Source organism: Tenrec ecaudatus, chromosome 16, assembly GCF_050624435.1.
Source record: "Tenrec ecaudatus isolate mTenEca1 chromosome 16, mTenEca1.hap1, whole genome shotgun sequence".
NCBI classification, from domain to species: domain Eukaryota; kingdom Metazoa; phylum Chordata; class Mammalia; order Afrosoricida; family Tenrecidae; genus Tenrec; species Tenrec ecaudatus.
The window spans coordinates 69,847,412-69,906,874 of NC_134545.1; the positions used below are offsets into that span (position 1 = coordinate 69,847,412).

General features: G+C 43.2%; 1 protein-coding gene across 1 annotated transcript; it reads right to left on the reverse strand.

The window, feature by feature from the left end:
- Window positions 1-41,705: 41,705 nt before the first annotated feature.
- Window positions 41,706-44,743, reverse strand: DKK1 (dickkopf Wnt signaling pathway inhibitor 1). The gene is made up of 4 exons (XM_075534452.1): window positions 44,317-44,743; window positions 43,911-44,073; window positions 42,467-42,610; window positions 41,706-42,336 (listed from the first exon to the last, which is right to left on the reverse strand). The coding sequence occupies exons 1-4, from the start codon at window positions 44,557-44,559 to the stop codon at window positions 42,083-42,085; spliced, it is 804 nt and encodes a 267-aa protein (XP_075390567.1). The 5' UTR covers window positions 44,560-44,743; the 3' UTR covers window positions 41,706-42,082.
- Window positions 44,744-59,463: the final 14,720 nt, after the last annotated feature.

Sequence of the window (59,463 nt, forward strand, 5' to 3'; positions counted from 1 at the left end):
CCTAATCCTCCTGGTATCTCCTTGTTGACCCTGAGGGATTTATCTATCATGGATTCCCAGTGTTTCAGGTTCTTATCTGTAGCAATGTGCATGCTCTGGTCTAATCTGATTTGTAGGGTAAAATTGAGGTCATATTTGTTTTACAATTTAGAAATTCCATTTTAGAATAGCCAGGGTACTTGTATTTATGATAACTTTTCCCACATTTGGCTGGTTATAAAAATCATCAGTAGATAATTTTTAAGATTCTTCTGTGATTTTATATTTTTAGAAATATTTCAGATAAAGTTTATGGCCAACCAAGTTTGGAAAATGAGAATCCAGTCTGGTAGGAAACAGGAAAAAAAATGTTTTCCAACTTTCAAAATGAAAATAAATCAGCAAAGAAGGGGTGGTGGTGGTGGTGGTGGTATTTAACACAGAATCAGAAGTATACTGAAATATTTGCAAATTCTTCTAAGTCTTCCATGTATTCTATGTTTCCCACAGAAATATAAACGTAACACTTCTCTAGTTGAATAGACTATATTCTTCCTATACTCTTATTTTCTGGAAATGGTGAAGTGATTTGAGGACAGTTAGAATAGAATATATGATGTTAAAAATAAAGTTATCAAAACCACATGAACTGTCTATTTGGTTAAAACCCCAGGTGAGTCTTAAATATTCCCAGAGTGATTCTTGTTGTAAATGCAGATTCTGATTCAGCATACTGTGGTGGAAATTCATGTTCTCAGCAGGAGGTGGACCAAAATTGAGGTATTTGAAGCAAAATAACTAGGCACCCCCTTTCCTGTTCCTCTCTTTCTTGTTGATTTCAGACTAAAGCCCACTTGAGAGAAAAAAATAATGGAGACTGATCTCAGATAATGCCTTTCAACATTAGGTTCATTGGCAGAAAAATAGTAGAGTGTCACTGGCTATTGTCCTTACAAAAAAAACATTTAGAAAATAAAAGATCACCGAAGAGAAATGAAAGACTTTTCAATTGTCTACAGTGCTTCACTGTCATTAGGCTAGACTCTAAACAGCTAGAGCTTCCAACAACAGTGAGGAAACACAGCAGAGGTAGTGTAACAAGCCTGCACAGCACACTGGAGATATGAAGATGGCTCTCTAGCCTTCAAAGCGCTCGTAGTTTGACAACAACTACAACAACAAACATTATTTTGCCATAATCAGTATGCATATATACATGTAGTTATGGCATTTCTGAAGATTTTAAAATATGGAGATAGATTTAAAATGACCATGCATTTATTGACACCTGCCACTGAAAGATGGATGTGTTTCCCCTGCCGCAAAGTGTGCAAGGGCATGGGGCTGCTTTGATCTGCAGAACACAGAGGGCATTCCATTCTTTGTTAGCACAAAGTGACTGGTGGAGCCATGTAAACAGGGCTGAGAAACCCTGGCATTGGGGGTGGTCCATTGTGCCATTCCCCTGGATTTAAAGGAGTCATCACCGATGCAGAAAAGAGGGCTCTCCCTATCGGAGTGTATATCGGAGGTGTGATGTCAATGGAGGTGGCCCTCTTGAAGCTGTGGCATATGCTTTTCTGTTTTTCGGTACATGAAACCCAGGATTGATGAACCTATAGGGACAGCAAGTAGAATAAGGTGTTTGGGGGATGGGGTGGGGATGGGGATGATGGGTGGGAGTTATAAAGGGGATGTCAAGCAGTCCAAGTAGAAAAAGAATCTGTGGAAACTGTGGTAGCAGTTGTACAATTCTACATAATGTGATTAAAATATGGAATGATATTATAGACGCATTAAATCGCAATTTCAAAAGTCACAAAACAAGAAAGAAAGAAGAGCCAGGAGGGGAGTGTGTCCTCTGGATCCTGAGATTCCTGAGCATTGAAACTCCTCTATCCAGGATGCAGAGTTAGGAGCCCAGAGAGGGTCGGAGAGGAAAGGGAAGTGGCAGAAGAACGCAGCAGCAGAGAGGCAGCGACAGGAGAGAGCAGAGCAGAGAGGCATGAAGACCAAGCAGCAGAGTGCTTCTGAGCAGGACGCTCCCTGCCTCTAAGCATTGTATCTGAAGATCTAGAGTCACTGACCCAAAGAGTGGAGCCAAGTACTGTCTGACTGAGGCTTTATTACACTGCCTGGGGCTTGTAGAGGTCAAGGACCTGGGGAGCTGAAGACCAGAATGATAGAGAGGTGGACCTATAGATAAAGCTGAGAAGAAGCATTCCTGACAAGAGAGCAGCTGTCTTCTGAGCATTTCTGATCCTACATTTTGTCCTGTCTACTTTCCTAATAAACTTTATAATCATGAGTATTACCTATGAGTTCTGTGTGGTCATTGCTATCCATTGTCAAATGCAGCAGAGAAGTACAGTATCAAGGGAGGGATGGTTGGGTTTAGAATTGGTAGATAAGGTGGAAGGCTAGAGACATGGCTCACCTTTACCTTGTAATGAATGACCTCAAGCAGACGCTGGTAGCTATTACCCCATCCCCCACCCCCACCCCCTCCTTAAGTTAGAGGTGGTCAGATACTGCCTCCAGTCATTGTTACATGGATCTAGTCATTAAAAGAACTGGAAGCTTTCAACATGATTTTTGGGGGTCCGATGTTGTGATATACACCACCCCCACCCCCATGACCATATGAATAGGCTCTCAAATGACCTGCAGAAAAAGAGGCTCTCAATTAAACCCATCCTTACATCCATTCTCACCAAGCCACCAAGCTTGTATATGAAATCACAGTGAAGCCCCCAAATCTCATCAGCCACAGCTGGCTATCATGCGATAACCATGTATGGAGGAAATATCAGCCTGATGAACCCGGCTGAAATTCGTGACATACAAAATTGTGACATTCCAGACTGAGACAGATTTGGAAGACCTCAAGATCTACTTCCAAAAATTAGTCAATAAAACCCTTATAGATTCCTGCGGCGCAATCCTCAACTGATCATGGGAATGATGCAGGGCCAGGTAGGGTTGACTCTATTGGCTACGGGGTCACTATGAATCAGTCCAAACTGCACAACAGCCAACAGCAATGGAAGGAATCCATTTCAGGTCTATGAGAAGATATAGAATCATTTGAAGGCATTGCGCATATTGGATCATTATAGTATTTTTAAGGATAAATTACAATAGGGAGTGTTTATGAGAGGTTAGACTAGAATAAGGTGAGACAAAAATATAAGATCTTATATGCAATGCAAATCTCCTTGCATTTGACCTAGTTCTGCATTTCAGGGAATGGGGGTCCAGGCAAGGATTTCAGAAAACTGAAATGTTGCTTTAGCTAAAAATTATTCTGAATCCAACAGCAAAACTGGACTTAGAGACTCCAGGTCAGAGGTGATTTCCATAATCCAGGGGAAAATAACAAAGGCTCAAAATATAGCAACAAAATAAATAAAGAGTTTATAATCCTGGGCACAGAGGGAAGGAGTAAGATAGAATATACATCAAAGTCATATTTGTGTATCCAATGAGTGAATGGCTACCACCTAGTGAAAACTGGAATGATAGAAAGACCGTTTGGAAAATTATATTTCAAGATCTGTTTGGGATGCACTGAGTTTGAAATATCTGTGGATTACCCAGAGGGAAATGTCCAGTCATCCAAAAGATAGTGTAGTGCTTCGGGATCTTTTCTAACTCCTTCTCTGTCTCACTGACACTTTGTATGTAGACAGGGGGGGGGGGCTTTAAAAAGTTAACAAAAGAATTCTATTATCTTTCCATTCCTTTTCCCATGAACATTTTGAAGCTCTTGTGGGTATGCAGTGTGATATAATATGAACATTGTCACCGAGTGAACTTAAACTCATGGCAAATGCATCCAGTACACAGTACAAATGTTCCAGAAGCTCTAGCTGCCTGAACTAGAGAGGAAGACAGCACAGTGTCAACCCTTTCCTCCACAGTCCGTTTGAAGTTAATTCATAGCCTTTAGATTAACCGATGGTTGTGACCAGCTTGCAAATGGGCAAGTGCTAGATGACGAAATGGTTCAGACCTAACCAGAGGTGCCTTGGAATGCAAGTCTTCCAACCTGTTTCCAAAAGGTAAGCCAAAAATACTAAACTCAACGCTACAGAGTCCATTCCAATTCAGCCAAAAAGCAGCAGCCATGAGAATCCTACAAAGAAGTTCTGTGTGACGCACAGGGTCACTATTAATTGAAATCAACTTCATAACAATTCAATGTGAGGGTATGCGAATACGCACACAAGCTCATATCAATATGAGATTTATAACCGTGTAAGTGGCCGATTTAAAAACCAAAAAAAAGAACAGACATGAGATTGCCTGGAGTGTGTAGGGTGAGAATCAAGCTTATAGAGCAGAATGTAGAGCAAGACTAACATGAAAAAACCCAGGTTGTATGGGGAGGGGAGAATCCATATAAAGAAACGAGAAGGCACAGGCAGTAACGTCTGGGATGTAGACCATGTAGGACTTAGCATGTTCAGTCCAGTTGCCTAAAATTCATCTCACAATACCCACCCAATAATCTAGACTTTATTTCAGTACACTTGGGATTGGGCTTCTAATAATATCTAAATGGTATATAAATATAAATCACTATGGATTTAGGTCTGGGGGTGGCAAAACTAAAAATAGACATAATTATATTTTTCATACATATGTATATTTATTCAATACTCTTCCCATGTATGGTTTCAAAATGGCCTTTTTACCACCATAATATGAAAAATGATCTGCGCACCTTTATATTATCAAATGGTTCATTGCTTCTTTTCAGTTCAGTATCACAGACCCAAAGAAACTCAAATAATCAAAATTTATTTTATTTTTACAAAGTATCTGCAAGTTTCTAGAACTATGAAAAAAAACTTAGAAAAACTACCCAGAAAGTGTTCATGGCATTAAGAATACTTCACAAATGAAGTGGAAGCTAAGAAGGGAACTTAATTTATTTTTAATTATTAAGAGCGATTAGCTTCTGGCTCAATAGGAAGTGACTCTTTGAGTTGAAACATCATTTCTTTTTTTTAAAATATCATTTCTTATAAGCAGCTTGTTTGTTTAAATCTCCTTGAGTGAGACTCTACCAGCATGCTTAGAAATGAGAAAATTGTAAGGCATAACTTCAGTTCTGTCTTTTTATTTTATAGTACAAATGCAAATATCTTTCCTCGTTTGTCTAGAGATCAGCATTTGAGAACAAAAATTCCACTTCATTTCATATTTTTAAAAGACCTTCCATCTCCTTTAAACGGAATACGGTCAATTCCCAGTTGTGGAATAACCACAAGACAATTAGAAGTTAAATTGTTGAGCAGCCCGCATCTAATTGAAGTCTCTCCATTTTAACTATTTTATTTTTAGCATCCGAAGTAGTCTGCAGCTCTTCTAAGCTATAATCATGTTTATTTAAGAGTAGTGCAGCCCTCAGTGAGAAAATAAAAACCTACCAGAATGGTTCTACCGAATAGAGAAAAATAGGAAGATGGGCGGTATGTTGAGTATAGTTTTCAGCTTGAGGATTTTTGCAATCTCCTGTATAAAAATGTTGGTCGGTGTTGGAGGATTGTATATCAGCACGCAGTATGCAGGATACGGTGTAACTATATACATATATTTGAATCTCAGACATTTTCCAAGGTTGTATTCCCCAGAAAGTTAAAGCCCATAAGCTTTGAAAATAATAAGTGAGTTTTATTTTGCAGGCTGTTCTAGGTCTAGATGTCTACAACTATCAGTTTTCTCACACAGGCAGGCAAAGGTAATGCGTGATCGTTTCTTGCCATGTTATTCCAATGAAAATTTAAACTGCAGTCACTGACATGACCTCAGGGAGTAAGAGTGTGGTGAGCATTTGCCTCGACTGGAGGCATCATCCAGCACCATTGGCATCACGGTCACGGTCCTGCTCAGACTATCGTGGAAGCAAACATCTTCTACCTGCCTGCTGGATGTTAGCGTCACACTGTGTTCTTCAGCTGAATTCTCTTATTTAACTGTCAAATTAAATTATCTTTCTTTTTTAACTAATCAAGCACACTAGATTTTAAGTGGCTAAAATGCGCCTGTGATGAAGTGGCCGGTGGTGTTTTGAATCCGGGAGTCAGGCTTTATCATTTTACACTCTTAACACGCCTCACATTTCTTTCAACCCTTTTGTTGACATATAACTCACTTTTCATACAGTTCAATGGTTGTGGCACATCAAGAGTAGTTTCACAGTCAGTTTTAGGACATATTCTTCATTCTGGTACTTTTAATTTTAAGACTCCTCATATTTTTAATGTAAGGAAAATGAAATTCTGTTGCAGGAAGGTTTGTGTCAAAGGAAAGCTCTTCGCTGCCAGCTTTGCTCCAGAGAGGCAGGGTGGAAGGATAGTGGACTGCTGGCGCTCTGGAGCCAAGCTTTAATCCGTAAGCTCTGTTGCTTTAGTAGACCAGTGGTTCTCAACCTTCCTAATGCCACGGCCCTTTAATACAGTTCCTCATGTTGTGATGACCGCCCCCCCCACCATGAAATTGTTTTCATTGCTACTTCATCACTGTAATTTTGCTACTGTTATGAATTGTGTGACCACTGTGAAAGGGTTGTTCGACCTCCAAAGGGTCGCGACCCAGTGGTTGAGAACCGTTGCTTTAGACAACTCCCATCCTTCCATTTTATCACCTGTCAATAAATAGGGGTTCTGAGTTATTGTGAAGATTAAATAACATATGCAGTACATATTACAGAGCATAAAATGTTCTCAATAATTCCCCAGTGCTCTTAGTGTGGGGGATAATTTTTATCATCATCATTATCTATTTTAAAATGCAACTCATGCCACAAGGCAAGTACCTCATGGTCAGCAGGACCCTAGCGGTAGCAAGGGACATAAACCAGATACAAGTGTGCTTTTTTTAACCTGAGAAATGGTGGAAAAGACCAACAAGTGGATATTTAAAGAAATAATTGAAGAGCATTTGAAAGACGGCATTTGGCAAACTGCAACACTGAACAGATGCTAAATTTAGTAAAGGTGGTGAGTGGGCAGCAACGAGACCGCTATGAAAGGTGCTATTGAAGCGATTGAGCTTCACATGAAGGCAAACGTCTGCGAGCTTCTGGAATAGCAGCCATGCAGGACTTAGCCATGCAGGTATTTCGTCAAGAGGAAAATAACCTTTAAAAAGATTGCAGATAGTGTTGGCAGTTGGGTGAATAATAACTCTAGGTACTGAAGTGAGATAGCTCAGAGGAAGATTCCTTAATCTAAAGGCGTTTTTGCATTCTGTTTTGATCAGAGCCTGGAAACATGATAGTGGGAGACGTCCTGAGGTTGTTTGATGATAGGCAAACCCCAATTGTCTGAATTTCAAGTGAAAAGGAGGAGGTCCAGCCAGGTGAGTTCGGGACCTACTGTGGCATGCCTCAGATTGTTCCACCACACACCCTGGTTAGTGGCCCATCTGCTCAATGTCAGAGATTTCCCCTAGAGGCTTTGTTTTTCTCCCATGAATCCTCTCATCTCTGTGAACTCTTACAGGCAAGAATTGTCCTCTCTACTAACAAGCTGCTTTCCAGGGAAGGCGTTCTGAGCCTGCGCGAGCCTCCTTCAGGGGGCTTGTGGCACATGCGTCCTCTGCTCTCTCAACAAATCTCAGAGAAGCCAACATTTAAATTTTGTACATGCTAAAGTTTCAGAACTGCGAACTTTAGGAACTACATTCAGAAAAAGCGAATCAATGCCTGCTGATCAGCCTATATCAGAATGCGTACCTCCCATAGATAACGGGTCAGTTTGCTCGACCCATGAAAACGTTGTGTTGCTTTAGCAATCGAACATTCGTTTCCCTCCTCCCAGGTCTAGGGCTCTATTGAGATGTTCTACTAGAGTAGCCTAGCAGGAGGCGTAGCTGGGTTGGTTATCCCGGCCAGCAGACTGCATGCTAGCTCTTTCATTAAGACAGGGGCCCGGGTGTTGCACATCAGCCAAGTGCATTGCGTGATTCCGACAGATCTGAAGCAGTTGGCCAACACAGGGTATCTGGAAAGTACTGGCGCAGTCCCTGGAAACACCAAGTAGCTGGATCCATTTGAAACAACACAGTTATAAATTTAATTTGTGTGTGTGAGCAAACAATGGTATATCAAAAAGCAAAGCAGAGAAGAGAGAGAATTAGGCCGAGGAAGGCAGAGGCTGTGAAACCCTGCAGTTTGGTATTCCATCCCCTGATGTGTGTGCCCCCTTTTGGTTTGAGGGGATGAGGCAAGGGCTTCTGCCCTGTCTCTACTGCCGTCATTCCCCGACGCTGCGTCCCCGCTTGGTCACATGTCTCCTGCACTCTTTTCTCTTGCCTTTTGACAAGGTCCAGCTCCGCAGGAACGTGCTTGGCACAAAGCCCCGTGATATTCAGTTGTTCGCCGATCATTTCCCATGTTCACTTCTCTCTGCTTTAAGCTTCTTCAAAATAGCCCTGTGAGGGACAGAAACTTCCCTGTCTACGCTCTGGCTTCCTTAGCATTCTGCTCCTTCCTTCTCCCCATCGAGGCGTCTTCTTTGCCCCATCCGATTTAGGATGCATTGATGGACACAAACACTAAAGAAAGTACCCCGTTGTGATAGTTAGATGATTTCATTTCAACCTGAAGACAGGTAAAAGGAGGGATGGTGTTCAACCTGTCAATCAGCTCACAGTCTGATGGTGCCTCCTTGTGAGGGTGGCCCCGCCCCTACGGAGGGCCCTGGGAAACCTCCCCTTCTCTCTCTGCCTTCACCTTCTGCTGGCTGACCCTGGTGGCTGTCAGAGCCCTGGGATGCGGCCACCACCATTGGATTGACATCACCGAGCACCCACAGGCCTGTGATCTTCCTGCATTCTGCAGCATTGCATGTGGCTGTGTGAGTCTGAAGAGGGACTTATGGACTACTATCAGACTATGGACTTGAATTGGTCTGGGCTGGGATGTTTTCTTGATATATAATTACTTCTTGATCTATAATATCTTCTTGATCATATATATAAGTTCTCTCTTACGCATATATGGGTGTCACTGGGTGTCACTGCCTTTGTTTCTCTAGTCAACCCAGCCTAACATACCCATGAACTTAGACACCTTTCCTCCCTGTGGTATAGTTTCCACCAACTCTGTAACAGGACTTCTCCATGATTACTGCCACCCCAGATCATCTTATGGAATTAATAATGCCCTCTCCCTGCCAATGACCATCCACCTGGGATAAATTTTACTTGAATCCATCTATATTGCACACTGTTGCCAAAGGGCTTCCTGAAGCTTATCAATCACCTGCTTGGCCGTGTTCTCCATTAGTGACTGAATGAACTACAATCTCAGGACTCTGCAGTAGCCTGTGTAGCTAACTGTGTTGAGGGCAAACTAGATTGCAAAGGCACACACCAGTGAATTCTGATCCCACCACTTACCTCTTGTGGGACTTGAGAAGGTTGCTTAATGTCTCGGACCTTCCATTTTCTCATCTGTAAAAGAGAGAGAGCAACGATATCTTATTTACAGCATAACTGTGAGGATTCAATATGGAAAATATCTGGGCAGCCACTTAAGACGGAGAGCTCTATAGAAGTTAACGAGCCTCGGGAGCCATGTGGGCGAGGTGGTGGGCACAAAGGGGCAGGTAAGCCCACCAGCTGCTCTGAAGGAGAAAGATGAGCCGATGGTCTCCTGCAAAGATCGTGCCTCTGAAATCTCACCAGGTTGCTGTCACTCACACTCAAGCAGATGCCAGTGGGTTTGGTTCTCTGCTATAGAGTATCTTTTTTATAGAAAACGTTTAATCACAAAGTGCCATCATCACTCACTATAAGTGACACCAAGGCTCTAATGCCACTCTACTGATATTCTGGCAGATTATACTCAGACTTTAAAACCTAGTTGAAAACCACCACTTTGATGTATTATGATGTATTTTGTGTATTTATGATGCCTTCAGATGATTGTTGGTGGCTGCTGTCTGGACGCCTTCCGCAAGTCCCCATCGTGGCTTGGTTAGACTACTGGCCACACCTCCCAGAAGGCCAGCCCTTCTTTCAGATCATTGCAGGGCTTTCCAAAAAGACGTGATTCCCTTCTTTTAGAGCACTTAAAAAAGTATCCTTTTAGAAAAGTCATTCATAATAGCTGATGATCATTAAAGCCATTTCCACCATAGTCTCTCCAATATTTTCTGAAAGATCTTTGCAAATCATCAGCAGGAACATTGAAGATCAGTTTCTTGTTGTTTTATCTGACTCCAAATTAGAAACACAGAAGAAATATTTTGTTCTACTTTTGCATTAACCAGAACCTTGAGTGCAGATTAAATTTAAATAAGGGAAAGATGTTTATCAGAACACTTTAGCGGGCATCCTCATATCTAGTTGCAAAGCAAACAAAAACATGGGCTCAAAGCCCAATTTGGGAAATTGCTGGGACCTTTTCTTTTCTTTCCTCTTCCTCCTTCTCTTCTCCTCCTTCCCTCCCTTAATTTCTCTTTCTCTTCCCCTTCTCTCCCTCTCTGAATGCACACATCAGCTTTCTGACACAGCTCACATCACGAAATTTATAGAGTTCTAGGTGACGCCCAGTTTAACAGTGAAATCTAGAGATTAATTTGCTCCCTTGGGACAGAGAATCAGATCGGCCAGGTTGAGACCTGATGCTCATTCCAAAACCTGCTCTCAGTGACTCATAGGGAGGGGCTCACCCAGTTAGGTCAGGAGACCATTCCCAGAAAAATACTCATAGGGCAGTCAACAACTGGGTCGATGTTAAAAAAATATCCAATAAGCATTTCAACTCTTTTTGAATCTAGTTGTTATTGTCTCCCATCATGTTGATTCCACCTCATGGCAATCCTGCAGCAACTCTGTAGCCTGTTGTAGAATGGCTCCAGAGGATTTCCAGGGAGCTAATCTTTGGGAGCACGTTGTCAGGTTGTTTTTCCCATTGAAGCCACCAGTAGGTTTGAACCATTACACTTTGGGTTCGCAATTGAGCTGGTAGCCACTAGGGCTCCTCTGAATCAAGTTGTTTTTATCAGATGCCATCAGGTTGCGTCTGACCCATAGTGACCATGCACAACAGAAGGAAGCACTGCCCGGTCCTGTGCCATCTTCACAATTGATCCTCTGCCCGAGCCCACTGATGCGGCCACCATGTCTATCGACTCGCGGAGGGCCTTCTCTCTTTGGCTGCACATCCACGTTACCAAGCACGCTGTCCTTCTCCAGGGACGGGTCTCATCACTAATTACACTTATCATCTTCCGGATTACTATCATAAACATTTTTTAATGTAGCATACATTTTGGAGTTGGGGGAAGCTGTGTCCAATTTATAGGTTTAAAAATTAAATTAGGGGCTCATTTGTCAATTTAGGATGAGAATTAGCTGAAAGGCCTTAGAGACACTTCATGAAATAAGGTGTTTAGGTGATACCAAATCAAGGACTTTACAGGTCCTAAGAGAAAATTTCCTCTAGTGACCCAGCTCCTCTAGACTTGCAAAGGAACTTTGTGCAGAAGGAGGCTCTCTGGTAAAAGCTAATTTACTAAAATCTCCGATTTTAAAAGGTCAGAACCAAGAATTCCTTTCTGTGTGTCCTCTCTTCTCCCAAATGGCATCCCAGAATACTCACAATTTTGGTAGCAGGGGAACTTGCTGACAGTGGCAAGATCTAGAGGGGAGCCACACAAATGGTAAGAGCAGCCAGGGGGGAAATGGTTGAGGACGCAGGAAGAGGCAGCGGGCCTCAAACAACAGACGGAGGACCCAAAGCGACTCCGAAGAAGGCTCCCCGTTCTCTAAAGGCTTGTGGGCACGAAGGAAACGGTGGTACCCCAAAATCACAGCAACACAACCCAAGTGGGTTTCACATGGGAATTCGTTTTTAAGCAGACAGAAAACTACAACTATTTAGTATTCCTTTCTTCTCTTTTTTGGTCCACATTTAATTTCTGTTTATTGATTCTTTCAAGGCTGCCTTTATTTTGATTGTTTTTTATTTTTGTTGTTGTTTTCGGCTTGTATTTCTGAAGGCCGCCCCGAAGCTCTCTAAATTTGGAACATGGACACGTGACAGGAAAAGTCGGGGCTTCCCAAACCCGCTGGTGAGAGAGGGGAGGGAAGGTTGCTTTGGTTAATCATGCCCAATGGCGAGTGATTAACTGCTTGTAGGATTACATGGCAATTTTAATTAATTCTGCTTAAGACTTTCGTTACATTTCTGGTTCCCCCTTTAGAGCGACTCCCCCAATGAAAGGGCAGGCTCTGGAGGACACCGCGCCCATCCCCTAATGCATACAAAAGCACCCGCAGGGAAAACCCCAAACCCGCCTCCCTGCCATCCAGACTGTGGCACCCAGATGCCCTGTGGGACAGAGCAGCACTGCCTTTGTGCGCTTCCGAGACGGTCACCGTGGGGTGGACGGCCGAGGGAAGCCACTCGTTTCATTGTTCGATTCTGAGTCAGGGTCCGACGGCACCGTGGCCAGAGAGTTTCACTCTTAACCGGGATGTCAGCAGTTCCACCAGAAGGAGACTTGAAACACTCCATGAGGACGGGCAGCCTTGGAAACCACCTGGAGCGGGGACAAAGGACGCGGTGACAGAAACCTCGGGGGCAGTTCCACAGAAACCTCCGGGGCAGTTCCACTCCTCAGGGCTGTAGTCTCTGAACTTCAGAATCTGCTGGAAGGCAGTGAGTGTGGGGCCAGAAGGTCAGCCTTGGACCGCTTGAGGGTGGGCACAGGAGGCGTTCAGCCTCCTGAAAGGTGGACAGCGTCAGCAACCATTGGGAGAACTTCTTGGTCCGAAGGAATTCCTGGTACTGTGATCAGACTCCAGGGCAGTGAGTGGTGGGTATTCGAAGAAAGGGAAATGCGTGCAGTAAATAGATGTTAACGGGGTCGTGGAAACCCCCCATGCCCACCGACGTGGTCTGTCAAGGACAGTATTATTGACAGCATCCAGGACCGTCCTCCCTTACCAAGACACGTGCTGGTTGTCTTTGATGGCCCTAACAGAGTAGCCACCCAGTCTGGAAACGCCGGTGGCTACATCAGAGCATCGTGTTTCATGACGTTGCATTCCAATCAGTGATAAAACAGTCTAGCCTTCTGCCGTCTGCGGCCGCCTTGCATTGTCTCACGCTCTCATTCTGCGAGCAGGACAAGACTCCTGCCAGCGCGGTTATCACATGGGATTGTCCCCGAGTATCAGCGCTCCACCTCCCCCTGGATAGGAAATTCCTTGCTAGCAAGCTTTTTCCTTGTTTAACCCTTGTTTTCTACCATCACACACCTCCTCAATATGAGGAGGGTCGACCGACGCCAAGACCACCCTAGGTGGTAATATTCTCAGACGCTGGCCCTCACATCTTGCTCCGTTTGGCCCACTGGTGCATTTGAACTGGCGACACTTCAGTTTGCTGCCTGTTACTAACCACTGCAGTCCCGGGGTTCCCCTGGCACACACAAACCTAAAATGAGAGTTTCTCTCTTTTTATGTATGTCGGGTATTTACTACCCTCCTTCCCCCTCTCCCTCCCTTCCTGCCTGCCTTTAGGCACTGACTTGCTGGGCACCTCCTTCATCTGATCTCTGCTACCCTGTTCTTTCCACACTCTTTCACCCTAGGAGAACACTGGTCACCTAGCGGTTGCACACTGGGCTGTGACCCCAAAGGTCCGTCATTTGAAATGACCAGCCTCTGCAGGAGAAAGACGGGCTGGGCTGTCTCCTCCTGTGAACAGTAACCATCTGAAAACTCCTGGAGCAGGACTCGCCTGTCCTGCAGGGGCTGCTGGGAGTCAGCATCTGCTCAGTGCCAGGAAGGGGGTCTGCTTCACTTGGTTTTTGGTTTTTGTCTTTTCAAGTCTAGGAAGGACCGTGGCTTCCTGCTGTTCTTTTTAACTGGTGGATCTTTCTCAACATCTCTGCGAGTCCCTTAGCTCTGTGACTTGTACCTCTGTTAAGTTATCTTCTGTAAAACATCCCTGAGTAGGATTTTGTTCCCAGTTGAATTTCTAAGATTTGCTTTGAATATGTGACTTGACATTCCTTCCAAAGCACAACCTATTTTTAAAATTTACACGCACATTTTAATGATTATTCTAAACAGAAGCCTACTTTTAGAAAAATCTAAACCATTATCACAACACCATTTATCATACCTAACAATTCACATAAATACCTAAAATTAACAATCAATACAAAATCATCTAATATTAGATCTGAGTTTGGTTTTCAATGATAGACTACCTGTATGGTTTCTTGCCATTGTTCATTTTTTAAATCTAAATTTAATTTGTTTTATTGTTGAAAATTTAAACCCACAGGCCAAACTCACAGCAATCCTGTAAGACAGAGTAGATCTGCCCCTTTAGGTGACTCAAGGTTTATATTTCATGAAGCGCAAATAGTCTCATGTCCTAGCCCAGAGACATTGGTGTGTGTTGAAATTGCTGGCCTTGTAGTTAGCAGCCCGGCTCTACCCATTATGCTCCCAGGGTTCTGTATTGTGACTAGACCAACTCAGCCCTTCCATTATATAACTTAGTGATATTGATTACATGTTTAGAGTATGCAGCCAATCTCATCTTCCTTTCCGATGTTATTCCTCTCTGATTAAAATAAACCCATTGCCCTCTAAAGTTCCTATATAAATTGTGTAACTGCCATTATCAATTTGATTCCACATAGGTAGCACATAAATGCAAAGAGAGGCCTTTTTCACTAGTTGAGCTAAACTACTACTGTTTTAAAGTAGACCTCAAGGGAAATCTTCGGGTTAAGGTTACAGAGTAGTTCAGGGCAACAGTTTCATCCACAGCCAATGGGTCCAAAAAGTCAACAGCATTTGAATTTTGTTTTGTGTTTTTCCCTTTTGACCAGGATTCCTCTATGAAGTTTGTTATCAAAAGATGGGTAAACATTGCTGGGCATCATCTAGTTCTTCAGATCTCATGACAGAGGAGTTTATTGTTCCTGGGGCAATTGGTCCTTTGTTCTACACTCCCTTCTATTCCTCATAGTCCTTCTTCTGATCCCTGTGAATACAGACCACTCACTGAGCCTTGCTGGCCACTTACAAATGCTTCACATGTTAGGAACCTCGCAGTGAACTTGGTGGCAGAACAGAAGCACCAAACACATTATTAGGCTAATTAACGGGATGTTCCATGAAACTATGATGCTAAACTCCCAAACTAAGATATAAAATTCCACGAGTTGCTTGGTTCAGGTAGCCTCAGTAGCTACTCTTCTTTTTGCTCATTGTTATAAATATACAACACACTTTTCTAACTCAACTTTTGTTTTACAGCTGTACAATTTATTAACAGTAATTGAATTAATCAATATATAATTCTACCCATAATAAATACGATTTTTATATTATCATTAGCCTCCCTTTTCTTTTTTCCTCTCAATGCCTATAACCACTAAATCTAAACATTTTCCTGTGATTGCCTGAGTATAATAGTAGAGTGTTTATTCTTTATGATTCTTGATGTCCATTTTGTCCAATGTAATTATCCATCTTCACTCAGCATAAGCTCTTCTCACTCCATCCCTAGTGTAATGTGTAGCAAGATTTCAGTTCTCTGACTGGCTGAATAGTAGTCCCTGGCACGTGTGTCCCACATTTCTCTTATCCACTCATCTGCTGATCAGCATTCACCTTTGTCCCCACTCTGGACTATTGTACATAGCATTGCATCTATTATGAAAACACTGCGCTCCACTTTTGTAAATAGTATTGCCTCTATTATGAAAGCACTGTGTTCTACTTTGTCCTATACATCACCATGAGTAAGAATCGACTCTGTGGCAGCAGGAGCAAGGAGGCATGTAGCATTACAATAAAATCACGTCTTAGACCTCCATAACATAGACTCAAATGAATAAATAGATTTGTATAAATAAATTAGAGAAAGTATATATTTTAAATATGCCTAGTCATGTCTCCTCAGTATGTTAGAAAAGGTAGAATAACTTTGATTTTACATTGGCAGGATTTCTTCCATTCAAAGTCCCACTTCACAATATGCTTGTGCACCTATTCAGGACCTTCTGAAGAAAACTGTCACATAGTGATGTCTTCAGGTTGCTTTCAGTGAAATAATTATATATCACAACTGAAACATTAATTTCCTTCTCATCAGTAGTTGATGTTTGTTAACATTTTGCTTTCTGAGATATATTTCAAATTTAAACATGAGGAAAAAAATTATGTGTAATTAGGCTGAATACCAGAATGGCCAAATCAAAAGCTATTACGTTGGGGAAATTGGGGAGGAATGGGGCACTAGAATTAACAAGTACAAAAATGTTTTAAATGTTCTAAAATTGATGGCTTCCAAGACTTTTCAAATCTTTAGGGAGCCGACAGTCACAGCACCCGCCCACATAAGAAGAAGGACATTGCATAGCAACAAAATGATCCATTAATCAAAAGAACTGAAAGATCATAAACGCATCCAAAGAGTCCTGGTCGCATAGCGCGTTGAGTCACTGACATAGTTAAGGTTTATTGTGCCAACCTGTCCGATAAACACATGTGGGGTTAATTGAAGGACTGAGAGATAAATGGCTCGGTGAGCCTCGCCTTTCTAGTTCTCCGTGCTCTTCATTTCTGATGGTCTGACCAGGGTGCAGCTGCCTTGTCGGTTCCCTGCTTCAGCTGGCAAGGCTCACTTCCTGTGAGACATCCCCAAGGAGAAGCCGCATGGACCTACCCCAATGCAGCCCTGGGTGCCGGAGCAGCCATGTGGAGAACCCTGCCAGCGTTGAGATGAATACACGCTCACTGATTCGGCTTTCCTCCTGCAGTCGGCATCATTGCATGTGTTTTGTGAGATAGAGGAAGACTTTGTGGATTGGTGTCAGATATATGGGTTAATGCTGGACTTGTGAGCTTGGGCAGCACTGGGTTGGGATGTTTTCGTGATGTACACTTACCCTTTATATAAAACTCTCTCTTATACATGAGTTTCTGTGGATTTGTTTCTCTAATGTACCCAGACTGAAACCGTCGCTAACTACAACAGAGTACCCAAGGATATTCTCTTCTGGGTTCTTTGTAAGTATTCTTAAATGTCCCCCCTGCCCCCCAACCTCACCACCATCACCAATGAGAGGTTGATCTTCCCCATTTTCCTACCAATAGAAATGTACTTCACTTCCCTTCTCCAAAACATGCATGCTCCCTCCCATGATCTTGATTTGAATTCCCATAAAATGGTACACTATCAGAAACCCTAAATAGGGTTGTTATGAGTCAGAATCAATTCACTGGCAATTGGCTTAGGGTGGCGGTGGGGGGTAGGGGAGTGAGGTTTGTTTAATTCTGTTTCAAACTTTTAATTCAGGACTACTCTGCATCCATTAAAGTGCTTTTAACTTAGAAGCATTTGACGGCACTTTGTGAGCATTTATTTTATAAACTTAATCATGAAGGCCAAATAACAATCAAGATTAGAGTCTATAATTAGGAGTTCAAGGTTATCACTAGACATACCTACATCAATGAAATTCAAAGTAGGGCAAGAGAATCAATAAATGCTTTAGAGACACTCTTTAAGTTGTGAGGGGATCAAGGCTTGAAATTAGAGTCAGTGTTTTTGCTTGCGTTCTGTGAGTTTCTGGGACCTGACCCATGGTATGAGTATTATCTGGTGATTTCTTCGAAGTATGAGAAAAAATTTTATAGCAGTATTTTTTCTGCAGCCTATGTTTGATATATTTTGCTTTACCTCGAGCTGTTACTTCCTATGCAGGAAGATGTTATTATGAGTTGCTGTCTGGCTACATTAGGTGCTTGTAGAGTGACCTCATGGTGACCCCATGTGTAAGACAAGAGGACACAGCCTAATTCTGTATCATCTTTATGACTGTGGATATGTTTGAGCTCATTGTTGTGGCCCTTATGTAAATTCATCTAATTGACGTTTATCCCACCTTTTCTGGCCCTCTAATTTACCAAACACGATGTCTTTCACCAGTCCTTCCCGGTGATATGTCCAAAATAAACAAGTCAAAATCTCAGATGATTTACTATGATACATGGGGTTTTTGTTGATTAATTTTCAAAAGTAGACACCAGCCTTTTCTTACAAGCCTATTTAATCTGCGAGCTCTGAAACTTGTCTCTCTGGGAAACCCTGCTGGTATTTAAAATGACAGTGGCATGGCTTCCGACACCATAGCCACAGGCAAGCCACCACAGGGGGCTATAGTGACAGCTATTCTTAGGAGGAAGATGCAAAGGACATAAAGAAGTGGGTGCATTAGTAAACGGATTATGGACTAAGATTGAGTGTTGCTCAAGACTTCTTTAAGATGCTAAAGAGGAAAGATAGCGTTTCAGAAGACTGACCCAAGCAATGGTATTCCTAAATGTGCTTTCTGTACCACTTATTTTTCTTCCCTCCCAGGTTTGTTTTTGTTGGGGATTTGGCTTTATCTCGGCTTTGCTCTTTGTTCTTGGCGGTATTTCTGAAGTCTCTTCTCCTAGTGGGGCTCACCCTTATCCTCTCCCTGGACTCTTGCGTTTCTGAATGACAGCTCTCCTGTAGTCAGCCTTGGCATCTTCTATGTTCAACCAAAGCTTGTCATCACATCACAGGCTTGCATTCTGATTCAAGTGGCCCTTCCTTCCTTCATTCCCAGAACCTTTTTTCATTGATAGAAATCCTACTAGTAATTAGCAAGTCACATAGACCTTATTATTTTTTTTAATATGGAAGATTTTCTAGTGGATCAGAATGTTTCCATTAATTAAAGAAACAAAAGGCAATGAAATTAGCAGCCCTCCCAGGAAGCAAGCCATCATAGCACTTTAAAATGTAAAAACTTAAAAGTCTAATTTGTATGCCACTTGGAAAGGTCTCATCAAGTGTAGCCTCTATGTCACTGTTTTTTGTTTTGTTTTTAATTTCATGAAAATTGAAGAACTTGTATCCTCTTTAGCTCAACATATTTTCTATGTTGCCTCTTCAAGAGTGAGTAAAAGTTCAAAGCATGTTTGGCATTTAACTATTTATGAATTTAGCGTTCAGAAGAATTTTGTGAAGGGCTTATTGGAAATGCTAATTTCACATCCTCATGCTCAGCTTGAATGATTCACCCAGAGACTAGAAGTTTATATTTTATGTAAGCACCTGGGTCATAGTGATGCAGGTGACCCAGCTCTAGAAATAGCCACATAATTGATAGTATTTTGAAAACAAGATAATTTCAGAGAATTTGATCCTATAGTAAACAATTGTTTATTCATTCCTAGGAGAAAAGTGAAAATCCTGCAAAGGCGCTTGGTTTCAGGTAGAATTCTGGTGTGAAGACCAAGAGCCAGGAGGTACATTTTCCACTTGTCCTGAGGTTGATCCTGACTTATGTGTTTGTGCTTCACAAGGTGTTCAGTGGCTGGGATCTTTCAGAAGCAGATCCATTAGCTATTTTTTCTGAGGCTTTTCTGGGTGAATTCACATCACTAGTCTCTCAGTTGGTAGTCCAGAATATCACTGTTTATACGGCCTGTCCCTCAAACCAAGTCTACTACTGTCCTTGAGCTGATTCCAACTCACTGTGACCCAAAGGAGAGAGTAGAACTTCCCCATTGCATTTCCAAACTATAAATCTTCACCAGGACAGAAAGCCTTATCTTTCTTCTGCTGAGGAAATAGTAGATTTGAACCCACTATGCTGCCTGGACTTCTCACATCTGATTGAACCAAAAAAGAAAATAAAAAACTCCCTGTCACTGAGATGATTCTCACTCACAGAGACTTTACAGGACAGAATACAAGAGCCAACCCCCCCTCCTCCCCCACCAGCCCCCCCCCTTTTTTTCTTTTATTTCAGAGACTTTCCATCTTTCCAGGAGCACGTGGTAGGCTTGAACCACTCACAAGCAGCTCCGTGTGGAACTCTTTAAGTCTCCAGGACTGCTTTTCACACCACCATGCAACGTGTTTAAATATATCATAACAGGCAGAGATGGAATAATAATGAATAATAAAGATTTTAATGTCGCTACCTTTACTAATCAGCAGTAAAAAAACAAGTTTTGAAAGATGTACATTACTTTTACCCACAAATTTGATAAAAATTAAAGATTGGTAGTACCGACCTCTAGGAAAGAGGGAAGATATTGAGTCCTCTTCAACACTGATGTTAGGAATATAACATGGCATAACCTGATGGAAGGAAACTAGCAAGATTATCAAAGGTTACAACAAAAGTTATAAAGTATGTATTTTAAGCAAAACGTGTGTGCAAAGGAATGTTATAAGAATTCCCACTATTACATTGCTTACAGTAGTGAAAAATGGAAAGCATGCTATTAACCAAAGTGAATAAAAACTTAGGCACATTTGTGCTAAAGGATAGTATACAATTTTTATTGAATCTGACAAACTTTCAAATAAGGGGTCTTGAAAAAGTGCCTGAATAGTGTATATTATGAAAAAATACGTATGAATTTCCAAACGCTTTGGCACAAACATAAACTCATACTAAATTGTTATAGCATATCTGAACAGAATCGAGTTTGAGGCACTGAAAAGGATAAGACACCAATTTGAAAAGAGCCCCTACGAGACATAAACCCCACTAAAATTCAAGCAAGAATAAACATCTACATTTTGGTGATGCTTGGATGGAAGAGTGGTAAAATCATTGATACTTTATTACAATAGAGTAATAGGGAAACTTCTCCAAAGAAATCTGCATTCACTGATGGATAATTTATTTTAAGAAGGAATTAGCCTCTTGCCCTAGGACAAAACAAAATGCAAAGTGGATTCCTTCCATTGCCCCTCCCCACCCCACCCCCCACCCCCAGACTCTACCACCACCAATCCAGGGAAGAGTCCTCTCCCTTAGAGGCTTGCCTTGATGGTGAGGAACCATCTCTGGACCAGTGTCTGAAGCTCCTCTAACATAAGTGCCCCAATCAACAACTTCATCCCACTTCAGGAGTTCCACGGGCCACTATGATGCATTGATCTCTTGCCAACCATGTTTTTGTGACAGTTTTCTTTAACTTCCTTCCCCTGTCCTTTTTAAAATTCCATATCTCAGCAAACCCTCGATACCTTGATGACCTCAGGCTAATGGTCTCTCTCATCCAGATTATAAATCTCTGTAGTTATTTTGTCCTTGTCCTATTTAAGACTTAAATGTTCTCTTTCAAAAAAATTATGAAAGAAGTGACAAAACTATGTTGAAGACAAAGCCATCGGTGGCAGATGACCTACATCAATTTGCAAGAAAAGAATGAGAGCTCATTTCACTCCCCAAGCGAAAGTAATCACAGTCTGCCGAAGATTATGGATGACAGTGGGAGCCCAAGATACATTTGTGGGAACTACATAGAAAGTAAATGTGGTAGTTGCATAATCTGGTGTCAATTTGAGGATTCAGAGTGAATGGGGTGGAGTCTAGCCTGTCAATCAGGTAGTGGCTTGATGACCTCATTTGGAGGCGCTAAGGAGATAATTAGCTCATTGGAGGGGGGACACAGACTGACTTTCGGTGAGACATCCCTGTAGAGAAGACACATGGAGAGAGGCTGATGGAGCCAGACCTCTGGAGCCAGAGAATCCACATGGAGACCCCTGCCAGTGCTGAGATGCTTACAATGCCACTGGATCCACAGGACTTCCCAACCACTGGCCTGTGATCTTCCTGCATTTGGCATCATTGTATGGGTTTCATGAGTCTGAAGAGGACTTTATAGATTGGTATCAGACATATGGGCTAATATTGGACTTATGGACTTGATCTTGACAGGGTTGGGATGTTTTCTCAATATTCATTTTTTCTTGTATATAAAGCTATTTCTTATACACATATGACTCTCCCTGGACTTGTTACTCTACCTGGACTAACACAATAAGCCTCTGGTGATTTTCCCCTCTCTGAAATAGAAGGATGGGAGGGAAGTGGTGACTCCACAGAGTGCATTGGAAGATAAGTATGAAAGATCACAGGCATAAAGCTGACTCAAACAGTTAAAACCTTTCTAGTTGACCACACCGCACCTTAACACCCGCTGATGCAAACTGGACCTGATCTGATTCTCAAAATTTCCTGTATTTTTGTTGCTGTTTGTTTGTTCATATTAGGGTTTCTAGCAGATGTGTTATGTCATCTGACTTTGTGTTATATATTCATCTGGCTTTTTTGGTTTATGAACCACAGGCTTGATGAACCTCTAGGAACATTAAGTAGAGGAAGGGTTTCTCAGGGTGGGGGTGCAGTGGTGGTGGTGGTGCAGGTGGGTAAAAGGGAGCTGATGACAAGGAGTCCAGGAAGGAGAAGAATGCTTGAAAACTGATTGTGGGAGCAGCTGTACAACACTGCTTGATGTGGTTGAACTATGGAATGAAATACGTACTAACTCCCAATAAAAGAAGAAGAGAATAGAAAAGATGCTTCACAGAGAGAAAAACAGGAAGGGGATCAATGATAAATAGCAGAAACAATAATCCCGACCACAATGTTGTTTGCTTCCATCCAGTTGCTTCCAACTGAAAGCAACACTGGGTCCAGCAGAAGGACACACCGCCACCCCCAGACTTGTTATATTTGAGCCTATTGTTGCAGCCCTTATGCCAATTCACCTTGAGCGTCATCCTCTTTTTCACCGAACTTCTACTTTGCCAAATATGATGCCATTTCCCAGGGACCGGCCTCTCTGGATAGCAGGCCCAACATACGTGAGACAAAGCCTCCCTCTCCCTCGTTTCAAGGAGCATTCTGGCAGAACTTCTTCCCAAACAGAGATGTCTGTTTTTCTTGCAGTCCAAGGTACTTTCACAATTCTTCGCCAACACCATAGTTTAAATACATTAATTCCTCTCTAGTTTTCCTTAGTCACACTCCAGCTTTTGTATAGCACAGACATCAGAGTTGGTTCATTTTATGAAGATGAATGTTGAGTAAACTTTCTGCGATATGGGTGACAATGTTTTGTACAAATAAGCTGCAGTAAAGAGCAGCGCTTTCAATGAAAAGCTTAAGCAAGTACAAACAAGACCCTGAAGCATTTCTTGGAAGAATTGTAACAAGCGATGAAGTATGACTTTATCAGTATGATCCTGAAGACAAAGCTCAATGAAAGCAATGCCAGTCGCAAGGTGGACGTAGATTAGTCAAGAGCAAAGATTCTGTCAGCAGTTTTGTTGGGAGACACTCAAGGCATTGTCCTTGTTGACTTTCCCAAAGGACTTAGAATGATAACATTTGCTTACTTTGAGAATGTTTTGAGAAAGCTGGTCAAAGCTTTAGCAGAAAAAAAAAAAAACAACAGGAAAATGTTACCAGCTAGTCTTTCTCCAGCATGACAATTCTCTTTCTCTTGTCAAACAAGGGCAATTTTGTCAATTACATTGGGAAATCACTAGACAGCAATCTTTTTTTTGTAATCATTTTATTGGAGGTTCATACATCTCTTATCACAATCCACCCATATATACATTGTGCCAAGTACATTTGTACATATGTTGCCATCATCATTTTCAAAATATTTTCTTTCTACTTGGGCCCTCAGTATCAACTCCTCATTTTCCCTCCCTCCCCCTCCCACCCTCCATCCCTCATGAACCCTTGATAATTTATAAATTATTATTTCATGTCTTACACTAACCAATGTCTCCCTTTGCCCATTTTTCTGTTGTCTGTCCCCCTGGGAGGGGGTTATATGTAGATCCTTGTGATCGGTTCCCCCTTTCTCCTTCAACCTTCCCCTTACCCCCCTGGTATCGATACTCTCATTTTTGGTCCTGAGGTATTAAGCTGTCCTAGATTCCCTGTGTCTCCAACTCTTATCTGTACCAGTGTACATGCTCTAGTCTAGCCAGGTTTGTAAAGTAGATTTGGGTTCATGATAGTGGGGGCAAGGAAGCATTAAAGAACTAGAGGAAAGTTGAATGTTTCATTGGTGCTATACTGCACCCTGACTAGCTCATCTCTTCCTTGTGACCCTTCTGTAAGGGGTTGTCCAACTGTCTACAGATGGGCTTTGGGCCTCCACTTTGCACCTGCCCTCATTCACACTGATATGATTTTTTTGTTCTGGATCTTTGATGTCCGATACTTGATCCCATCAACACCTCTAAGTCACACAGGCTGTGTTCTTCTTCCAAGTGGACTTTGTAGCTGCTTGTTTATCTTCAAGCTTTTAAGACCCTAGGTGCTCTATCTTTTGACAGCCAGGCACCATCAGCTTTCTTCACCACATTTGCTTATGCACCCATTTTGTCTTCAGCGATCCATGTCAGGGAGGTGAACATCACAGAATGCCAGGTTATTAGAACAAAGTGTTCTTGCTTTGAGGGAGTAGTTGAGTAGAGGCCCAATTAGATACCAATCTTACAGTCCTGATTTGGCTCTTTTTGATTTCTAATTATTTTTTAATTATTGAAGGCAGCCATTTTTTCTTTAGTTAATAATATAAAAACAGACTCCATTGACATGATTAAATTCCAGGACTCTCAGTATTTTATGATTGAACTAAATGACTTACAAAGTATCTTCAACTTTAAAAAGTGTACATTCAGAAATAGAAGTATATACTTAAATTTTTTCAAATCACCTAATTCCATTTTCCCTTGAACTTTGTGATGTTCCACCATATATATCTTTGAAAATTCTCAAAGTTATCTCAGTGGAAGGTTGGTAAGTAAATTCAAGGTTACTTAGCATAGTAATACAGTCCTGGGGACTCAGTGGTAAAGAGCTGGCATGCTATGAGAAAGGCCAGTGACTCAAACACACCTGCCATTCCCAGGGGAGAGACGTGGAAGTGATTCCCACAAAGATTTGTTGCCTTGGGAACTATCGGAAACCTTACTCTGTCTGACAGGATCAGTGTATGTTGGAATCAACTTAATGGCGAGGGGGCTGGTTTGGGTATGCTTCATTTACAAGAGAAAAGAGAAAGATAACAGTCATCATTGGGAAGTGAACGGGTTTCAGAGAGGGGAAAGAGAGTGTGAAGACAGGCTTTCCGACTTCTACGTGACAACAAAAGCATATTCAGGTGCCACCAGAAGAAGTGTATGGTGAAAGACACAGGCTTAAAAACAATACAGCAATGAAGACCCTCAAAGTAAGCAGATTTTAAACACAGATTTTATGGGTTTTATAATAACTGGAAGTGATTTGTTTTCTTGGGATTACCAGAACAGAACATGGTCTATGACTTTTGGGGGGAAAAGACCTTTGACCAGATGGATGGACACAGTGGCTGCATTGGATGGGCTCAACTGTAAGAACAATTGTGAGGATGGTATAGGATCAGCACTGTTTGATTTTTTTGTACATAAATAGGGTCAGTAGGAGTTTGCACTGGCTCAGTGGTCTCTAAGAACAATAACAATAATGAGAATTAAGGATATCTGTAAAAAGTATACTCCACGAATGACTAGTTCAACAAGGCAGTCTATCATTGTAAGTATTTTGCTTATACAGAAATTTTGCCTAGAGAAATTATGGACTAAATTGGCAATGCCCCCCTGCTATATTTTCTTAATTCTTCCTAGATTTTTATCTTGGATGCAGTATAACCAGAATGCTCCTCAGAATCCAGGATGGCAAGCCGTTATCTCGGGCACTTTGGACATGTTATCAGTCCCAAGTCAGGGACATCATGCTTGTTAAATTGGAGCAGCAACAAGTAAAGAGGAAAACCCTGACCCAGTGGTTGCAACAATGGGATCAAACAGCAATTGTCAGGAAGGCACAGGACTGGGCAGTGTCTCCTTCTGTTGTACAGGGGCAGAACTGACTCGATGATACCCAATAACCGCAAGACATAGTCTTATCGATAAGCAAAACTGACCCAATATTCACAAAAAGTCAGCACTACGCAAGGCAATCCTTATCAGATTCCACTGGGGAGCTTTAAAAATTCCCAGGATCCACCCCCTTTCATACCAATTGAATCAGAATCTCTGTGTACCCACCCTGGTCATCAGTAGATTTGAAAGGTCCCTGGTCATCCAATCAGCAACTTAAGATTGTGAATCAGTATCCCCAACAATAGGAAAAAAGTTTTCAAAGCAGCCTCAGCAAATCAGAAGCACTAGAGGAGTTACTTAGCATGAGTGATCGTGCAAAGTAAAAGGAGCCACAGAAATCACTCTGACTTAACAGGTCAGTTGGTGTGTTTGGTTTTGTGCTGTTTTTTAAGACTAAGCTTAAGTGCATTAAATGAAGGAACAGAATCCTTAGGACTTTGACACCTGTGCCTTTCATTGTGGATGAAATAATTAGAAGTTAGGCCACCTGTGTGTATTTTCCTCACCTCATGTGAGATCAAGGTTCAATTATTTAGAGACCTGGGTCCAAAGAATTAGAAGACACTAGAGATCAGCTTAAGCAGGTGGTTTACTGTTTTCCTTTCCTTCTGTGTATTCTCCGGGCCTCCTGCATCACCTGGCAGTCCCTGGCAAGGCTTGCATGGTGATGGAATATGTGTGCACTCCTTCACCAAAAGAAAGGGAGGGCGTGAGGGACAGAGACATGAAAGGCTTGTCGAATGTTTTATGGCCACAGTAGATGTTTAAATATCTGTCATAAGAACACTAATTTCAGCCATTCGTCAGACCACAAGCGTTTTGTACTTTCAACGGCCTCTTCAATTCAAAACCGCTGGTTTTAAATTGCATTCAGGGCTCTGGGAATTTTGTGGAGTCAGCACACAGCGATATTAATAATGGCATTAATGTGTGTACTCCCTCTCGGATCCGAAGTTGCTCTGTTAGAAGATCGTTTAACAGGTACTCAGTGGGAGCTTCCTGCCATGGACCTGTTATTTAGCTCATAAATCATACCAAAAATTTATTTTTGAAGGCCATCTTTTGTATAGCACAGAGTTGGGATTTAGCCTGCTCAGCCCACTTATATTTGGAGGGAGGAGTAGGAGACATGGGGTGGGGGGTAGGAAAATGTTAAGCCACCTTTTCTTTTACCTTTGTATTTTCTCATGCAGTGGAAACTTTGGTATCAAGATTTTAATTGAAATTTGTCATAGTCTTGCACCTTGCACAGAGGTTATGAAAATTCCTGAGTTAACTAAACCTCCTCTTCCTTTTGAGGCAAGTACAGGGGAAAATACCAAGTAGATTCCGATTCAGAGCAACCCTATAGAACAAAATAGAACTTGACGTTAGGGATTCAAAGTCTGTACATTTTCATGGGAGTAGACAGAAGTCAAGGTCTAAATTCAGATTCAGAATCAACTGACAGTCTGCAAATGTATTTGAAGATCAAGTTAGAAACAGAGATATGTCTACTCTGAGAAAGACAGACAGCAGAGCTTCAAACTGATTTTCTCCAGCTTGACCACCTGCTGAGGATTTGCAGTTCCACCCCAGATAGGCAGACTCCACTATAGTGTAGCTAGGGCAGAAGTGCAGATCTTCAGAAGAGTGAACTACTTCAAAGCTTTGGAAGGAACAAAGAGTAGTGGTTCCCAAATTTATCTCCACAAAATTCCTTGCCAATCTTTGAACAATTCTGAAATCTAGACATCTCAAACCAGTGATTCATGATCTCTGGGATTGAATGACAGCTATCAGTCATTCTACCTTTAGAAGTCCTGCATGTGAACCAGTGTGCAGACTCATTTGGAAATAGCTGATGAATGCATTCCATGCGATGTTTGAATTCAGCTGGAACTATTACCTGTGTTTCAATCCAGGTGTTGAATACATCATCCCATCTTGCTTTGAAAAAGGGAAGTCCTCTAATTAGGAAATTGTCTCTTGTGTTTGGTCAGCTGACCAGAACAAGTATGGCTTCTTAGCATAGCCACTGTGGATTGCAATTGAAAGTAAAAGACCTTTTTATGGAAGATGGATAATCCAACTATCATGTTGTTCTCAAATATGCCTACCCATCCCACAAACAAATTAAATCATTTCACAATGGGAGAAATCATTGTAAGATATATGTTAAAGGTTTTGTGATTCATTCAATGTACCATATTTTAAATAAAGATGATGTAAAGGGGACTTCAAAAAGTTCCTGGATTAAAAAAAAAAGAAGTTCCTGGATAAATGAAGTTAAAAGATCATAGAATTTTTCCACAAACTTTTTGAAGCCACCTTATATTTGGTTGATATAGTATCTAAATTCAGCAATAATAACACAAACCAAACAAGGATATATTTTTCTAACCTAAATTCTATTTTCATAAATACACTTATGAGTATCTATTTGTGTATGGATGGAAAGTCTTAATTAATAAAACTTTTATTTAATATAGCTAAGTCGTCCTGTTGCATATAAAAATAGATAGTGTAGTTATCAAATCATCTGATTTATGTATTATATAAATTATATAGAGTTGAATCTGTTAAGGGAAAGCATTATGAGAGCTGACTGATACTTTATGCATAGATATATGAGAGGGTCAAAATGTTCACAGAAAAATTCAATTATCTCTTAATGCAAGTTTTCTATGAACTTTTTGAAACTCCTTTGTACATATAATGAATATAAAAATAATTTACCCTTGGAGGGCAGTTACTGGGTGCTGTGAAGTTGATTCTAGTGCATAGTGACCTAGCAGACAGAGTAGCTCTTCCCCATGGGGTTTACAGAACTGTAAATCTTCACAGATAGGAAACCGCTACACCGTTCACCGACGAAGCAGCAGAGGATTTGAAGAGCCAGCACACGGGTTACTGGACAAGCCCTTAACCACTGTGCCACCCTGCCTCCTATCAAAGGGTTAAGTGCAATGGAAAAGCAGTTATAAAATCACATAAAATGAAACCCCTGAAATGGCGGACCTAGGAAGACATCCCTTTGTTAGATTAACTGAAATTGATGAGTATTGGGAGTAAACTGAGAGGAAATAATGTCAGGAAGCTTATATATCCTAGGAAGTGAATAAGGATCAGTATAGTCAAGCAGAGAGAGGGGAGAGGAGAATTGACAATTAGGTGGAAGATGGAAGATTTAAATCATACACAACCTTGCGTAGGCCTGGTTTAGAATAATCTGAGGATGACTTGAAAGTTGCGGAATGGTTATGGTAGATATGGCAATAAGTCCAGAAGGGAATCTTTCTAAGTCTGCATATGAGATGGGCAGTGGATTGGACAGACTTTGGCTGACACAGAGGGTGAAAGACGGCAGCATCTAGGAACACAATGGTGACAGGGGCCCCACCAGTGCCCGTCCCGACGGTCCTCCCCAGAGTGTGCATGGCAGAGCTGAGCTCTGCTCCAGGGGTTGCTCAGTGTCTGACGCTTGTAAATGTGGGTCACCAGGCCTGCCTGGTGGATTTCCTCGAAGCAGATTCAGATTTCCAACCTTGTAGTTAACAGTCGCTCTTCTAACGGCGCCATTAAGGATTCGGATCAAATCCTCAAAGTGCATCTGAGGCCTGGTGATTGATAACATGTAGAGGGGGACTGAGCGTGCCCAGACCTTTCTGGTTTTAACAATAAAACTCGAACCAAACTCACTGGTACTGAGTCCATTGGAGAGTTGTAAACCTCAAAAGGAAATGGGCTATCTTTAATGAGTGTGCCATTGATTTAGATGGCAACTCCAGGGAAGTACCTTAGTTTGTTTCAGAATTGCAGGATTGAAACTCAGTAAAATAGGTTTTCTCAGTGGAGTCTCTGTAGAGAGGTAAAATAAACTCTAACACTTTAAGAACAAATGAGTTACTTACTGGACCAGCAATGTTATAAAATGGGCTTTGGGATCAAAAGCATCCAGAACTGAGTCACCACTATGCTATTTCCTAGCCGTGTAATGCTGAAAACCGTTTACTTCTGTAAAAAGAAATGTCCCGGGGTGATGTCTGACCTTCTCTGGCTTCCCAGGGGGCAAGGAAAATCAAACTCCCCCTCAGCATTGCCCAAGGCAGGTCCCCATGAGACTGACATCAGACGTGCCCCACTCCCCGACTCTGGTCCTTCTCCCAAAGCTCTTCTTTTCAGCTGACTGCCGCACTCCATTGCAAACAGCCACCCTGAACTCGCAGACAATACTCATGGCTGTGGGGTTTACGTTGGATGTTGACAAGTGACAATGCCAATTCACAGCCAGGGAACTGGTCCCAACTCTGCTATAGGACACAGGAGAACTGCCTCTGTGGCTTTCTGAAGCTGTGCGTTTTCACAGAAGCTGGGCTGCTTTACAAACGTTCAGGAATCAATGACTTGCACAGAAGAGCCACCTCTCAGTTGTGCCTGCCTGCAGGCTGCTCACTGTAATCTTTGGTCTCTCGGCCACACGGGTCCATGGGCTTCTGCCCTCATTGTGTAAAGCTCTGCTAGAGCTGACAGCACCACCCAAAGCGAATGCCACTCAACCCTCAGCTCCAAAGGGCCAGGCTCCAGCCTCGCTGATTATCAAAGCTAGCTCTCAGAGTTCAAGTGAAGGGTCACCTCATTCCAGATACCAGCCTCCTGCACGAGGCATTCCGTTTTCCTTGATCTGTGAGCTGAGAAGCCTGCCAGTCTGCCATCAGCTTTGACATTTGAATCTACTGCTGCTGCCCCTCTGCTGCTTCTCTGCTCTCAAAGCTATGTCCTGGATCCAGAGGACTAACTCTTCATCTTGGATGCAAAGGACTAGCTTCACTCCTGACTCCTCTCTCTTGCTGGTGTGTAAGCCCCCCACTTCCTGTTTCTGAGTTGGCTCATTTAGTACCCAGCAGAATGGCAATCACAATGAACTCTGCCAAACGCTCCCCATGACTGAATGGCATCCATTTCTGCTCCCGCTGTCTCTTGCCCACACCCCTCGGGAACAGCTCATTTGGTGCGAGGCTTGGAGAGCCGTATGAAACAACACACTGCACTCCAACCTCGCTTCCCCTCCTTATCTCACACGGTCCTTACCATGAAGAATAGTATCGGCCTGCAAGGTCATTGTTAGAAACACATGGAATGACACCCATTATTTCCTTCCCTTCTGGATTCTCCTCATCGGTCATTTTGTTGGGACGAAAGCAGTTTGATTAAAGCTTATGCAGCAGTGGTTTCCGAAATTAGAGGTGTAATATGAACAAACGGAAAGCTATTGGAGAGAGCGTCTGATTCAGTGGGCGATGGAAAGAATCTAGTAAATCTGTATTTATTTATTTTCTTAAGTTTCCCAAGTGGTAAAGATGAACTGAGTTTGGTGCTCATTTGTCTAAAGGAATCTATAAAATGATCACTTCTGAAATGTAATCAGGAGCATAAATTAGACTAATCTTCAATATCTTAATTTCTTCCTGACCCTATTGTTAAGGAAATTTCTTCCTAATAGCAAAAACAAAAAACAACAACAACAAAAAAAACCACGACCTAAAAAACACATGGGCTCTAATTACGGTATCCTGAACTGACAAACGGAGCCATGGTGGGATAGTGGTTAACAAGTTGGGCTGCTAACTGCAAGGTCAGAGGTTCTAAACCATCAGCAGTCTCCGCCGAGGGAAGATGAGGCTTTCTACTCCCGTGAAGAGTTACAGTCCCTGACGTTCACAGGGGCAGTTCTATCCTGTCCTACGAGGGTCACTATGAGTCAGAACTGACTAGATGGCAGTAAGTGTTTTGTAGGTGATTTGTGTGTGTTTTTTTAACTAACAAGGACGTTGAAATGCTGTTTACTCAAGACAACACTACTCATGTAAGGTGGAGTTCATACATGGTTGTGGTAGGAACAACACGTATAAAACTATCACTTTGGGCCAGGGACTTTCCTAGGAACTATAATGCTGAAAACACTCACCCTCACGCTTGCTTCTACCTCCAAGCTGTGGTTTCATCACCAATTGCGCTCTAAGAAAAACAATCACTTATGAAAGGCAGAATTTAAGCATTTTCCATGAGTGACTCAGCAATATGTAGTTCTACAGGATGAATGTATGATACAAATATACCAGATACTTTCCTTCCTTCTCTGGAAATTGAAATGATTCAGCTTTCATTTGTTAATAAATAGTAAACGGTAACCGTAAATATCCTTGTTACCAATGAATTGTTACCGTGTAACAATGTCCTTGTTACAATTTGAAGGTGGACTTAAAGGCTAGGCAAGTAAAATCCAAATGCAAAAACAACTTTTATAAAATAGTACACATTGTGCTTAGGTTTCTAGGTAACTGGCCTTAAAGGCAAGGGTCTTATTATATAATATAGTTTATAATATAATGCATGCCCAGAATTAATATAATATTCTTGGAATAGAGAAGCAGTATAAACACACCATTGGGGTCTTTCTGCAAACTTTCCTGGTAGTTGTTAATGTTGCGTGCTGGCCAGTCAGTTCTGGCTCATAGCAACCCTGCGTGCATCAGAATTAAACATCATCCGCAGGAGAGCTAGCTTTGAGTTTACTGTTGCAACTTTTGTGTCGATCCATTTCATTGAGTCTGGTTCTTTTTCACTGACCTTCTCATTTACCAGGCATGATGCCTGTGCCCCTCTGGAGATTGGTCCCTCCTGGTAACATGACTAAAGTAAATGAAGTCTCACCACTGCTAACTGAAACTCGGCCTGTGTTTCCTCCAGGAGAAATTGATTTGTTCGTCTGGTCATGTAATGCATATTCGACCATCTCTGCCAGTCTCACATTTCAAATGAGTCCATTCTTCTTTGGTTATTCTTTATCATTCTAGTTTTTACACGCATATGAGAAGATCGAAACATGTCATGAGTTAGGTCAGATGCACCTTAAGCCTCAAAACGAAATTTTTGTGTTTTAACACCTAGAAAACTTTTTTTTAATTGTAGCTGATTTTTCCAATGTGTTCTATAATTTAATTAATTTATTTATTTTCCATTTTATTTCTTGATTCCTGCTTCCACAAGGATGGATTATTCATTCAAGTAAAATGAAATCCTTGTTATTTTCAACATTTTTTATGTCATAATGGTGCTGAGTGGTCCAGTTATGAGGGTTTGTGTTTTCTTTAAATGGAGGCATCATCGATATAAGCCATAAGTAAGCCTTTCAGTTCATCTTCATTGTCTGCAAGTAAGGTGGAGTCATTAATACATCATAAATTGTCGACAAGGCTCCCTCCAATCCTGATGCTGCATTCTCTGTAAAGCCGAGCTTCTCTGACTACTTGGTTAGCACAGACTAAATAAGTACGGTGTGAGGAGACAACTGTCACGTAAACCTTTACCAGGTTTAAGTCATCTAAGCAAACATTGCATCGCTTAATGAGGAAAGAGAATATGCTACTTTTAAATTTAAAACAACTTATTTTCAAAGTTTTACTAAACAAGTACTTTAGTTCTTTCCCATTTCAATATACAGTAAAGACCACAGTTTCAAATACTTATTTTTTTATGGATTAAAAATAAATAAATTTCCCAGTGTGGGAATTTAAGATGGTTAATTTTCTGACTCTAGCTGATAAATGTTTAGCTTATTTTTAATGTGACTTATAATTTTATTTTTAAACAGGTGGAAATTGATCTACCATAGGACCCAGCAATCCCCCTACTGGGCATATACCAGAAGAGGCAAGAAACAAACCACGGCCAGACATCTGTGCTCCAATGTTCATTGAGGCACAGTTCACAATCGCAAGGAGTTGGAAACAACCCAAATTCCCATCAACAGATGAATGGATTAAAAAACTGCAGTGCATACATACAATGGAGTACTAGGCATTGCTAAAAAGCAGTGATGAACACATGAAGCATATCGCTGCATGGGAAGAACTGGAGGAAATTATGCTGAGTGAAGTAACCCAACACAAAAAGACAAGCATAACATGAATCCGCTGAGGTAAATATATATATAACAGAAAAGTAAATGCCAAAAGGGCACAGGGAAAAAAACTACTGTATACAAAAACTCCAGGGGTGAGATCCAGGTAGTATGGCAGGGGCCAGACCAAATCCAGGGGTACATATGGTAGCCAACTAAAATGGGGGTGGAGGGAGAAAAGGGGAAAGGAAAAAAAAAAGATGTGTGATGGGGAAATAGGGCACTGATGCACCCAAGGGGAGGGTAGTGTTTGTGTCTCCACAAGAAAAGATGGACCAGATTTAAAGCGAGTGCCAGATGAATGCAGTGTGCCAGCAAGGAGTGGGGAGCCAGTGGAGGGGCCTGAGGACTTGGTACCCATACCAGCTATGTGGACAACTGCCCCTCCCCCCAGAAGAATTTACCTTAGAAGACAGCACTGAAACTGCAGTTAGGAGAGAGGGGTATGTCTGATCAGAGCACACTGGAACAAATGAAGGGGGAGGAAGAGATAGTGGAGCACATCCTGGCCCACCAGGGCTGGGGATGATATTCCCTCTCTGAACAGCCATATGGCTGATCCCCCTATGAGAAAGCTGTCCCTTGCTGACCCAGAGCCCTAATGGGGACAACACTGGAGACTCAGTGTCGGGACTGGCCCGGACTGACCCTGTGACACCAAGGCAAATCACTAAAAGCATGCGGCAGAGCAACCGTGGGAGCAGAGCAGGGAGCCCCCAAGGGAGTACAAAGGACAGACTCTGGGGCCAGAGCATGGTCCCCATCGGACCTGACTGAAGGATACGTCTAGAAATAAAAAAATCAGACCTTGATCTATTTACAGGTTTTTCTTTCTTTTTAAATTTTTTCTATCTTTTAATTAATTTCTTCTTTTATGGGTCATTGGTTTTCCGTTTTGCAGCCATCGCTGTGTTCCCATTTGTTGCCTATCTTTCTATGGCTTAATTTTTGGTGCATATTATTATATCTACAGATCTATCTAGATAAGATAGACTGGATGAATAGTCTGGAGGAGTAAATAATGGGACCAATGGTTCCGGGGGACATGGGAGAGGGGGAGGTAAGGGTAAGGAGGTGGTGTTGACCAACCCAGGGACAGGGGAGCAATAAGTGATCCAAAATCAGTGGCAAGAGGGTGTGAGAGGCCTGGTAGGGATTCAGCAAGGGCAATGTAACCAAGAGAAACTACCGAAACTCAAATGAAGGCAGAGCATGATAGTGGGACAAGAGGAAAGTAAAAGGAAATAGAAGAAAGAACTAGGAGACAAAGGGTATTTATAGAGGTCTAAATATATTTACATAGGAGGGTGGGAAAATAGATCTACATACATATATTTATAGGCTCCGTATTAAGGCAGCAGATGGACATTGGGCCTCCACTCAAGTACTTAATGCAAGAACTTGTCGTTCTATTAAATTGGCACTCCATGATGCACACCTTCCCGATATGATTGCTAAAGAAAAATGTGTGCATAAGCAAATGTGGTGAAGAAAGCTGATGGTGCCCTGCTATCAAAAGATAAAGCGTCTGGGGTCTTAAAGGCTTGAAGATAAACAAGCGACTATCTAGCTGAGAAGCATTAAAGCCCACATGGAAGAAGCACAGCAGCCTGTCTGAGCATGAGGCATAGAAGGGACCAGTTATCAGACATCAAAGAACAAAAAATCATATCAGTGGGTGCCCACCTTCCCAATACGATCACTGAAGACAAATGTGTTCATAGAAAATGTGGTGAAGAAAGCTGATGGTGCCTGGCTATCAAAATGTATAGTGTCTGGGGTCTTAAAGGCGTGAAGATAAACAAGCGGCCATCTAGCTCAGAAGCAACAAAGCCCACATGGAAGAAGCACACCAGCCTGTGTGACCACGAACTGTCGAAGGGATCAGGTATCAAGCATTAAAGAACAAAAAACCATATCATTATAAATGAGGGAGAATGCAGAATGGAGACTCAAAGCCCATCGGTAGGCAACTGGACACCCCCTTATAGGGTTGAGGGGAGGAGATGAGCCAGTCAGGGTGCAGGCTAGCAATGATGAAACATATATCTTTCCTCTAGTTCTTAAATGTTTACTCCCCCACACTAACATGATCCCAAGTCTACCTTACAAATCTGGCTAGACCGGCGGATGTATATTGGTACAGATAGCAACTGGAAACACAGGGAATCCAGGACAGATGACCCCCCCCCCCTTTAGGACCCGTGGTGACAATGGCGATGCCTGGAGGGTGGAGGGAATGTGGGGTGGAAAGGGGGAGCCAATTACAAGAACCTATGTATAGCCTCCCCACTGGGGGATGGACAGCAGGGAAGAGGGAGGGGAGACACGTCAGAGAGTGTAACATATGACAAAATAATAATAATTTATGAATTATGAAGGGTTCATGAGGGAGAGAGGAGTGGGGAGGGAGGGGGAAAATGAGAAGCCAATATTAAGGGCTCAAGTAGAAGGTAAATGTTTGGAGAATGATGATGACAACAAATGTACAAATGTGCTTGACACAATGGATGTATGTATGGATTGTGATAAGAATTGTACGAGCCCCCAATGAAATGATTTAAAATATATTTTTCTTAATTTTAATTTTATTTTCTTCTTGTTCTTCTCGTTTGAGAATGCACACAGCAAACCAGAAACAAACTCAGCCATGTATATGTGTACAATTCAGTGCCACGGATTTGATTGTTTGAGTTCTACAACCATGCTCCTTTTCTGAAGGTCTCCCCCCTGCCCCGCCCCCTATTAGCATAGCAGTGCCCTCTGGGTTTAACTCTTGTTTGGTTCTAAGAAGGCTCAGGGGCTATTGTGGGATTTAGCCTTAAAGATTACCTCAGGACTGTAGTTTTAGGGGTTTATTCTCTCAACCTAACTTCAATGGGTAGAGTCCATGAGAATGTAAAATTCTTGTTTGCATCCCTTTGACCGGGGTTGTGCGATAGAATATTTGATCAGGTTGTTCTGAGTGTCATCCTGAGTTTCTGAGCTAACAGCACAGGTGGGAGTTGTCCGTGGGGCCATCAGCCCATCTCTACTGATTTCTCCTAATTCCTGTTGTGTTGTTCCAGCTGCACAGAGACTGATTACTGTGCCTTGAATGGCTGCTTCTAAAATGCCACCGCATGTGTCCGACCTCAGAAGTCCAGAAGATGTAGCTGTTTGAAGAAGCAGCCCTATGTGTTAGCATTTAAATCTTGGACCTTGGAGCAGATCCTTTGCATTCAAATTCTGGCTCTATCGCTTAGTAGCCACATGGCCTTACCTAACATCTTAAACTTCCCTGGCCTCGATTTACTCACCTATCAAATAGGAATAATACATGTAGCTACCTCACAGCATTATTGTGGTTCTGAAAATGTGAATACATACTGAACATATCTGGTTTCTGACTGACTAGTGTGGGGTTTTATTGTAATACTTTATTGTGCTGGAAGGAGGAGTTTTCTCTTGTTTTCAAAAAGTCTCCAATGATGAAAGAAAAACTTAAAATATTTATAAGTTCCTTGTTGTTATTGTTGTAGGTACCATTGGATTTTTCTGACCCAGAGCAACCCTGTGTGCCACAGAATGAAATACTGCCCGGTCCCGCGCCAGCCTCGGACCATCCCTGTTGCTGAGCTCACTGTTGCAGCCACTGTGTCAATGTATCTTCCTGAGGGCCTGTCTCTCTTTCTCTGCCCCTCCACTTTACTGAGCACACTGTCCTCCAGGGACTGGTCTCTCCTGACAATAGGTCCAAAGTCTGTAAGATGAAGGCTTGTCATCCTTGCTCCAAAGGAGCAATCTGGCCACTTTTCCTACAAGACAGAGCGAGTGGTTCTTTTAGTGGTTCGTGGTAGTTTCAACATTCTTCTGCATCTCCACAATTCAAATGCACCAATTCTTCAGTTTTCCTTATTCAAAGTTCAACTTTCACAAGCATATGAAGCAAATGAAAATACCATGGCTTGGGTCAGGCTCACCTTAGTCCTCAAAGTAATATCCTTGCTTTTCAACACTCTAAAAAGGTCTCTTACAGCAGACTCATGCAACTCATCTTTTGATCTCTTGACTGCTATTTCCATGAGCATTAACCATGGATCCAAGCCAGGCAAAAATCCTTGACAACTTCAACCTTTTCTCCATTTATCACGATGTTACCTATTAGTCTAGTTGTGAAGATTGTGGTGATATTTACATTGAGTTGTAATCCACATTGAAGGCTGCACTTCTTGATCCTCATCAGCAGGTGCTTCCGGTTCTCCTCCCTTTCGGTAAACAAGATATGTCATCTGCATATCTCAGGTTGTTAATAAGCCTGCCTCCAATCTTGAAGCCATGTTCTTCTTTATATAATCCACCTTTTCTTATTATTTTCTCAGTGGACAGATTGAATAATTATGGTGAGAAGATACAACCCGGATGCACATTTTTTCAGATTTCAAAGAAAGCATGATTTTAAACCATAAAGTGGATGATTTTCCACTCTAGTGAACTTCAGTCATTCAGACTTTCATAAACCCAAACCCAACAAGTCCATTCTGACTCACAGGGACAGTACATGTTTACAGAAGCAGACAGCCTCATCTCTATCCCAAGGAGTGGCTACTGGTTTTGATTCTCTGACTCTGAGGTTAGCAGATGCCACCAGGGCCACCAGGGCTCCTATATAAATGTTAGCAATGCAATAAATATCAGTAGTTATCTTCAGCCCCAAATTACATGCTGCTGTGAGTTGGAATTGGACAAGATGATGTGTTAGACCAGGTTGACTAGAGAAATAAATCCAGGGATATTTATATATGTGTAAGAGAGAACTTTATATCAATAACTATGCATCAATAAAATATGCCAGTACAGTCCAAATCACATCCGTAAGTTAGATATTAGCCCATATGTCCAACATTAGCCCATGAATTCCTCTTCAGACTCATGCAGCACATGCAATGATGCCAAATGCAGGACCATCCCAGGCCTGTGGGTGGAATGTCTTGTGGATCCAGTGGCAGTGGAAGCAAATCCAGGGCTCTGGCTGTCATCAGCATGGTTTCATGTGACTTGTCAACAGGAAGGTGAAGCAGAGAGAGAGTGTGGCCTGTCTCTCACGAGAAAGAGAGGAAGTTCCCAGAATCCTCATGATAAGACCATACCCACAAGGAAACATGATCAGACTGTGACCTGATTGACAGGCTAGACTCCACCACTTCACTCTATTTATTAAGTTGACATGAAATTATGTAACTACCACAGATGTGTATCAGGGTTGAGTATTCATACCATATTTATTCAGTCCGTGCTGAGCAATTATTCAGAGACGCTGAACTATACAAAGAAGAATGCAGCATCAAGTGTGGAAAAAGCCTCCCTAACCACCTGTGATGGCCCAGCGACTTGGAGATAACACAATGGCAGGAGATGAGTATGGTAGATAAAGAAGCCCTTACAGTGTACTGGTTAGCGCACTCGACTGCTAACAAAAAGGGTGGTAGTTCAAACCCACTCGTTGCTCAAGAGGCGACAGTAGTGAAGATGACAGCAGTGTACACACGATGGGGCAGTTCAGCACTGTCCTCTGGGTTCTCTGTGAATAAAATCCAACTTCTTGGCACTGGGATTTTATTGTTGATAGAAAACAGTAAGTGCCAAAATGGCTAGGCACTTGGGCTCATCTACGGGGTCAGCAGTATAAAGCCACTGGCTTCTTCCCTCAGGAGGAGAACAGAGCTGGAAATCTGCTTTCGTAAAGACTACAACCTTTGAAACCCCTCTGGAGTAGCGGTTCTCAACCGGTGGGTTGCAAACCCGTTTGGGCTCGAATGACCCTTTCACAGGGATCGCCTGATTCATAAAAGTAGCAAATGACAGTTACGAAGTAGCAACAAAAATAACTTTATGGTTTGGGGAGGTCGCCACAATATAAGGAGCTGTATTAAAGGGTCCCAGCATTAGGAAGGTTGAGAACCACTGTTGTAGGGGTTTCAGAGGCTGTAACTGTTTAGGGGAGTTGAAAGCTCAGTCTTTCTCCCGCTGAGCTGCAGGTGGTTTGCAACTGCCGCAGATCATCTGGACTGCAGCCCCAATACATAACCACCACACCGCCAGGGCTCCCAGACAACCTGACATCTGACTTTCGGAGTAGCTACAGAAAGCATACTTTGAGATCTTGTACTTTGTCTCAGAATCCAATCACTATCTTATCCTACAACTATATCAGCGCATGGACACACACCACAAAAATGTGATATTGCTGCCTATTTGAGCACAACAGAGACCTTAACAGGCAATGGATAATGGGCTGGTTATGCATTACAATAGAACCACGATGGGCTGGTTCTGGATTACAGCCAAATCATTCCAAGATCTGATGCACTTTCATCCCAAGATACTAAGAGTAAAGAGAGCAAGGGACAGAGCAGTAGGTTCCCCTTTGATATATTACCTGTGATGTTTTCCAACATGCTTGCATATTCCATGCAAGTAAATGGTCGAAGACTGAAATAAAGCACATCTTTTATTTGATCTAAAATGTTCGAGTGCTCTCGCATTTGGCGCCTACCTGACAGCCTACATGATTAGCTCTAAGAAGTCTTTCCTTTCTTTGAGATTTCTTTCAACTTTATAGACATGCAGGCTCTTTTTGATGGCGCCCTCTTGTAAACTCCTAAATTGGGTAGGTCAGAAGAGGTGTCGGATGTTGGTTGATTTCTCATTCTCCCCCTCTCGGATAGAGAGCAAGAGGCCTGCCCTTCTCCCTGGTACAGAGATGCGGAGACACAGGGGGGTTCTGTAGGAAGGCTGGGCTCTGACAAGCAAGGCCCTGGACACCTTTGTTACTTTTCCCTCTGTAACAGAAGGCCCTTCTTGTTGAAGAAAGAGCTTCCTGTCTCCCCTCTTCTATTGTGCTTTATTCCAGACAGAAGGCCTTACACTTGCCTTTCCTGGCATTTCAGCCAGCAGACAGACATAGAGAAAGAAAGTTCGACCTGGGTGAGGGAGCTGAAACTTCCAGACCAAAGGCATGTAACAACAGACATCCTGTTAGTCCCCTTCTTGGTCAGGAACCAACCAAGGCTGTGTCTCATTGGCTGAAACTCCTCAAAGAGAGGCATGCCATGCCAGGAACCCCGGAACAACAACCCTTCTCAGGCATCTATCGGTGTCATTTAAGGACATCTTGGGGCAGCTTACCAGCTAATGTCCTTTGAATGTCTTAAACCTAGCATTTTATAACTGTGATGCAGGTATTGGGAATATTACAGACTAAGAGGGAAACTGGGAAGGTTGCTCCCGCCTTTCCCCAGAATAAGCAGCACCAAATAGATTGGTTAAAATACAAAGCTGATTTAGGAGCAGTTCTGTGGGTGGACACCAAAATTGAACTATTCAATTTTTCTGGCAGAAGAGGAAGGCGTGTTGGGAGAGAATTTGCTGTCTTTACCTATTATTTTTAAATTAAAATACATGAAGAATGATTTAAGGGACTCCAAATTAGATTATGTGGCACAAAATGTGTTTATATTTATTAACTATATGTGTGCACACTGCTCCTTCTTCATGCCAACAATCAAGAAGTTTGCTATTTCTCCTGTGGGTGATTTCTTTCTTAGTGTTGGTTAACATTCAGGTTGCTATGACTAATTTATTGGAAATTATTTTTGAAGTAATGGACACTTCAATCTCATACTTAAGGTACTTGACAATGGATCAGTATTATCAATCTTTTATCAACTTTAAAAGTGCTACATTTCTGTCCCCATGGAACACGCGCGCGCACACACACACACACAATGCCAAAATTCCTTTCCACCTGTAGCATTTCATACTATTGAAATAAAGTATCAGTTTTTATTTCAAGGTGTACTACAGCCAAAAGATAAAAAATAATCTGAACACTGAGATATTGTACTTAAGACACTGCGTTGGAATTTTCATGCTAGATTTTAAATATCTATCAGTTGTGTTCATTCGAGACACTCATATTAACATGGGAGTGGATTAGGCACTTAGAATGTATAAAGTGAAATTATTTATTTCAATTCAATATAGAATATTTATCACAGAGACAAGATCACAATCAATGTGTACAAAATTTACATAACAGGAGAAACAATAGACAATGCAGCACCTTTAGAAAAATAATTAAAAATTTTGTTGCATTTACAGGTTAAGTGCCACACGGAGAATTTACAACACAGTAATTTACTGCAATCAGTCAGAGGGAGTTCCTTAAAGAAACAAAGCTTCTTACACTCCAGATTTCAGGAAGGATTTTGGAATGCTTAACTATAATCAGAGAATTTGTACATCCTTAGGATTCAGCTAAAAAAGTCATAATAGATTTTCATAGCATATATTATATCAAAGGAGTCCCCTGCAGCCTGGCAGCTGGCTTAGTGTCTCTGGCAGGTGTGAAGCCTAGAAGAATTATTGGCTTGATGGTGTTCTTTCTGTATCCGGCAAGATAGACCTTCCGCACAGAAACAGCGCTGGAATATCTCCAGCCCATGGGAGCCTTTTCTCCTGTGCTTGGTGCACACTTGACCTTCTTTGAGGACAGGTTTGCAGATCTTGGACCAGAAGTGTCTAGCACAGCACAACCCTGTGGCACAGTCTGATGATCGGAGACAGACAGAGCCTTCTTGTCCTAGGAAGGAGAAGACAGAGGGGGAGGCAAGGAGACAGTTACTGCTAAGGCCGCCTCATTTCATTGACACAATTCAAAAGACACTGCTGATATCGCTGAGTAGAATGGATCTTAACGTTCGTTAACGTACCTTTGGTATGATACATTTGGGACGATTGTGTGGTTCTCCTGGAGTTCCCATCCAAGGGGCTATGGTCTTTACCAAAGCTTTCGATAACGGTCTCCTCAATTTCCCCTAGGCTGAAATGATTGTGATCAGAAGGCATACACATCCCTAAGGAAGTAAGAGATAGCGATTAAATCCTGATACTTTTCTGCCAACAACTTTGCTTTTTAGCTAGGGCAATCTGTCCAGCCTGTACCAGCTACACATCTTGTACAGAAATTATTTTACACGCTAGCAAAACCGCCTCCCTTACTTGAGCACAAAACTCCCCAACTGTTAGGAAGCACCGGGAGCGCGCAGCACGCGGCCCTAGGCTAATTCCCCAGGGAGGCCACTGAAAACACATTCCCACCAATTGTAGTGGCAGTCAAATTTCTTTCCGGTTTAAGATCACCCTTGGGTAGAAAAGGGAAAATAGAAAACCAAGCCCCTAACAAAAGATAATAGTTTTCAAAAACAACCTGCTTGGGTGCTACAAGGACGCTGCCAAACTAAATTCAGCAAATGAAATTCCAGCTGCCTGATGGAGGACAATCCCACTCACCTTTGCTTTACTGTGTAATTTCTATCTTACAGAGATTTTGTCAGTTTAGCCTCGAGTACTGCTGGATCCTAAGGAGGGTTTCCCCCTTCTGAATTTAATTCTGGAAAAGTATTTGACCAGCTGGGGTTGCCTCTTTGAGTCATTAAATTTTAGTGGGTTTAGCGCTAGTGACATAATGGTAACCTCTTGATCTGTAAACTTCAAGGTCAGCGGTTCAAAACCAACAGTCCCTTCTCTGGAGAAAAGACAGGGCTGTTAAGAGTTAGTCCAGGCAACTCCTGTGGGGCAGTTTTAGTCTGTTACAGGGTCCCTCTGAGTCAGCATGGACTCTATGACCATGCCTTTGGATGGGTTCTGTGGGAGATCTTGATGTGGTCCTTATTTTATGGTGGCGCTGGTATATGGGAGCAAGAATGCCCGGCGCAGTTCAGTTAAATAAATCCCTTGCCCGTCGATTGACAACTGTTTCCACCAAGATGGTGAGGGAGAGACCACGCTGGCAGAGCCAGGAGAGTCCACTGTCAGGAAAACGTGAAGGGACTTCAAAGTGTTCCCATTCGCGCTGTTCCCATCTACCTTACCATCTCCTTGAACTGACCCCAAGAGTCTCCCCAGACAAGTTCTTCAGGAAGGACCCTTTGAAACCCTTTGGGGGCTATAGAACTCTTTCTCTCTCCTTCCCCACAACACTCACAAGGAAAGCATTTCCCTAGAAGGACTAGACCCAACCTAGGGCGGCCCCTAGAGCGAGTGGCAGGTGGCGCCGCGCATCCGCAGCGCAGCCAGAGCGTCTAGGGTCCGCGTCGCGCCAGCTCCGGCCACTCGACGGTGGACAGGGCGTGGGGGCACGGGGTGGGTGCTCACCGTTTCTGCAGAAATTCCCGGCGCAGCACATCGCGTGGCGCAGGCAGCGTTTCCGCCGCTTCCTGCAGGCCAGGCAAATTTGCCCGCCCGCACCCGGTCCTCGGGCGGGACTCGCGCAGAACTCGTCCGAGCCGCACTCCTCGTCTTCAGCGCACGGGTACGGCTGCGGGAAGGGGACGCGGAGAGGATGAGGCGCCGGGCACTCGGGTCCCCGCACCTTCTGACCCATATGCTCCTCACGGTCCCTCTGCGTCCCTGGTTCCCCAAACTGGCCGCCCACGGCTCCCACACGCAGGGTCACCCAGTGCGACCCAAGTCGCGCGCACCCGACGCGTCCTACGGCCTCCTCCCCAAAGGGGACCCTTTCGTGGCCACAGGCTCCCGGATCCCAGCCACCCCTTCTCACCTGGTAGTTGTCAACGGACTGATACTTGTTCGCGCCCTCGTACAGGATTCCTGGCGCCACGCTGACGGAGGAGCCTGCGTGTCCGGCAGCGCCGCCCAGCGACGGGGGCAGGTTTTTGATGGCGTTGGAATTGAGCACCAAGTTCAAGGAAGCGCTCACCCCGCGCAGAGGGTGGCCGCAAAGAGCCGCCGCCACCAGGGCGACCCAGAGCCGGGCGGTTGCCACTGCGCCCCGAGCTGTCATCTCGGAGGGAATCGGGAGGCAGGAAGAAAAGAGAGAGAGAGGAGGAATGTCACTTGGCAGGCCGAGTCTCCGCGACGCTAGCGCCGGGCTGGCGCGGCTGCCACCAGGGTCCCCCGTGAACCGCGCGCGGCTCTAGAGCGCAGTTGGCCAGCCGCACGGAACTCTGCGCCGCCACCGCCACCGCGGCTGCCTTTATACTGCGGCGGCGGGCTTTCCCGCCCCTCGGGGGAGACAACAAAGCCTGGATAGGATTTCAAAGCGTTGGGAGGGGTTGGGAGGGGACGTGTTTGTGTACAAGAAGGGGGGCCTTTGACGCTCTTCAGCGGGCTCCTCTTCGGCTGGGTCTTTCCTGCGGCCCCAGTTACCTTTGGAGTGACGGTGATCTGGGAGGAGCCTTATGGCCCCGGGGATGACCTGAAGCCCAAGGAGGAGGGAGGCCTTCACGCGTCCCAACCTGGCGGTGGGCTCTGGGTTACAGACTTTTGAAAGACTTTTCAGAGCGCGATCGGGATGCTTTCTGCCAAACCATCTTTGACTTCACTGCCTCGCACACTCCTTTGCCCTGTGGTCCATTCCGACGCGCAGCGAGGAAGCCAGCAGCCACCTCTCGGGGGAATTGCGCACCCACGTACTAAGTAGTGTTAGACATAAATGAATCTGTAGTTCAAAGTCTGAGAAACTTGCCTGGAGTAGAGCTCCAGGTGGACGCTGCAAGTTGCTGATTAACCCCTTAGAGTCTTCGTTTCCACTACTTGGAGGCGGGGTCCTTCAGTTCCCTCAACCCGCCCCACACACACCCCCACTGCCCACTCCACGCCACTTCGAGGCTGGGGGCGGGGCGCGGGGAAATGCGTCCGGAGATCGAAATTTGCACATCAAACGAGGATCAGAAAGGAAGAGCTAATTCTCTTTTGATGGGAAATTGAGAGAATGGGAGGCGAGAGACTTGAGTTTGGAAATTGGATCAGGGGAGGAGGGATGGGGGAAATGACCATCCGAGAATCAAAGATTTAATGTTGTTCTTTGAACGTAAGCAGTCCCGGCAGTAGATGAACTTGATTAGGCAGACGCAAGAGATCAAAGTGGCCAGAGCGACAGCGGACAGGGTCCAATGTACCGGGTCAGTTGTACTTGCCTGGTTTCCCAGTCTCAGTGCTGGATGGTGGATTAGCATAGCAAGATAAGAAACCCTTATGGCTTAGCGCCTGACTTCCTCATTAGTGTTTCAACTCGCAACGCTGGAGAATGCTCCTGTTTGATCCCAAATCAGACCGTTTGCCGAGTCTGGGAATGGTCCTTCTAGGGAGATAAGAGTGTGATAAGTTTGCAAATTCCACGTCATTTAAATCAGTGTATGAAAATAATAAAGTGGGACGTCGTTTTGGAGGATGTTGTCATGCTTATCCATTTGGAGGTTTTGTTTATCAATTGCACACAAACACACTGGAAGCCTAGTGCCCTGGCATGCATGGGATGGCCTTCAAGGTTATTGCTTGTTGGGGGGAGGGAGAAATGATTACAAATAGTCGGGACAGTTTTTATTCTCCTTGATTCTTTATTCTAATGAAGATCATAATAAGACATAAGGAATGCACATAGTCCTTAAAACAGAGCTGACATTGGGTCAAGCAAAACCCCCACTGCTGTGTCCTCCTGCTTGGTCCAGTAGCGGGGCTGTGAAAAGAGGAAGGCCCTCATGAGACAGAGTGACACGGAGGCGGCAAGAATGGATTCACATCTAACAACCCCACATGATGCAGGACCAGGCTGAGTTTCCTTCTGTTGTACTTCAGCTCTCTAGAGTTGGAACTGACTGGCAGGCCCCTAGACTGCTGGCTAAATGGGATTGTCCCTTGGAGCTTCCTAGCCACTGCCTGGGAGAAAAGACCTGGGGTCCTCTTCCTTAAAGACTGCGACCTAGGATATATAGGGTCAATATGGCCTGGAATCAACTTGACAAGAGAAAGAATCTCTGCAGCATTTCTCATTACTCCACATATCATATGACTGTGATTGAGATCACCATCAAGTATATCCAATGGTAGTACTGAAGTAATAAAATGCTAATGTCTAAATGGGGAGGGGTGATTAAAAGTTTGTAATGGTCAGTGTTGTAATTTTTTGGGTCTTAGAAGTCACATTGGAACTATCTTCAAACACTTGAGGGAGCCCATGTGATGTAATGACTCCGAGTGAGGCTGCTAACACAGGCTCCAATCACTTCCATCAGGGAAAGACTTCTACTCTCGGAAAAGAGTTAGTCTCAGGAACTCACATTTATGTAAGAGTAATGACCCTGTCCTATAAGGTCGCTAGGAGGAAAACCCTATGCAATGGCCATGAGTTTGGTTTGGGGACAAAGCATCTTACCTTCAAGCCATATTCTCTTATCTCTGTAGAGAGACCATTCCCAGACTCTGCAAACGGTCTGTCTTGCAATCAGACACACACATTCTCAAGCTCTGTTCCATGAAACACTGAGGAAGAAGTTTGGTTTTGAGTCAAACATATATATATTTTCCCTCCAATGACTCTAGTGCCAAATTCCTTCCATCTGTAAAATGTCCTCTGACTAAATCTTGCTGAAATCCTAGCATGTATTAAATCCCACGTTTTTTTCTTTAGGTTGCATTAAGCACATGTTCCATAATCTAGACTTCTTCATTTTCTAGACAATATAGGAAGACATTGAATTTTTAAAGTGGGAAGTTTTAAAATACATATGTCTTTAAGTGAGGCTAGGAAACAAAAGAATCAACACACTTATGACTGAGAAGAAGTAAGAAAACCAGATCATCCAGAGTACATATTGTCCCACCCAGCAGGCCACTTGAAGTGTACATAGACCCATAGACATTAAAAATAGCATCAATGGTTATAGATAGAGAAATAGATGCTATGTTATCATTTGCAAAATATTGATAGCAATGTCAGCAATTCATAGCATGAGTACCTTCCAGGTATTAGAAAGTCTGCAGCCTCTTGGCGTATTGAAATGGTGGACCAAGAATCGCTTGCCCATTGGAAGACAGGGTAAACTCTTTCCTTCTACTCTGACTCTCCGTTTAAATATTTCTAGAAATACAGTTGTGCCATACTAATATATATTTTTCTCTTCTGGGAAGGGCTGGCACATAATTAATACATACGATGAATTTAATGGATTAAGAATTTGAATTCACAATGCAAACACTGGCTGAGAGGAAGGGGGAAACAAGTGGACCATTTCAGTAAGCTGAAAGACAGCTTTGACAAAGGGACACGTTGCATAAATTCAGTCTTGGTCCCTGAACATCTCTTGTATGTCAGTTGTGGTGTCTTAGCCATTGAACTTGGTAGAATTGGTTGCATTGAGTTCATGAACAGGCTTTCAGTAATACCCTGATTCTACTTCCTTCCCTGTCTTCCATGTTGTTCCTGAAGCTGTCGTGATTCTAAAGCTATGTATAATAGCTTCTCACAGTGAAGCACTATTCTTAGTCCTGGTGACAAAAGATGAGTCTTGACATTCTCTACCTTCAAACGATTTAATAGGGAGAGGAGAGTAAACTCACAAGTTACATAGAAGAGAAAATATGTGGGAGGTCACAGAGAAGGGTGAATAGGTCAACCTTCTGCTTTAAGACAGAAAAACGCCCTTTTCTGGTGGAGGCGCCATTTGAAAATCCTCTCTCTGACTGGACTGGCCCCATGGCAATAAGAAAGCAAGATTGGCAAATGGGTATGAGATAAAGTAAGACCAATGTTCCATCAGCAGCCAATTAATATTTGATGGGTACCCACTATAGGCACAACGTTATCTTAGTCCCTTTGGGGATACACCCCAAGGTCTTAATATCCAGCTCCTTGCCCTCAGAGTGCTTTCAGTCTCTGCTAGGGAAACACAATATACTCACATGGGAGCGAAGTACGAGTTCCTCCAAAGCTGGAGGGAATTTGATCACGGGGAATGAGGTCAGGCCCCCCATGGATAACCCCCAAAGCTGAGAAACATCAAGTGACTCTAAATGACACGAACTCATTCACTTCCATCGAGTTCAAGCCACCTCATAGCAATCCTGTAAGTCAGGGTAGAGCCGCCCCTGTCAGTTCCCAAGACTGTAGCTTGTTACAGGAGTAGAAAGCCCCGTCTTCCTCGAGTGGCTGGTGGTTTCGAACTGCTGATCTTGCAGTTGCAGCCCAACATGTAACTGCTATACCACCAGGGCTCCTTAAATGAGAAAAGCCCAGGCGATCTGCTCAGGAAAGATGACAGCCTAGAAAACCCTGGGGGACAGTTCTCTTCTCGACTGTGGTCACAGGGAGGCCACGCGGACTCAACAGCAACAGCGGGAAGTGGGGAAGCAAGAAAGGGTTTAAAGAAACTCACACCAACAAGCCTCCCCAGTGGTGTCTCCTTCTGGTGACCATGTGATTCTCTCAGTGCCGGGTGGCAGAGGTAGCAGGAGCCAGGGCAGGTATCCACCTAGACTTAGAGAATCCTTTCTCCTGTTTGATCTGGTTTAACTATAAGGAAAATTAAGGTAAGCCCCCCCCCTCTCCTGCAGGACCAATAATGAGAGTGCTGATATGAGGAGGGTGGAGGGAAGGTGGGGGAGAAGGATCTACATATATAACTCCCCCACCCCTTGGGGTGAGGAGAACAGAAAAGCAGGTGAAGGGAGACATTGGACAGTGTAAGACATGAAAAAATAATAATAAATTATAAATTATCAAGGATTCATGAGTGAAGGAGGGTGGTGGGGAGAGAGAAAAATGAAGAGCTGATACCAAGGACTCAAGTAGAAAGCAAATGTTTTGAGAATGATGATGGAAATGTACAAATGTGCTGTACATTTGGATGGATGCATGGATTGTGATAAGAGTTGTACGAGCCCCCAATCAAATGATTAAAAAAATAGGTAAGGCCATCTGAATTAGCCCTATGACACAGAACCGCAGACCTCCTCATATTCTAATTGCTAGCTATCACGCGTAGAACACTCTTGGGTTCCATCCTGTGTGTGGAAGACAGACAAATGCACAACACGAACAGCCAGCCCTATTATTGCAAATGGTCATGGGCCGTTGTCATCGGAGTGCATTATGTGAGGAGGACTTGAAGCCCTCGCTGGTGAAGATCCAGGATTGTGACTTCGTACGGATTACGACTCAATAGCAAGGAAACCAGCATCCTCCCCCTCAGACCCAGAGGTGGCTTTATGATACACAGAGGAAGGGTTGAAGTGGCCAAGGGCTTGCTCTTGCTTGGATCCACAATCAAGGCTCGTGGGAGCAGCAGTCAAGAGATCAACGGACTCAACTCAGAGAATAAGTCTGTGCGAGAGCTCTTTACAGTATTGAAAAGCAAGGCTGTTACACTGAAGATTTAGGTGCACCTGCCCCAGATCATGGCATTTTCAGCGGCCTCATAGGCATGTGAAAGTTGGGAATTGGGTAAGAAAGGCTAAAGGAGAATCGATGTATTTGAATTGTGATGCTGGGAAAGATCATGGACTGCCGAAGAACACAGCCATCTGTCTTGAAACAAATACAGCCAGTGTGATCCTTAGGAACAAAAATGGTGAGACTTGGTCTCAGGAACTTTCGACATGCTGTCAGGAGAAGCCAGCCCCTGGAGGAGGACGTCATGCTTGGTAAAGTAGAGGGGCAGCAACAGAGAGAAAGGCCCTTAGGAAGATGGATTGACGCGGTGGCTGAAACAATGCAAACATAGGAATAACTGTGAGGATCCCACAGGACCTGGCAGTTTTGTTAATTGTACATGGGATCACTGTGAGTCACCCAACAACAACAATTACTATACATTTCATCCCTTCCTTCCTTCCTTCCTACGGTAAATCAGAGGAAGTGGGTCTGCTGCCAATTATTTTACTTATCTAAGAAGTCCTGGAATAAATGTCATTCCTTATGATGGATGTGGCCCACATTGCTTGAATGGATAGCATAGGTTCCTCCTGCCTGATGTTCTGTGAAAAATGTATGACTTTTTCTCATTGACTTTGAAAGAGCTTTGGTTGGGATGCTGCTAATGTAGATTTTAGAGCAGGCCTGTATACAGTTCCCCTGCGAGACTGCATTAGGCTTCTTGCACTCCTCAGTACAAGGAAAAGGGAGATTGATGATGATTGGATTTATTTGGTCAGAAGAGACGGCCAGCTGAGAAAAATCAGGCTCCACACTAGCTTTCTGATCTACCTCAAAAGGTGTGTTGTATTAGGATCAGGGCATTAAAAGCTAATCTGAGAACCGAACCCAGAACCATTGACTGAAACCAGAGAGTGTGGTGTCTAAACCAGACTGCAGCTTGCATCTTCTCTGATGTCCTAAACCTCAGGCAAATCAGCATTGGCTCTGATAAGTGAGTGTGATGGTCCCTTTGATGGTCCCCCTGGCACAAGGCTCCGCCAACCTAAGCTCTGGAGCCATAGGCGGGTTTTTTGGCATGTACATGTGGCTTTGAAGTAAAATGAAAATTTTCAAAGGACATGATTCAGATAATGGCGATTTCATTTGCTTCTAAAAATATATTTGTGGCTTTTGAATAATTCTTTAATTGTTGTGAGGCATAGGATTAGCTCTCCTGTCTCAAAAGTCTGCTGACCCATGACTTAGAAGATTTCACATCTCCAGTCCAGTGATGCCAAAAGTAAACGATTAGATCCTCATGACACTGCCCCACTCACGGCCATCAAGTCGATGCTGACTCACAGCGACATTCCAGGACACAGTCGATCTGCCCCTGTGGGTTTCTTTACAGAAGTAGAAAGCCTTTTCTTCTGTAGAGCTGTGGGTGGTTTCGAACTGATGACCCCATAGTTAGTAGCCTAATGCAACACATTTAGCCACCAGGTTCGGGTGACACTATCTACATCCAGGGGGAAAACATGTTTTGGGTTTTGATGATTCGTCAACCCTTGTGACAATCGTCTTCCCTGGGGATCATGACTGAGTAAGGCATGGTGTGACCGTATCAGGACTCTTCAGAAACCTCAGCGGGCTGTGCAAATACAGAATCTTGGTTGAAACACTGAATCCCAGTGTTAGTGGGTTTTGCTGTTGTTTTTGTTGGTGTGTTTTCATTGATAAAATGAGATGATGTGGACGGTGGAGAGGTCTTTTAGACATCAAAAGCCTTGCTCCTATTTCTTATTTTTAGTATTCTGTTTAAATAAGAACAGCCTCAAAGGCCTTTTATTTCTGATAGTGTCCAGATAAAGTAATAATTACTAATATCAATACCGAAAATACTTTGATTTTGAAAAGTGGGAGTTTTGAGTTTCTACAATTAAGGGGGTTTTATATAAAGAATGGAAATATATATTAGGAATGATATGTTTTCTATTTATGTGGTTTACACATTCTTGGAGAAAATAAATCAAATACATTAAAAATAAAGCAACAAGAAGCATTGTGCACAGTGCACCTTTCAAAGAAAGCCACTGTTAAATTGGAGGTTTCTAACACACACACACACACACACACGCACGCGCGCGCAAGAAACCTGAAATAAAGACTTGGTTTTGTGTGTTTGTTTTGGTTTGATATTGCACTGTTTTGGGATTAATTTCTTTTCCCAACTATCATTACATCTCAAAGACTCCAGGAGTCCCCGAGTGGCACAACTCGTTCAGTGCTGGACTGATAGAAAGGTTGCTGGTTCAAACCCACCTAGGGATGGCTCAGCAGTAAGACCAGGTGGTCCACTCCACCCATGTGAATCAGAATGGAATCAAGGAGCAGTTTCACTTTGAGTTGAAAAAAAATTCACAGCAGCATCTTGGGGGCACGCAGGTATCTCGCGACTGTCTTAGACCTACTAGAGGTGGGACAAGGTGGAGGTTGAAAACGGAACTGTGAACCCATGGACTAAAAGGAATATGTACAATGAATGCAAAGCTGCTTCCTCGTTCCCAACTTTCAGAAATACAATGCTTTCCCAGTGACGCCAGGAGTGGCGAGGGGTGAGAGGAGGCCGGCGGGAGAACCATCTGTCCTGTCCGGGGACCCAGACACGCGCCCAGCCGCTTGCAGGACGCCCGAAGGGGACCCCGCGCAGGCAGGGGACCGGCCCGGGCGCCCGAGCCCCAGGCCCCAGGCCCCAGGGCGCGGGGGCTCGCTCGGGGACCCTGCGCGCGGTGGCTGCACACCGGTGTCCCAACGGGTCGCCAGCAGACAGTCGTGTAAAATGATGCTCGCGCGCCGAGATCGGGCTTGAGCCGTGAGGGCGAGCTCGCAGATCGGCCCGCGCTCCGCGCTCCGCACGGCCGTCCGCCTGCGGGGCGGGCAGTCCGGCCCGGCCCTGGTGCTCGGCCGGCTGGCAAAGCCGTTCACGCGACAATGGCCGCTGCCGGTTTGCTGCGTCGGTTGTGGGCAAAGAAACACGGGGCCCTCAATTAAGGAGGGTTGGAGGACCGGCGACCGAGGGACAGACGGCCCGGACGGTGCGGCCGGCAGTGGGGAAAGCCGCTCTTCTGCTGCCCCCTGGTGGAAGGTCCGCCGAGGTTGCCGCAGGCGTTCGCTCTCTCCATGGAACCCGGCAGCTCAAGCTTCCAAGAATTTTTCTTTCCTCCCCAGATATTTGTACACCGTCCATGTCCTTCAAAATGCTCTAGGCTGCAATTCTTTTATGCAACTTCAAACGTCTAATAGTATCACAATCATAGTCTACAGCAAAGTAGACTGAGATTCAAGCTTTTAGAAGATGTTTAAAGCTGGAAGGTACTGTATCGGATACCTGTTGAAAAAGATTAAGACTTGCTGGTTACTGTAGATTCTTGGTCAATCCTAAACCAAAATATCTTGGGGGAGGTTATGGACATGCAACTTTTATCTTTAGGAAAGAAAAAGTATCAGAGGACATTGTTTTTCCTCTACTATGGTAAACAAACATTAATCATTTCAAATCCTCATGTTTAAGAAGAGAATAAAATCTGTGTAAAAGAATCATGAATAACATTTAATAGTCCATTTCTTTAGAGAAAACATAATGTATAATTAAAAACAGAACAGTTGAAAGCTTACATAACACAACATATGACATGTCCAGCTTCTAGCATACTTCATTATAATGTGTTGGCTTCTGATGAGTCAGTGTCCCAACATACAACCATACATTCAGGTCCGTAGCCATCCTTGGTATGAGTTGTACATGGGCTGTGGATCAAACAAGGCTGGTTTTGATAGATAAGAGTTTTATTGACTGGAAACTTCCCGGAATCCTGTTTACTGTTGTCTGCTTTCATAGTCAAATCTACAATTCCCACGTGTGGTGACCACATGTAGAGCCCTTTCTGAAACGGACCACCAGACCTGTCTTAGGAGGTGTCTCTGGCTGGGTATGAACCACCAACCTTTCTGTTAGAAGTGCAGCACTTAACCATATTTTTGGTGTCAACCAATGAAGCCCCATATTGTAGCAATAAGCAGGCTTCCAATAACTGAAGGGTGGCTATGCATGGGCTGGAGCTGGAGCCTGTACAGAAACTGAAAGTTCAATCATTGAACCCCCTAGCCAAATATATGTAACTATTAATATTATTTAAAATGTTGTTGTGTTAGTCTGGGTAGACTAGAGAAACAAATCCAGAGGCACTCGTATGTGTGTAAGCGAGAGCTTTATATCAAAGAGCAATAATACATTAAGAAGTCATCCCAGCCCAGTCCAGATCAAGTCCACAAGTGTGACACTAGTCCATATGTCCAATATCAGTCGATAAATTCCCCCTCAGAACACATGCAATGATGCTGAATGCAGAAAGGTCACAGGCCAGTGGGTGGGAAGTCTTGTGGATCCAGTGGCGGACTTCAAAGTCCTCTAGGCTTCAATTCTCTTATGCAACTGCAAATGTCTACTATTCTAAAGCAAAGTAGACTGAGATCCAAGCTTTTAGCAAATATTTAAAGCTGGAAGGTACTGTATCACATTCCTATTTTAAAAGGTTTGGACTCTGATTACTGTAGATTCTTGGTCATTCCTAAGCCAAAAAACTCTTGGGGAGGTTATGCACATGCAACTTTATCTTCAGGAAAGAAAAAAATACCAGAGCATATTTTTTTATCTCTGTGCTGGCATGTGTGTACATGTGGCATCACAGTACTGGTGTGGGATCTCCACGTGGCTCCTCCAGTTCCAGGGCTCTGGCTCCAGCAGCGTAGCTCCATGTGGCTTGTCAACAGCAATATCTCACAGGGAGAGTGTGTCCTGGCTCCAGGGAGGAAGACAGGAGTTCCCAGAATCCTCAGGAGAAGTCCATGCCCACACAGAGGCTTCGTTGGCTATGACCTGATTGACAAGCTAGATTCCACCCCTTCCTCTGGTTGACAGTTGATTATGTAATTGCCATAATTGTATATTATAATTACTCAATAGCTAATAATTCCAAACTCCCAAATTTTCTTTAAAGCACTTATTTTTTTTCTCTTAAAGATAAAGCAACATATTTCTATTTGGGGAACTAGAAGAAATAAGCTAACTAATTCATTTTATAAGCTTAATGTAATTTCAAGTCCCAAACCAGAAAAAATATCTCATGAACAGGAAATTGTTGGCTACCCTCTTGATTTCATAGATACGAAAATCTGAAACCTAACCTTTTCAAAGCATATCCACCAGGGTATTGGAAATACATGTCATAACAAAGTTGCATTTATGCCAAAGAAAGCAAAACCCAACGTCTAACATACGAGTCACCAGCGTTTCTTAGTTGAACATTAGAAATCCATTAATGTTGCCTGGCAAGTCTGCGCAAAAGCCAAGCAAGAGGAAAGTCTCATGACCATCTCAATAGACGCCGAAAAGGATTTCTTTTTCAAAGCATTTTATTGGGGACTCATACAGAACTTATCACAATACATACATACATCTCTTAAGTCAAGCACATTTGCACATGTGTTGCCATCATCATTTTCAAAGCATTTTCTTTCTACTTGAACCCTTGGTATCAGCTCCTCATTCCCCCCTAACCCTTCCTCCTTCACAAACCCTTGATAATTTGTAATTTTTTTTCATGTCTTACACTGACTGCTGTCTTCCTTCACCCACTTTTCTGTTATCTGTCCCCCTGGGAGGGGGTTATATACAGATCATTGTGATTGGTTCCCCCTTTCTCCTCCACCTTCCACTTCCCCTCCTGATATTGCTACTCTCATTGTTGGTCCTGATGGGTCTATCTGTCCTGGATTCTGTGTGTACATGCTCTGGTCTAGCCGGATTTGTAAGGTATTATTGGGATAATGATAGTGGGGGTGGGGGGTGGGGAGGAAGCATTAAAGAACTAAAGGAAAGTTGTATGTTTCATCAGTGGTGGTATACTGCACCCTGACTGGCTCGTCTACGCCTGTGACTCTTCTGTAAAGAGATGTCCAATTGTCTACCAGTGTGCTTTGAGTCTCCATTCTGCACTCCTCCTCATTCACATTGAGTTGATTTTCTGTTCTGGGTCTTTGGTGCTTGACTCCTGATCCCATCGACACCTCATGATCACACAGGCTGGTGTGCTTCTTCCATGTGGGCTTTGTTGCTTCTCAGCTAGATGGCCACTTGTTTGTCTTCAAACCTTTAAGAGCCCAGATGCTGTATCATTTGATAGCCGGGCACCATCAGCTTTCTTCACCACATTTGCCATGCACTCATTTGTCATCAGCGATCGTGTTGGGAAGGTGAGCATCAGGGAATTCAAAGTGTTCTTGCATTGAGGGAGTCCTTGAGCAGAGGACCAATGTCTATCTGTGACCTTGATACTTAACAGATGTACATGGATCCATTTCCCTATCATTATCTATAAATATATTTACATGTATACTTGCCTGTATTTAGACCTCTATAAATGCCCTTTGCCCCTAATTCATTCCTCTATTTCCGTTTACTTGCCTCTCGTCCCACTGTCATGTTTGGCCTTCGTTCGGGTGAACATGAGTTTAATGCAATTCCTTAGGCAATTATGATCTTTAAAAAAGCCGTCTAACTAACACATTCTTAATCTGATTTAATGCACATATTGAAAACCTATGCAGAAACATCTTATCTAGTACTGAAATTCTAGAAGTGTCTAAAACCAGAAACAAAGGCCAGGATGGCCGAAGCTAGCCCACTATTTCACATTTCCTTGCGATTAGCCCTACTTTAAGGTGACCAAAAATATTGTTGAAGTAAAAGAGAAGAAATAAAGCATTTCATTATTCTGAGATATTGGCTTTAGAGGTAATAAAAGAGGTAAAACTGAATTGATAAAATGTCATCAAAATGCTGGAACTAAGAGCAACCTAGGACCAATAGATTGAATTATTTTATGTCAACTAAAGTGTTCAAGAGCTCAAAAATATTTGTAAAAAGAGTCTGCGAGGGAACGGAGGACCCCCAACAAATCATCACTGGTCCCGTGGGCACAATTGTGCAGCGATAATAAGTAAAGATGATAGTAAAGTGATAGAGAGCATAAGAGATAGAAGAGAGATCGAATTAATGGAGTCAGACACGATCCATGGTAGCACGCTCATCTCACCCTGCTTGGTGGTCCTCGTGGGGAGAGCCCGGGAGCGAGAGCAGGAGAGCCCATTTTATTGTTAACCAATGGTTATAATCACTTGGGGGGGGCATCATTACGGGTAACCACACATCACAGGAAGGGGCAGTACAATAGACATACCCATCATAGGAAGGGGATATACGATAGACAAGAGCATGACAGGAAGAGGATAAGCTAGGGGTGAGCCAATAGGAAAGGGAGGGACTATAGGTATACATGTGACAAGATGGGCGGACCCTAGATTCATGATGGTGGCTTAACCTTGGTCATCTTTGGGTGGATTTGACCTCTCTGGGGTCTCCTACAAGGAAACAGACAACTACTATCCTTATCAAAAGGGAGTGGGGTCTACTTGTGAGGTACATAGTAGTGACTGCTTGCTGTAGATCAGGGGTCCTTATACTTTTTAAACAGGGGGCCAGTTCACTGTCCCTCAGACCCATTAGAGGGCCAGACTATAGTTTTGGGTTTTTTTTAAACTATGAACAAATTCCTGTGCACACTGCACATATCTTATTTTGAAGTGAAAAAACAAATGGGGGAAAAACACCCGGCAGTCAGATAAATGTCCTCAGCAGGCCACATGTGGCCTGTGGGCCGTAGTTTGAGGATCCCTGCATGGCTGATAACCCTTAGGGAGAATAACCCCTGATCTGCTTCTGATGGCCTCCAAGTGTATAGTCATTTGCAAGCAGCTGTGTTTGGCATATATTTGGGGGAGACAACTTGGAAGAAATCTTTCTGTTTCCCACACAGAGTCCTTTAAATAGCAACAGAAGTTATGTATGAACTGTATTGTAAGATAGTTTAAAAACATGTTAGAGAATGTAAGTAATAGAGAGGTATATGAGGGGATCCACAAAATCCTGGAATTTTGTGGATTTTTTAATAAAAGCTATTTCAAATTATTTTTTTAAAACCAAACAACCTTATTACCTTCAAAGTACTCTCTATTACACTTAATATATTTGTCAAATCTGTGATCACATTCTTGGAAACACTTTCTAAACTCATCTCATTCATTTTTTCTTTATTTTCTCTACATCATTAAATCGCAGTCCTTTCAGGTCCCTCTTCATTCACAGAAACAAACAAACAAAAAATTCACATAGAATGAGGTCAGGGGAGTGAGTTGTGTGGAGCAAGAGAAGCATGCTGTTTTTTGCCAAAAACTGGCACACTGAGATGACTGTGAGTAGGTGCATTGTTATCATAAAAACCCAGACCCCCATCTGCCCGAATCAGACTTTTTTGGTCATACAGTTACGCTATCTTTTCAGAAGCTCTAAATAGAAAGCTTGATTAACATCAGCCTGACCTGGTGGAATGACTCCAAATGCACTACCAGTCAACATTTTCTTTCATTTGGGAAGTTGACAGATTTCCAGAAGTAAGTTCGTCATCAATTGACATTACACTTTACAAAATTTCACAGTTGCGTGCCGTTCCCTTAAGTCAGTCATCACAAAAAGCGATGTTCTAGCAAAACTGCTTTTCTAAAAACATTCACTGTGATCAGAGAGAAACTTCCCAGGTGATGGCCCTGGGTGCACTAACTCAGTCAGTTGCTCCATGCTGGCCAGGGAAGAAAAATGCATACGAGGAAAAATCCACTCTGCCCAGCACATTTCCAGTCTGAAGGGGGTCACCCTCATCAATGGTAATGGCATAGGCAGTGATTTATCCCCCAAATTAAAACCGATATTCAAAGTAATTCTAAATACTACCACACAAGATTTTAAAATAACACTTGACCATCTAGTTCTAGAATTTATATGGAAATAAAGTGTTTCCAAAACACAAGCAAAGCATGGTATATATATATATATATATATATATATATACGTTTTCTGTTTTTTGTATATATATATATATACACTGTACACTTTGTGTGACAGAGATAGTCTTGTAGAATGGCTGTGAGTACAGGAATCACCTGGTGGCACTGTTACACTGTGAACAGTTAACTGACCAGTTCAACCAGTTGAACAAGCTTGCTCTGACTCAGCAGTCACTCGGCAGAGGAGAAACACGAGGTGGTCTCAGAAACCCTGTATTGGATCACTCTGAGTTGAAAATGACTCACAGGCAGTAAGCATGATTATATGGAAAAATAAGCATTAATAAAATCCCCTCCTCCTATTAAAGGTCAATTTCGGGGAAATTAAAGCCCCACGGTCAGTATAGAAATTAAACATGTTCACATATATATCACCAGTATCACCCCTGCCCCCTCTCCTTGACTAACCCTGGAAGGTCGCTAGATTAGGGACAAAGGGGACTTGTCTTCCCTAATGCCTGCGCTAGACAAAAGCTAACTGTCCATTCCACAATCAAGGGCTGCAAAGAAATCAGGCACATTAATTAGACACCTATG

Bases quoted from the DNA above. Each gene is read 5' to 3' on its own strand.
- DKK1 (XM_075534452.1), bottom strand. From the start codon at position 44,559: ATGACAGCTCGGGGCGCAGTGGCAACCGCCCGGCTCTGGGTCGCCCTG. The intron at 44,074-44,316 runs GTGAGAAGGGGT...CCCTTCCCGCAG, and splicing joins AGTCCGTTGACAACTACCAG to CCGTACCCGTGCGCTGAAGA. The intron at 42,337-42,466 runs GTACGTTAACGA...TCTCCTTCCTAG, and splicing joins CCAAATGTATCATACCAAAG to GACAAGAAGGCTCTGTCTGT.